This window comes from Scyliorhinus canicula, chromosome 15 (assembly GCF_902713615.1).
Source record: "Scyliorhinus canicula chromosome 15, sScyCan1.1, whole genome shotgun sequence".
Lineage (NCBI taxonomy): Eukaryota > Metazoa > Chordata > Chondrichthyes > Carcharhiniformes > Scyliorhinidae > Scyliorhinus > Scyliorhinus canicula.
Window position 1 is genome coordinate 139,590,594 of NC_052160.1, and position 62,201 is coordinate 139,652,794.

The 62,201-nt window shown below is 46.2% G+C and overlaps 2 protein-coding genes across 2 annotated transcripts; both read left to right on the forward strand.

Moving 5' to 3' along the window:
- Positions 1-17,862: 17,862 nt before the first annotated feature.
- Positions 17,863-28,437, forward strand: LOC119978030 (pepsin A-like). The gene is made up of 9 exons (XM_038819355.1): positions 17,863-17,952; positions 18,052-18,205; positions 20,047-20,164; positions 22,188-22,306; positions 23,101-23,300; positions 25,569-25,688; positions 26,710-26,854; positions 27,541-27,639; positions 27,740-28,437. Exons 1-9 carry the CDS (start codon positions 17,897-17,899, stop codon positions 27,872-27,874), a joined length of 1,146 nt encoding a protein of 381 aa, XP_038675283.1. The 5' UTR covers positions 17,863-17,896; the 3' UTR covers positions 27,875-28,437.
- Positions 28,438-36,613: 8,176 nt separating this feature from the next.
- Positions 36,614-51,233, forward strand: LOC119978029 (pepsin A-like). The gene is made up of 9 exons (XM_038819354.1): positions 36,614-36,707; positions 36,806-36,959; positions 38,421-38,538; positions 40,096-40,214; positions 40,880-41,079; positions 42,471-42,590; positions 43,805-43,949; positions 50,322-50,420; positions 50,521-51,233. Exons 1-9 carry the CDS (start codon positions 36,652-36,654, stop codon positions 50,665-50,667), a joined length of 1,158 nt encoding a protein of 385 aa, XP_038675282.1. The 5' UTR covers positions 36,614-36,651; the 3' UTR covers positions 50,668-51,233.
- Positions 51,234-62,201: the final 10,968 nt, after the last annotated feature.

Sequence of the window (62,201 nt, forward strand, 5' to 3'; positions counted from 1 at the left end):
GGTTACTTCGTTCTTATACTTTAATTGAGGGTCTTAATTGACATCATCAGCTGCAAGAGTGATGCTCTGCTCACTTAGAAAAGTTATTTGACTCCAGAAAGATACATTTTCCATTTGATATTTCGAAATACACTCTTCTGCCTCGTGTGGATCTTGGTTTAGTGGCAGAAATGTTACTTTAGAGTCATTGCATTCTGGTTTGGAAAGCCCCAGACCAGGACTTGAATATGTGATCTAAGCTTTCGGATAAATGGCCATGTTAAAATATGGACCTTCCGCCTGTTCAAGTAAACTTTATGAGGTAAGACCAGAGGGATTTACCAAATGGTCAACCCAATATTCACCCCTCAACCCAACCCAGCAAACAAGCTTTTTCAAATTGTTCTTGGGGTGTGCGTGTTTCTGGCCGGTCTATCATTTATCCCTTATTGCCCATGATAACCGATCACCTTCTCTGCTGTGGGATGATGCAACTGAATGGTTTGCTTGGCCATTTCAGAGGGTAACTGGATGTCGGCAACATTGCCCTGGGTCTGGATTCACATGTAGGCCAGACCAGGTAAGGGTGGCAGTTTCCTGCCCCTGAAGGACATTACTGCGTGTCCTTGATATGTATATCCCTGTCAGGCAGGGAGGAAGTGATCGAGTGAGGGAACCATGGTTTACAAAAGAGGGTGAATGTATTTTCAAGAGGAAGAAGGGGGCTTATGTAAGGATGAGAAAACAAGGGTCCATTCGGGCACTTGAGGGATACAAGATAGATAGGAAGGAGCTCAGGAAAGAGCTTAGGAGAGCTAGGAGGGGGCATGAGAAGTCCTTGATGGGTAGGTCAAGGAAAACCCCAAGGCTTTTACACTTATGTGAGGAAAAAAAGAATGACCAAGGTGAAGTTAGGGCCAGTCAAGGACAGTAGTGGGAACGTGTACATGGAGTCTGAAGATATAGGAGAGGCCCTAAATGAATACGTTTCTTCAGTGTTCACAAAGGAGAGGGGCCATGTTGTTGAGGAGGATAGTGCGATACAGACAGGCTGGTAGGCTGGAGGAGGTAGATATTCAGAATGAAGATGTGTTAGAAATTTTGAGAAGCCTGAGGATAGATAAGTCCCCTGGGCCTGATGGGATATATCCTAGGATTCTTTGGGAGGCGAGGGATGAGATTGCAGAGCCTTTGGCTTTGGTCTTTATGTCCTCACTGTGTACAGGAATAGTGCCAGAAGACTGGAGAGAGGCGAATGTTGTCCCCTTGTTCAAGAAAGGGAATAGGTATAACCCTGGGAATTATAGGCCGGTTAGTCTAATTTCGGTCACAGGCAAATTATTGGAAAAGGTCCTGAGGGATAGGATTTCTGATCATTTGGAAAGATACAGCTTAATCCAGGATAGTCAGCACGGATTTGTGAGGGGTATGTCTTGCCTCACAGGTTTGATTGTATTCTTTGAGGTAACTAAGCACATAGATGAAGGTAGAGCAGTTGATGTCGTATACATGGATTTTAGTAAGGCATCTGATAAGGTGCCCCATGGTCGGCTCATGCAGAAAGTAAGGAGGCATGGCATAGAGGGAAATTTGGCGGATTGGCTCAGTAACTGGCTGTCACATAGAAGACAGGGGGTGGTGGGAGATGGTAAATTTTCATCCTGGAGCCCAGTCACCAGCAGTGTACCACAGGGATCAGTGCTGGGTCCTCTGTTATTTGTGATTTTTATCAATGACTTGGATGATGGAGTTGAAGGTTGGGTTAGTAAATTTGCTGATGACACCAAGATTGGTGCAGTAGTGGGTAACGTGGAGGGATGTTGTAGGCTGCAAAGAGACATTGATAGGATGCAGAGCTGGGCTGAAAAGTGGCAGATGGAGTTTCACCCTGATAAGTGTGAGGTGATTAATTTTGGTCGGACAAATTTGAATGCTGATTACAGGGTTAATGGCAGGGTTCTGAAAAATGTGGAGGAGGAGAGACATATCGGAGTTCATGTCCATGGACCTCTGAAAGTTGCCACCCAAGTGGATAGAGCCGTGAAGAAAGCCTATAGTGTGCTAGCATTTATTCACAGGGGGATTGAGGTTAAGGGCCGTGAAGTTATGCTGCAACTGTACAGGACCTTGATTAAACCATATTTGGAGTATTGTGTGCAGTTCTGGTCACCTCATTATAGGAGGGATGTGGAATCATTGGAAACGGTGCAAAGGAGATTTACCAGGATGCTACCTGGATTGGAGGGTAGGTCTTATGAGGAAAGGTTGAGGGAGTTAGGGCTTTTCTTATTGGAGTGAAGGAGGATGAGAGGTGACTTAATTGAGGTGTATTAGATGATGAGAGGGATAGATAGCATGGACGTTCAACGACTTTTTCCTCGGGAGGATGTAGCTGTTACAAGGGGGCATAACTATAAGGTTCATGGTGGATGATATAGGAGGGATGTCCGAGGTAGGTTCTTCACTCAGAGAGTGGTTGGGGTGTGGAACGCATTCCCAGCCATGGTAGTGGAGTCGGACACTTTAGGAACTTTCAAGCGGTTATTGGATAGGCCTATGGAGTGCACTAGAATGATTGGGAGTAGGTTGATTTGATCTTAGTTTCAGACAAGTTCGGCACAACAACATGGGCCGAAGGGCCTGTACTGTGCTGTACAGTTTTATGTTCTATGTAGGGATCCCGGTGGACTATTAACAATAATCCAATTGTCAATGATTATTACTAAAACAAGCATTTTATTCCAGATTTATCAATCGATCGAATTGCAATTCACCAGCTTCGATGGTAGGATTTGAACTCTTCTGGACCATTAACTCCAGTGTCTGGATGGCAACATCACCCAACCGAGCACCCCAACCAAATTATCCCATCCCATTGTTACTGTGGGATTTTTCTGTCTGAAAGCTGCCTGCTGCATATCTGTACAAACCCAGTTGTGCTCATGCTGCAGTGATAACTGATTTCATCCGTGGTGATGTAAGTTATTCCAGTCATGGAAACAGGGAAGGTTCCTGCTGCTGTTCCCTATCCGCTGGACACTGTGGATTGTTATATCTCTGGACATTGCGAAAGGACAAGAGTGTAAACTGCTGTACCCGCCATTGTATCCAACAACCCACTCGCACTCGCTTGAAATGCTCAAGTTGAGAAAAGGTCACTGGCCTGAATTCAGCAGTTGCCAACAGAAGAAACACTCCACATTTGCTGATAATCTTTAGGAATTAAAGTCACATTCAAGACCTTTTGGTCTGGGAACTGGACTTTCTTTATAAAATGTTGTGACAGGTTCCAGTACATTATAAACTTTGTCACAATACCCTGGGCTAGTGCGTGGCCAATTATAGCCCCTCTTAATCGGGAATCGCAACACAGGTGAAATTAGATATATTAAATATCCAAGGTCCTTGATTGAGCCCAAAATTACAGGCATCAAGTTTATAACTTTGAAGAAAGACAAAGAACAAAGAACAATACAACACAGGAACCGGCCCTTCGGCCCTCCAAGGCTGTACCGATCATGATACCAACCTTGGCCAAAACCCTCATCACTTCCTTGTGCCATACCCATCCTATCCATGTGTTTGTCAAGATGCCTTTTGAACGCCGTTAATGTAGCTGCTTCCACAACCTCCCCAGGCAACTCGTTCCAGGCACTCACCACCCTCTGCGTAAAAAACCTGCCTCATACATCTCCTCTAAACTTTGGCCCACCGGCTTTAAACCTATGCCCCTGGTGACTGAGCCCTCCACCCTGGCAAAGAGTGCCTGCCCATCCACTCTATCCATGCCCCTCATACTTGCAAGTAACCTTTTATTATGCACTGCATTATAATTAAACAAACAGAAAACGTAACTGAATAACTACTACCCCTTTCCCAAATCCCCCTTCCTAACTCACCCCACTGTCTAGACACACACACACACACACAGAAACAAACGGGAGGGAAAATGATGGGAGGGGAAATATTAATAACAATATAACGATTAGACCCTTTAGTTCACTGGCTCAGAATCATTTTAACTTTGCAGGAAAGGATGTGCCAGGCACTCACTGCTTTCAAAACAGTGAAGCAGTTATATCGCTTCAGCAAGCAGGAGAGAGGGAGAGAGAGAAAAAGAGCGTTTCTTTCACTGCCAAGGACCAGATAAGTCTGTTCAGTTCTGTCCGAAAGCATCAAGCAGGAATCAATCACTCACGTTATCAGGCAGAATACTGTCCCTGGCCAACTCACCGGCTGCCATTAAGCCAATCAAACGGACCTCCTCCAAAGCAGGTTCCTCAGATCCACTCAATGTCGAAGTGTCTGACTTCTCCCTTCCAAAGTACACACTCTGGGAACCTGGGAAAACCTGGCAAGCAGCTGCTTCAACTTTCAACTTCTGCTTAAAGGCACACCCCGATTATGGATTCACCAACCAAAATAATTTTAAAAAAGAAATAGAAACAAAAGAAATAAATAGGAAGTATTCTTACAACTTTCAGGCACTAGTTTAAGATTTAGCACACAAACAATACGCTTTGGAAAAAGCACTTTGAACTTTGGACAATTCACGTGAGAAGGATGGCATTTCATTGCTTCATTTTAATACAAGAGTGAAAGTTGCTCTGAGCACAAAGTTCCATCAGAAAGCTGTCCAACAAGCTGCAAGGTGATGAATCGGACAAGTCCATTATCTTCTGTAATTAAAACCAGACTGAAGAACTCTGTGAAATCCCCATCAACCTCTGTTCTTAACTGTAAGAAGTCTTACAACACCAGGTTAAAGTCCAACAGGTTTGTTTCAAACACGAGCTTTCGGAGCACGGCTCCTTCTTCAGGTGAATGGAAAGGCTTGTTCCAGAAATGTTTATATAGACACAGTCAGAGATGCCCCGGAATGCGAGCACCTGCAGGCAATCAAATCATCAAAGATGCAGAGAGAGAGGTAACTCCAGGTTAAAGAGGTGTGAATTGTCCCAAGCCAGTTCAGTCGGTAGGCCTCTGCAAGTCCAGAGCCTCTGCAAAGAAGCCATCCCCTATGGACAAGCCCTCCGTATACACAGGATCTGCTCAGACAAGGAGGAGCGCAACAGACACCTACAGATGCTGAAAGATGCCCTCGTACGAACGGGATATGGCGCTCGACTCATTGATCGACAGTTCCACCGCGCCACAGCAAAAAACCGCACCGACCTCCTCAGAAGACAAACACGGGACACCACTGACAGAGTACCCTTCGTCGTCCAGTACTTTCCTGGGGCGGAGAAACTACGACATCTTCTTCGCAGCCTCCAACACATCATCAGCGAGGATGGACATCTTGCCAAGGTCATCCCCACACCCCCACTACTGGCCTTCAAACAACCGCGCAACCTCAAACAAACCATCGTTTGCAGCAAATTACCCAGCCTTCAGAACAGCAACCACAACACCACAAAACCCTGCCAGGGTAATCTCTGCAAGACATGCCAGATCATCGACATGGACACCACCATTACACGTGGAAACACCACCCACCAGGTACGCGGCGCATACTCGTGCGACTCGACCAATGTAGTCTACCTCATACGCTGCAGGAAAGGATGTCCCGAAGCGTGGTACATTGGCGAGACCATGCAGACACTGCGACAATGAATAAACGGGCATCGTGCGACTATCAACAGGCAGGACTGTTCCCTTCCAGTTGGGGAACACTTCAGCAGTCAAGGACATTCAGCCTCTGATCTCCGGGTCAGCATTCTACAAGGAGGCCTTCAGGAGACGCGACAACGCAAAATTGCTGAGCAAAAACTTATAGCTAAGTTCCGCACGCATGAATGCGGACTCAACCGGGATCTGGGATTCATGTCGCATTACATTCGGCCCCCATCAACAAGCCTGGACTTGCAGAGGCCTACCGACTGAACTGGCTTGGGACAATTCACACCTCTTTAACCTGGAGTTACCTCTCTCTCTGCATCTTTGATGATTTGATTGCCTGCAGGTGCTCGCATTCCGGGGCATCTCTGACTGTGTCTATATAAACATTTCTGGAACAAGCCTTTCCATTCACCTGAAGAAGGAGCCGTGCTCCGAAAGCTCGTGTTTGAAACAAACCTGTTGGACTTTAACCTGGTGTTGTAAGACTTCTTACTGTGCTCACCCCAGTCCAACGCCGGCATCTCCACATCATGTTCTTAACTGAACAGCGACGGCATTTTGTTTCCGTTCAAGACAACTGATTCGTTTACCACGTAACTGCCAACTGAAAACAACTTGATAACTCGTTCCTTCTGCAATGTTTAATATTTCGCTTACCATTCCAAAGATGTGCAGGTTAGGTGGATTGGCCATGATAAATTGCCCTTAGTGTCCAAAATTGCCCTTAGTGTTGGGTGGGGTTACTGGGTTATGGGGATAGAGTGGAGGTGTTGACCTTGGGTAGAGTGCTCTCTTTCCAAGAGCCGGTGCAGACTCGATGGGTCGAATGGCCTCCTTCTGCACTGTAAATTCTATGAAATCTTGCTTCAATTCATATCCATTATGTGCCTGACCCAACCAAGGCAGAGGAACAGTTCAGAGCAGGGTATGGTAGGAGAACCTGTTCTTACAAAAGCTGTTTCTTTCCTATGTTAGTAATTTATAGCTCCTGCATTTTGCCAACTCCATTTTCCCCAAGTTAGATTATTGCACTTTCTGTGAGACAGTTGTGAAAAATGTATTGAAACAACAGGTGAATGAAACAATGCACCAGGTTTAGCCTTTTGCGCTATTGAGACAGTAACATTTAATTCTTTAAGGTTGAGATAACCTGTTTCAGTCCTGCAAGCAATCTCCTGTGCAATTATCACATGGTGCATTATCCTTGAAATGTTCTTGCTATGCCTGGATCAAGACTTGGAGTCATGTCAATGTTTTTCTGTACCGTCCAGCCCCTGGTTGTGCTCAGGGATCTGTTTCAGCGGTGATTGTGACTAGATTGACATTAACGCAAGTTGAAATTCCCAAACATTTGTTCTCTATTTACTGTCATCTGTCATTTCCAAGGCATTAATGTTGAAAGCTAGAGTTCTTCGTGCAGTGCCGATGGGCATACAAGATGCCATCAAAAGTTAATTCTCTTCAAACGAACAATTTCAGGAACCTCCCTAAAAGGACATAACTGTAGCCCTTCATGTACTATTGCCTCGTGCAATTTTGCAACATATGTCCAAGCATCCTAGAGATCCAACTCGCTGTGTACAGGCTGGGAGAGTCTGTACCAATGAGGAGGTGCACCAATGTCACAGCTTTGATATGAAAATAAATATTTTATTTGTTAATGAAATCGGAATAAGATGCAGGGAAGTTAAAAGTCTTTTGTATATTTTTAGAATTTTATGAGAATACTGTTATCAGCAATCTCTCTGCTCGGTGGTGAAGTCATTGACCATGTACAGTATCGATAAAATCTCCATTGACACACATTGTACAAAATATTTTTTGTCTTTTTCTCTGTGTCTTCTAATATCTTTCCTTCAATGCTCTTAAATACGTCTCAATAGGTGTGTAAATGTTAAACCTCTCCAAAGGTTTTCTTGAATGTACAATTTAACGTAATCAAATATGTATCACTGATATGAGGTATTATGGTGAATAATTGTTCTTGTAGTCTGTTCACTGGACAAGTTAGATTTTATAACATTGAGTGTAAATATTGAATTCGACAGTAACAATATTCTTAGGCGGGATTGGATCCCCCCCCCCGGCCCCGCCCTCGATGTACTATCCAGAAGTGAGGGCGACTCGCTATTGGTCAGCAGTGGAATCTCCTGGTTTTCGGCTGAACAGGGAGATCTTGTGCCACCTCTGCCTGCGATGGCACACCAGGAACCGCGGGGGTTTGGAAAAGAACACCTGCTGTCGGTGGACGTCTAGTTGACAGCCGCCCCGAACATCATTGCCTCGGGATCTTTCCTGGCGACGATTGGGGACCTGTCTGGAATATCCCAGTCATCCGTGTATAAGTACATCCGTACCGTTATGGACCGCCAATATGCCAGGGCAGCTGACTTCATTATCTTCAGTCGGGACCTGGCTCACAATGTTCCCGGGCAGCAGGGCTCATCTCCTCACTGGCATGTGCCAGGTCCAGGAGGTGATTGGGGGGGACACATGTCCAACGACGGGCACTGGTCCATGAAGGGGTGTCCTTCATGTGTGACCAAGCCAAGGGGGGACGTGCTGGAGGGGAGGATGAATACCAGGCCTCAACAGACAATGAGGAGATGGGTGATGTCAAGGGGGACAGGGGCCTAGAACCAGAGCAGGCACAGGAAGCCGTCCAACGTGTGCGGCAGGGAATCTCATTGTCTCCAGGTTCACCCACTAGGGGGCCTTGCCAATAGCAGCACATCCTCCTCCCTGTCCTACCTGCCTATATATCTCCATAGCCACTCGCACCCTCCCATGTCCCAGCTCCTCACACCCCCACCCTTGCTCCCACATCACCCTCTGAGGTTCCTACTAGCATCGCCAAAGGTCCCCACTCGGTGCCTGGAAAGACCCTCTGGCAAAAAGGGCAACAGTCACCTTGATGGCCACCAGGAGCGGGTGACCTCCCCCATGTCCCCATGGTTTCAGATGTGCCATGACCCGGCAGATGTGCCATGACCCGGCAGATGTGCCATGACCCGGCAGATGTGCCATGACCCGGCAGATGTGATATGCAGTCTCCCTGGTTAGCCGGAGTCTTCAGCAGCATGCCCGTTCAGACAGGTCCTCTTGGGACAGGCGCTGCCGGTCTACACAAGGGCTGATGCAACACCTTCTTCCCACCTCCTCCTCGGCCTGTTGGGCAGCCGGGTCTCCATCCTCACCTGCTGGCTCCTGCTCCTCTGGGCAGGCTCTGGTTCTGCAGGGCCTTCCCTGGAGCAGCTCCTGCCCGTGCAGCCTCAATGCCAAGGTTGCGGCAACCAGGCAGATGCCAACCACTCGTGGTTCGACACCAGAGTCCATCTTCTGCAGGGGGTGAACGACATACATGTTAGCACGGTTAATACTCCTGTGCCCAAACAGGCCCAATGGGCTGAACTGTGGCCCTGTCCTGCACTGCAGGCTCTGCTCCTGCATGTCCCCCACCAACTCCTCCCATTCACACCCTACCCAGGACATTGCCCCTGATACTTTGCCCTCCGCTCTGTATCCCTGGTTTCGTTGGTGCCTGACATTGAGGAGCCTCTAACCCCGCCATACATCCCTTCCGGCAGGGGCACCGCTGACTGCTGCTACCCATGCCAGCAGTATGCTCTGCGGCCCCTGTTCTGCGCCCTTCTGTGGGGTATACTGTGGGCGTTCGTCTTGGATGTGCCATGTGATACTCTGCCAGTGGGCTTGTACCTGGTTGTTGGGGGTAATTTGGGTCCAGTGCGCCACTGACCTGCGCCGTGCTTGGTGGCATGCATGTAGGCAGGACCCACGGGTGGAGTTCAGCAGGGGGGGGCGACGGGAGTGGGTGGGCACCTGTTCGGACTGTAGCTATGGTGCCCTGCGGATCCTATGTGCACTGGGGTGCGCCAACACTTGATGGGCCAAGGGCTCTGCTGGACCACGCCCACCCTATGATGGGTTGGCTGGGGCAGTCAGCGGGGTGCAGAGCCAGATGCTGCCTTGTGGGCCGCAGCACTGCCGGTCCATGCCTGGGCACCGCAACCTGACGACCCATTCCCTGGTCACACCCCGCTACTCCCCCCAGCCCAGGGAGACCTAACTGCCGTCTCCCTCAGCAGCCATGGTGCTCGTTACCAGATTCTAAATACCATATGTGAACGGCGCCATCGTCACTTCCGCCTGTCAGACGTGCTGCATCATGGGAGGCCGGAGACTATTGTGTCTGGCCCGTTAATAAGAAGTTAATGAATGCATTCCATGCAGTGTGGAATGCATTCACGCTCCATCAATTTGCATCGATGCACCGGAGCATGCCGTTCCGTTAGGCGCCTGACACCGATCTCAATGTTCGGCTGACGCCCGATTATCCAGCTAGTCGCCATTCTGGTGTCAGTGGGCGGAGAGTCCCGCAAACAATGTTTCCGCCTCAACTACTTTCTGTGGTCGCAAATTCCACAGGTTCACAACTCTCTAGTTGGAGAAATTTCTCCCTATCGCACTTCTAAATGATCTACTCCGCATCCCCAGACTGTAACCCTGGTTCTGGATTCTTCCTGCATCTACCCTGTCTAGTCCTGTTAGAATTTTATAAGAATCACCAAAATTCCCCCTCATTCTTCTGAACTCCAGCCAATGGAATCCTAACCGACTCAATATCTCCACATATATCCACCATGCTGTCCCAGAAATCAGTCTGTTAAAACTTCACTGCACTCTCTCTAGATCAAGTAAGAAGTGTTACAACACCAGGTTAAAATCCAACAGGTTTGTTTTGAACCACCAGGGCCTGTTAAGGGGCTGTTTAACACAGGGCTAAATCGCTGGCTTTGAAAGCAGACCAAAGCAGGCCAGCACCACCGTTCAGTTCCCGTAACAGATGCTGGAATGTGGCGACTAGGGGCTTTTCACAGTAACTTCATTTGAAGCCTACTTGTGACAATAAGCAATTTTAATTTCATTTCATTTCAAAGACTCGTGGGCTGTTTAGCACACTGGGCTAAATCGCTGGCTTTGAAAGCAGACCAAGGCAGGCCAGCAGCACGGTTCAATTCCCGTACCAGCCTCCCCGAACAGGCGCCGGCATGTGGCGACTAGGGGCTTTTTACAGTAACTTCATTTGAAGCCTCCTTGTGACAATAAGCTATTTTCATTTAATTTTTCATTCAAAGTACCATCTTGCATCATTGAATTTGTCTATATATATGTTTCCGAGGAAGGAGCTGAGCTCCAAAAGCAAGTGATTCCAAACAAACCTGTTGAACTTCAACCTGGTGTTGTAAGAAGCACAGGGGGCTAAATAGCTGGCTTGTCATGCAGAACAATGCCAGCAGCGCGGGTTCAATTCCCGTGCCGGCCTCCCCGAACAGGCGGCAGAATGTGGTGACTAGGGGCTTTTCACAGTAACTTTGTTGAAGCTACATGTGGCAATAAGCGATTAGTATATTATTATTATTCTGAGACTTATTCGTGTGCCCACCCCAGCCCAACGCCGGCATCTCCACATCATCTCTAGGTCAAGAACACCCTTCCTCAGATAAGGAAGCCAAAACTTCCCACAATACCCATTACACGCATTGACCCAACCAAGGCAGAGGAACAGTTCAGAGCAGGGCATGGTTGGAGAACCTGTTCTTACGAAAGCTGTTTCTTTCCTATGTTGGTAATTTATAGCTCCTGCATTTTGCAAACTTTGGATGGGATTCTCTGTCCCGCAACCCCACATCATCGGGAAATGGCCGAGTGTGGGTGCGTTGCCGACGCAACAGAGAATCCCACCGCCGGAGAATCCACCCCTTGGTTTTCCCCAAGTTAGATTGTTGCCCTTTCTGTGGGACAGTGGTGAAAAATGTACTGAGACAACAGGTGAATGAAACAATGCATCGGGTTTAGCCTTTTGTGCCATTGAGGCAATAACCTTTCATTCTTTAAGGTTGAGATAACCTCTTTCAGTCCCGCAAGCAATCTCCTGTGCAATTATCACGTGGTGTGTTAACCTTGAAATGTTTTTGATATGCCTGGATCAAGACTTGGAGTCAAGCACACGTCAATGTTTTTCTGTACCGTCCAGTCCCTGGTTGCGCGCAAAGGTCATGGGTGGGATTCTCCGTCTGCTGACGCCAGGTTGGGAAACGTGCTTGTGTGGAGAGTTGGTACTGACGGCAAAACCGTGGTGGGCACCGGTTTCACATGAAATCACAATTCTCCGGTGCCTCGACAGCAGCGTCAATGCGCTCCACTCTGCAGAACAGTAAACGCCGTTGGCGTATCATTAGCGGACCTGACCCGGTATTCTCCGGGGCCTCCGCGATTCTCCATCTCGACTGGGGGGGAATTCACGCCGGCGAAGTTCTCTTGTGCTTTTAAGAGTCGAGAAACAGGCACCATGGCTGATGAGGGAGAGAGAGGACATGGAGAGGGCTCCGGGTTCTGACACTGGTCAGGCTGGGGTTAGGGGGCCAGGGTTGGTGGGGGGGGGGGGGGGGGGGGGGGGGAACCTGTGCAGTGTTGGCCTGGGTGGCACACATGGTTGGCACCACCTCCTGCTCCTGCACGCGATTGGACTCCTCCGCCTGCACCTGCAGCTGCTGGATCCTGCGACATCCCCTCCTGTGGTCCCTGGCTCTGTGACTGCATCTCTGCTATGGATGGGACTGTCCAATCCAGAAGCTCGAGACCCGTCAGGATGGCAGCTAGTCCCTGGGGTCGGCCTGCCCTCCAATCATCCGCCCCCCAGGAGTTCCTGCCTCCATCTGTTGTACCAGGTCTGCTGCGTGGTGCACACCAGATAGTGTCCCAGGAGCATCTTCACTGAAGCGCCCAACCGAGGCGAGCATCTCTGGATTGGTGGAGGGTGTTGGAGAAGCTGTGATGGGAAATCGATGTCATCCCCGGGCTCGAGCTGTGGGGTAGACTGGATTTCAGGTTGAGGGCTTCCATCTGTGTCGGTATCGACCTCGTCGCTGCCCGGCACCCGGGGCTCTGGCTGTGGCTGGGGGTGGGGTTCACCAGAAGGACCCCACCTATCTCCAGGCGGTCCTGCAAGACACAAGACAGAACGCATGGTTAGGCTGCGGGATTGGGGGGGGGGGGGGGGGTTGTGGGTCTGAGTGCAGCATGGGTGAGGGGGGATGCAGATGAGAAGGTGGTGTGAGGGTGAGGGTGGAGTGGGGGTGGTGTGGGGTGAGGGTGGAGTGGGAGTGGTGTGGGGTGAGGGTGGAGTGGGGGTGGTGTGAGGTGAGGGTGGAGTGGGGGTGGTGTGGGGTGAGGGTGGAGTGGGGGTGGTGTGGGGTGAGGGTGGTGTGGGGGTGGTGTGGGGTGAGGGTGGAGTGGGGGTGGTGTGAGTTGAGGGTGGAGTGGGGGTGGTGTGGGGTGAGGGTGGAGTGGGGGTGGTGTGGGGTGAGGGTGGTGTGGGGGTGGTGTGGGGTGAGGGTGGAGTGGGGGTGGTGTGGGGTGAGGGTGGAGTGGGGGTGGTGTGGGGTGAGGGTGGAGTGGGGGTGGTGTGGGGTGAGGGTGGAGTGGGGGTGGTGTGGGGTGAGGGTGGAGTGGGGGTGGTGTGGGGTGAGGATGGTGTGGGGGTGGTGTGGGGTGAGGGTGGAGTGGGGGTGGTGTGGGGTGAGGGTGGAGTGGGGGTGGTGTGGGGTGAGGGTGGTGTGGGGGTGGTGTGGGGGTGAGGGTGGTGTGGGGGTGGTGTGGGGTAAGGATGGAGTGGGGGTGGTGTGGGGATGTGGGTGGTGTGGGGTGAGGGTGGTGTGGGGGTGGTGTGGGGGTGGTGTGGGGGTGGTGTGGGTGTGGGGATGTGGGTGGTGTGAGGGAGATGTGGGTGGTGTGAGGGTGGTGTGGGGGTGTGGGTGCTGTGGGTGTGGTGTGGGGTTGAGGGGGTGAGGGTGGTGTGGGTGTGGGTATGGTATGGGGGTGAGGGTGGTGTGGGGGTGAGGGTGGTGTGGGGTGGAGTGGGGGTGAGGGTGGTGTGGGTGTGGTGTGGGGTGAGGGTGGTGTGGAGGTGGTGTGGGGGTGAGGGTGGTGTGGGGGTGATTTGGGAGTGAGGGTGGTGTGGGGGTGAGGGTGGTGTGAGGGTGGTATGGGGACGTGGGTGGTGTGGGGTGGTGTGGGGGTGAAGGTGGTGTGGGTGTGGTGTGGGGGTGAGGGTGGTGTGGAGGTGGTGTGGGGGTGAGGGTGGTGTGGGGGTGATTTGGGAGTGAGGGTGGTGTGGGTGTGGTGTGGGGGTGAGGGTGGTGTGGAGGTGGTGTGGGGTGAGTGGATGGCTCCTGGGGATGCTGGCTTTTAAAGCAGACCAAGCAGGCCAGCAGCACGGTTCGATTCCCGTACCAGCCTCCCCGGACAGGCGCCGGAATGTGGCGACTAGGGGCTTTTCACAGTAACTTCATTGAAGCCTACTCGTGACAATAAGCGATTTTCATTTCATTTCATTTCATTTCACCTAGACATAACAATAGAGCAAGAAAGGCAAAGCACGTTGAGGATCACTGAGGGCACCAGGGAAGGGGTGAGTCGGTGGAGGAGAATAGGTAGGGGGTGCGGTGGGGTGAAGGGGTGGTGGGGACTGTGGGGCGGTACCATCAGGAGAGTGGGGCATTGTTGGACATTAATAATCCTTCACCACAACCAGTATGACTCCACTTTCACTTTCTTCTGCAATGGGAACTGACCTCTGAACCCTTTGCCCATCTCTCCAGTCATCTCGCCCTCTCCAGGCACACCGCGTACATGTGATGGGTGTGAGCGAGTACTCAGCAGGCAGGCAGGGGTCAGATTAAGGCACAGATTGAGGAGCACCAGAGCTCAGCTCTCTGCGGCTTATCATCAACCCCCTGTCCTCGACTGTGACCCGCTGACAGTGCCAAAACTCTGTCCCAGCACCCTGGAGTGATGTGACACAGATCCTGGGAGGATTGGAAAAAGGGGGGGCGGGGAGTGGGGAAGATAGCGATGAAGGACCATGCCATTTCCTATGTGAAGCGGGTGAGAATGAGGGTGTATCAGGCCCTCTGGGCTTGCCCCACCCCCTCCCCCCCCCCCTGCTGCAGCCTGTCCTGCAGCCTCCCCCCCCCCCCCCCCCCCCCACCGCTACAGCCTGTCCTGCAGCCCCCAGCTGGCCCTCCAGTTCCTCTCTGGGCTCTTCCTCCAGACCCTGCTGGACCGTCACTTCCTCATCAATCTGGTCCTCCTCCTCCTTCTTGGAGCTGGACACATGTTCCTTTTCTCAACCACCAGCACATCATCCTGCTGCTGTGCCAAGCTGTTAAGGGCAAAGCGGACCACGACAAAGCGGGCAGCCTCCGAGGCGTGTACCACAGGGCACCACCGGAGCAGTCGAGGTGTTGGAACTGCATTTTGAGCAGTTCGATGCACCACTCAATAACAGCCCGGGTGGCACATGGGCCTCGCTGTATCGGGCCTCCACTTCGCTGTCTGGCCTCCGCACTGGCGTCATTCGCCAGGTCCTCAGCGGGTATCCCTTACCCCACAAGAGCCAGCCGACCATCCTGGGGTGCTCCTTGAAGTCATCTTGTTCCAGGGATGTCTGATTGCCCCAGGATGTAGCTGTCATGTCCCTCCATTCCTCCATTGATATCACCCCCCTCCCCCATGCCTGTAACTCCCCCAGCCCACACACGCCTGGTTGCAGGTACCCCCTCAATGGACCCCAAACCCTGCACTCTGCTCATAGCTCCACCTGGACTGAGCGCTGGGCCACATGGCTGTGGATATGTCCCCAGAGCTGTGTCCCATCCCCTGGGTGTATGGATGTTGGCTGCTACGAGTGCGGTGTTGCTTCCTGCAGTATTCAGGCATCACGGTCTGATTGGGGTGCTGGACAATGACTCCCACTTGCAACATGGCCAGCCCACCCACGGCAATCCACTTGGATTGTGTGAAGTGCTCACTTAACCATGACTGCCAATTTCCTATTAGCGATAGCCTTTAGCCGCACAGTCCGAAATCCCAATTTTGTCTGTGGGAATGGGCCGGTTGCTTCGCAAACTGTAGGGCCCCTTGCTCAGTTCTCATTTCCAGCCTCTCCCGCTGCTCACCAGCCTCGTTATACTCGAACAAGAACGCAATAGGGCCGGAAGCTCGCACCCTCTCTCTCCTGCTTGCAGAAGGGAAATAATTGCTCTATTGTTCTGAAAGCAGTGAGCGCCTGGCACATCCTTTCCTGCAAAGCTGAAATGATTCCGATTTCGCAGCGAAAATAGATAAACTTGCCGGAGGAAACCATCACAAGGCTAGAAAGAAGAAGTACCAAAACAAAAGCGTGAACTTCAGAAAGACATTGACTGGACGTAATCCCAGTGAACTAAAGATCCTAATCGTTATTTTGTTAATAATATTTAATTTCCCTTTACCCCATTCTTCCCCCTCTAGTTTGTTTGTCTGTGTGTGTGTGTCTAGATAGTGGGGTGAGTTAGGAAGGGGGATTTGGGAAAGGGGTAGTAGATATTCAGTTACGTTTTTTGTCAGTTTAATTATATTTTAATTAATTATAATACAGTGCAGAATAAAAGGTTACTTGTGTGCCAAAGCTGCAAACCTGGTAACTGTAGTTTTTCTCTTCAACCAAGAACCCTGGATATTTAATATATCTAATTTCACCTGTGTTGCGACTCCCGATTAAGAGGGGCTGTAATTGTCCACGCACTAGCCCAGGGTATTGTGACAAAGTTTATAAGGTACTAGTACCTGTCACAACATTTTATAAAGAAGATCCAGTTCCCAGACCAAAAGGTCTTGAATGTGACTTTAATTTCTAAAGATTATCAGCAAATGTGGAGTTTTTCTTTTGTTGGCAACTGCTGAATTCAGGCCAGTGACCTTTTCTCAACGTGCGGGTGGGTTGTTGGATACAATGGCGGGTACAGCAGTTTACAATCTTGTCCTTTCGCAATGTCCAGAGATATAACAATCCACAGTGTCCAGCGGATATGGGAACAGCAGCAGGAACCTTCCCTGTTTCCATGACTGGAATAACTTACATCACCACGGATTAAATCAGTTATCACTGCAGCATGAGCACAACTGGGTTTGTACAGATATGCAGCAGGCAGTTTTCAGACAGAAAAATCCCACAGTAACAATGGGATGGGATAATTTGGATCGGGGTGCTCGGTTGGGTGATGTTGCCATCCAGACACTGAAGTTAATGGTCCAGAAGAGTTCAAATCCTACCATCGAAGCTGGTGAATTGCAATTTGATTGATTGATAAATCTGGAATAATTGCTTGTTTTAGTAATAATCATTGTTAAAAGTCCACCGGGATCACTAATGACCTTCAGGGACAGGAATCTGCCGCCCTTATCGTGTCTGGCTTACCTGTGACTCCGGACCCAGGCAATGTTGCCGACATCCAGTTACCATGCGAACCATTCAGTTGCATCATCCCACAGCAGAGAAGGTGATCGGTTATCATGGGCAATAAGGGATAAATGATAGACCGGCCAGAAACACACACACCCCAAGAACAATTTGAAAAAGCTTGTTTGCTGGGTTGGGTTGAGGGGGTGAATATTGGGTAGACCATTTGGTAAATCCCTCTGGTCTTACCTCATAAAGTTTACTTGAACAGGCGGAAGGTCCATATTTTAACATGGCCATTTATCCGAAAGCTTAGATCGCATATTCAAGTCCTGGTCTGGGGCTTTCCAAACCAGAATGCAATGACTCTAAAGTAACATTTCTGCCACTAAACCAAGATCCACACGAGGCAGAAGAGTGTATTTCGAAATATCAAATGGAAAATGTATCTTTCTGGAGTCAAATAACTTTTCTAAGTGAGCAGAGCATCACTCTTGCAGCTGATGATGTCAATTAAGACCCTCAATTAAAGTATAAGAAAGAAGTACCCTCCAGGAAATTCACCATCGGACAGGCTTCAACCTCCAAAGTTAAATGCTATACTGGCGTGAAACCTGTTAACTTACTCTCTGGCGCACTTGTGACATTGATATTTTGTGATTCTGATATGATTGTTTTTTTGCCCGATTTGCAGGTATATTTATGATTGTTTTATCAGTCACAAGGTTTTAATCATACAACACTTAACATTATTTGTTACAATCCAAATGCTCTCAATAACTGACTACGTAAATTGAAGATTGTCCTTAATTAACGAGATTACACTTGAGATAAACTAATCTTGAGGACATTAAAATTTCCATCTCACGTTGACTGATCGTATCTGAGTCCTCGTGACAATGGAATGGTTTGGTCAGAGTGGCTATAAATGCTGCAGCTCAGACCCCAAAACTTTAGGTTCTGAAGAGTCTCTGAACCAACCCAACTGGCAAGATGAAGTGGCTGATCATCACCCTCGCGTGCATTCAGCTCTCTGAATGTCTGTTCAGGTAGGAAATCATCACAGGGCGAGAGAGGGAAAAAAATCATTTGTCATCAAGCAATAGTAAAAGCTGATGAAGCGTCTAACTTACTTTATTTCTCTGCAGAATGCCCTTGTTTAAGGGCAAATCTGCTCGGGATGTTCTGCAGGAGAAAGGCTTGCTGGAAGACTTCCTGAAGAAACACCCATATGATCCCAGCTCAAAGTTTGAAGGACCTTTATCCCTGGCTACATATGAACCGATGACGAACTACCTGGATGTAAGTAACCTGTCAGTTTTCCAAACCAATAGGGAAAACTACATCTTAACTCACCTTCATTGAACTATCTGCTCATGTTTCAGGTTATTTCAGAACCAATCGTTCGTTCATGATAATAATTCAGTAGCATGGAAAACTGGGCTGGTGTACCATATGTTGTTCTCTTTAACTTGCGATCTTTAACAGCAAGTTTCAGTGGATGGGATTCAGATGTTCCAGCTTGGGCTGCTTATGGACGCTGGGAGTCACTTGGGCAAATGTGGATTAAGTAAGGAAAGTTGCCAAGGAATTGTTCAACAGAAATCATGTGAAATGGGATGGCACAGTGCTGAACTGCTGCCTCATGGCGCTGTGGTCTTGGGTTCGATCCCAGCTCCGGACCACTGTCTGTGCAGAGTTTGCACATTCTCCCCGTGTCTGCCTAGGACTCATTCCCATAACCCAAAGATTTTCAAGGTAGGGAGTTTGGACATGATACATTTCTCATTAATTGAGAAATCTTTTTTTCAAAATCACGTGAAAGAAATTTGATGACATTGTTTGATGAGGTAGCTGTGCGGGTTGATCAGGGTAACGTGGTTGATGCGGTGTTCATGGACTTCCAAAAGGCATTTGCTAAAATGTCACATTATTGGATTGTCAGCAAAGTTGAAGCCCGTGGAATAAAAGGGTCAGTGGCAGCAAAGATACAAGGATGGCTGACTGACTGGTAACAGGGAGCACTGGCCAATGGTCATTCTCAGAGTGAAGGAGAGTGTATGGATGTTTACACCATGAGTCGGGTTTAGCTCCATGGCTTTTCTTGACCTAGTTTAATGACTTGGATGTGGCAGAGAACAATTTCAAAATCTGCAAGCACCATAAAATCTGGAAGTATTGCAAACTGTGAGAATATTATTGAGAATCATCAAGGTGACGTAAAAAGGTTTGTGTCTTAGGTGAACACGTGGCATTTCAAATTTAATGTAACAGGTGTGAACTTTATGAATAGGGGCATAGAGGATAAGGCAAGGGAATTATAATGAATCTTTACAAAATACTGATTCGGCATCAACTGGAGCTTGTGTCCAATTCTGAGCACCACAATTTAGAAGGAGGTGTTTAGGAGCATAACTGAGAGCGGGTTTCCAAATCTTGAGGGGCCTGGACTGAATAGATAGAGAAATAATGCTCCCATCGGCAGAATTTTCAAGGACGAGTGGTCACTGACTTCAGGTGATTGGCAAAAGAGCCGATCGTAACCTGCAGGAAAACCATTTGCACACAGCAAGTGGTTAGGATCAGGAATGTCCTGACGGAAAGGGTGGTGATTTCTGAGCCAATTGCAGCTTCGAAAAGAAAGTTGGGCAATTATCGGACGAGAACATATTTTCTGGGCTTGGGTGATGTGGGACCAGCTGGGTTGCTGTTGCAGAGAGCCAGGAGGGCAGGGTGGGCCGAATGGCCTCCTCTGTGCTGCAACCATTCTTTGATTCTATGAAAAACTGGTGATGACATCAGTGAATGGTTTAGACCAGCAGTTGAATGTTCTGATTCATCGTGGGATGTTCCTGGTGATTTCCACTCGATCCAGCTGCCTGCCTCATAAATGATGATGGCTTACAGGGGGCCAATATTTCTGGGTACCCTGAATGAGCAAGGCTTATGGGTGGAGTTGTGACAGCGCTGGCAATGCTGTTAGCACCAGTTGGAGTTGAGATGAAACATATGATGTGATTGGAAAAGGAGGGTTAGGGAGATTGAGATTTTCCAATGAATCTTGAGGAATCTAAGCCTAATAACACTGATACGCTGATACATTTCCAGTTGATGTATTTTGGTCTTTTCCTTTTTTCTGACAGATGTCATATTATGGAAGCATCAGCATTGGGAGCCCACCACAGAGTTTCACTGTCATCTTTGACACTGGCTCATCCAACCTTTGGGTCCCATCAGTTTCCTGCAATGCAGCATCCTGCAGTAAGTATACATTATCCTGCTCTGCAACATGCTTCCCTCTGTGACATTTCTTCTCGCAAATATCAGTTGGTAATTTAAAGTAATTTGGACATCTTGAATTCTCCCACTCTGTACCCGAACAGGCGCTGGAATATGTCGACTAGGGACTTTTCACAGTAACTTAATAGCGATGTCAGCCTACTTGTGACAATAAAAGATTATTATTATTATTTTTGTGTTACAGAATAGGGAGGGAGTCATTTTCCCAGAATAATCACAGTTGAAAAGCACGTTCTGTAAGATTAGATGAAACTAGAATTTTGCTTTGTTATCTGGATTAGGTGGATTGGCCATGCTAAATTGCCCGTAGTGTCCTAATAAAAAGTAAGGTTAAGGGGGGGGGTTGTTGGGTTACGGGTATAGGGTGGATACGTGGGTTGAGTAGGGTGATTATGGCTCGGCACGACATTGAGGGCCGAAGGGCCTGTTCAGTGCTGTACTGTTCTATGTTCTATGTTCTATGTTCTATCTCTGAGCTTGGAGAGAATTGAATCAGAGCTTTGATTTCTCAGACCTTTTCGCTGCGGTTCTTTGTCTTCCTCTGGATGTGGGTAAATCTTCGGATGAATTTACCCTCAAAAAAAAATGAGCATCAGTGTAAAATAATATCCAGTTCACACTCCTGGATAGGATGGTTCCAGGTAAACATAACGGAGAGTGGAGGCCTTGAGCAGGTTGGAAACCTGGAAGAATTCAGAAAGATGCTTAGCGATCATTCAGCTTCTTCAGTAAACTAAACGAATCACAAGTTTATAGAGAACGTTCATTCTCCTTAACACTGTCCGAGAGTCATCGGGCTGAATATTGCGGCCATTCCTGTTGGCCGATCTTCCAGTTCCTCCAATGGAGAATCCTCGCGGCCTGTTCACCGTCAGCGGAGAGTTTGATCCACACAAAACGTCAGAGACATCAGCAGGGCAGGAAGATCCCGTAGGAGGCCCATCATACCGTGGGAGGGGGGAGGCTGGAATATCCTACCAATAGTGTCATCATTGCCGAGAAGGAGCCCATTCAGCCCATTGGGTCCATTCCTCACTGCGGAGCTATTTGCTCAGCGCCATTCCCTGCCTCTATCCCGTAGCACTGCTAGTTTATTTCCTCAAGTTTACCCAATTTGCTTTTAAAATCATTGAATATTTATACGTCCACCAGCGAGCTCCAGGTCACTGCCACCTGCTGCACTAAAATAATACCTCCCTGCACCATTATCCAAACCCATAAATCTATGTTCTTGGGTCTTGAACGATCAGTGAGTGGGAACCACTTTTTTTTGTCTACCTTATCTAACCTGTTTTAATTTTAATCTTCTACACCTCTGTAAAATGTGCCATCAATCTCCTTTTCTCCACCGTAACCTAGTAGCTAAAATCCCTCAGCTCTGCAACCAGTCTGGTGTGGAGTTTAATTTGATTCAGTTTAAACCTATCCGAAGCATAGGCCAAGAAGAGGGCCTCTTCCAGTCCAGTGTGAGATATCTCCATTTGCTGATGTACACACATCACCATGCACACATACACACACGCAAACGCACAGACACATCCAGCTCATGCAAACATGAACATAGCTTTCTGATGTTACTCACATTCTCAGGAGCTCCTCCATGCAAAAGGAACTAGTAACACTGTCAGAGGCAAGCGGAAATAGGTTGAAACTCTTGTTAAAATGGAAACCTTTTGAAATGTGAAGTAAGAGATGATTTTTTGTGCAAAACTAAGTGTGGTACACCATGGTATTGCATTGGATGGCATTGTATTGTATTGTGCATGCCTGGGCTTGTCCAGGCTGGCTCCGCCTGTGGCTCCTCCCCTCGGGCTTATGTATAAAGGTGGAAAGTCTCCGCCTCCAACCCAGTTTGGGTCCAGAGGCAGGAGGTTTGCTGTTTAGTGTATCAAAGCCTCAGTTACGTTCATCACTCGTCGTGTGTTATTGATGGTGTATCACTAAGTTCCTACATTAACTTCAAGAAATGAATGTTCCATTGCAGCGAAGCATCGCAGATTCAACCCCAGCAGATCTTCAACCTACACTTCAAACAACCAGGGTGTATCTATCCAGTATGGTACAGGCGCCATGGATGGAATACTGGGATATGACACTGTCAGAGTAAGTAGACTGTAACCTTTATCAAATAAAGTAAATCACACAACAGTGATCATTGAGATTGGAGGTTTAATCTTCCAGATAAAGATAAAAGTATTTGATGTAAATGCTCCCTTCATTCAGCCATTGAAATCGACTCACAGCCTTGTGTCTATTTGTGTTGAGTGTGGGATATTATCTCTATTTGTTGTCTACCTGAGCTCAGTGGTGTCATTCTGTGTCTGAGCTTGTGAGTTCAAACGCATTTGTGCAGATAATCCATGTTGAGAGTGCCGCAGTGTGACAGGAACCCCGTCAGGGGGGTGCAAATATTCCCAGACTACTATTCAATGAAGAAGGCATGTCTTCTTTCCGTTTCTTTTCCAAAATTTGTCCATGAGCCAGGATTGGTTCAATTCCGGCTTGGGTCACTGTCTGTGCGGAGTCTGCACATCCCCCCCGTGTGTGCGTGGGTTTCCTCCGGGTGCTCCGGTATCCTCCCACAGTCCAAAGATGTGCAGGTTAGGTGGATTGGCCATGATAAATTGCCCTTAGTGTCCAAAATTGCCCTTAGTGTTGGGTGGGGTTACTGGGTTATGGGGATAGGGTGGAGGTGTTGACCTTGGGTAGGGTGCTCTTTCCAAGAGCCGGTGCAGATTCGATGGGCCGAATGGCCTCCTTCTGCACTGTAAATTCTATGATATGATTGCTGAAGATAACGTTTCATTGGCCATCTATCCCATTGGTGCTCACAATTGGCTTGCAATTCATAGGACAACGTTCTGCTTAATCCCTCATGGTTTGTTACTTGTTTTTAGATTTCAAACATGGTGATCAGTAGTCAGGAATTTGGTCTGGCTACAAGTGAACCTGGTGGTTTCTTCGCCCACGTGAATTTTGATGGCATTCTCGGCATGGGCTATCAATCTCTTGCAGCATCGGGGGCCACAACCGTATTTCATAACATGATGACGCAAAACCTGGTGGAGCAGCCTCTCTTCTCCGTCTACCTAACGAGGTAAACATCTTTTCTGCACCTCATTTCCCTGAGTGAAGCACAAACTGCTTATTTTGGTTTAATCGAAACATCGCCTTGCCTTCGTTGTTCAAATTTCTGCCTTTCAGACAGAAAGGTGTGGGTTCAATTTTAATGTGAAATAGAGCAGATTATGCACATCAATAGTTACGTGTGGCATTGTCCCCACAGTATCGTGTGCAATGTTGGTCCCCATGTCTCAGGACACATGTACTTTTATGGGAGGCAGTAGATCAAAGGGTCACTGGATCGGTCCCTGGGTGAGAGGACTACCCTCTGATAAGATGCTCAGTGGATTTGGTTTATATTCTCTGGAGTTTGCAAGGATTAGAGGTGACCGCTGCAGTGTTCAAATGGTTTGGCGTTTGATTAGGTGTCTCAGTTGAATGTTCACAGTGTGCGATTAATTAAGCTTAGGTGAGGTAACTTGAAAAGGGAGAGACTGCACTGCATCTTTCAATCGTTGTAAATAAACCTTATCCTCAACACGTCGACAATAGTGTGTCATCTCTGCGTATCTCCAAGGCATGAAATACAACAGTCTTAGTGAAACATTCAGGATTCTGAAGGGGTTCGACAGGATAGATCCTGAGAGGTGTTTTTTTTGGCTGTGCAATTTGGAATACAGGGACACACAGTCTCAGGGTAAGCAGGCAAGCAGCCAATCACTGAGGCAGCCAAGGTGTGTTCTGAGGCATGGGGAAGGTGGGGGGTGGGGGGAGGTGGCAGGATTGTGATATTGAATGGATGGGTTTCTCCCTCGGAAACCCACCCTCCAAACCCAGACTTTTGGGAGGGCAGATCCTCGGGTGAGAATCCTGCCCTTTTACCTATCAAGGCACCTAAGTGGCCACTCAATAGCCTCTTAAGGGACATTTTCAGCCCAGCCTCAATTTTTAGTCTGACGGGAGCAGGTGTGACTGGATGGGAACATGACAATAAAACCTTTCCCCATCTTGGTTGGGGTGGGGGTGTGGTGAATGTATTATATTGAATAAATTGATGGTCGCATGACACACAGGACTTATCCCCCTGGCTGACCCCAGGACACTGTGATCACGTCCCTCTTGAACCTTGAGGGTGTCCACTACCCTCCCAACCCCAGGATCCTGGAACTGACTTTGCAATAGTTTTGGCACTCAGTGTCAGGCAGGGCGCTGAAATACCTCTTCTGTCCACTGCGGCGCTGTGCCTGGCTAAAACCTCTGACGGGTGGGACTTCCTTCTAAGTGTGGACAAGTCCCGCCCACTGCCAATCAGCGCTCAAGTGAGCGTTAAATGCCAGTGCAAGTTCGAGAGTTGACGTTTGCAGGTTAGATGCTGAATCTCAGGACGGTGAGCGGCGATCACTCTCCATCCTTCAAACCCTTCACTCAGGACATTTTGATTCTGTGGCATTCTCTACCCCAGAGGAGCAGATGCTTCATCGTTCACTGAACACTGACATAGACACGATTTAGATTGTCCAGGGAGTCGAGGGATACGGGAATCAGGCAGGAAAATGAAATCCATGGTACCTTTCCACTGAGCTCCATCGGCGTATCTGTGGGATCCTGCTCTGTACAGATTGCCAGCCACATTTGCTGGCATGGCAACGTTAAATACAGTTCAAAAGTATGAATTGGTTGAGAAGAACATAAGGCCATCCTGAGGATTTGAAAGACATTAGATCAATCCTAGTGCTTTCTCTCAAAGTGATTTGGTTCTAAACTTTGAATCTGTTGAGTGGTAAAATCAACCAAATTCAGAATTCAAACCGATAAACAAAGTCAGATTATGTTCTGCATGATGCATTTAATGGAACAGTTGCTGAGTTTGAATTTATTATCCTGAATTTATTATTAATATTTATGGCAATAGAGGGGCAGCACGGTGGAGCAGTGGTTAGCACTGCTGCCTCAATATGCCGAGGACCCGGGTTCCATCCCGGCCCCAGTCACTGTCCTTGTGGTGTTAGCACATTCTCCCCGTGTCTGCATAGCTCTGAACCCCACAACCCAAATCGATGGGCGGGGTAGGTGGATTGGACACGCTAAATTTCCCCTTCTTTGGAAAAAAAAATTGGGTACTCTAAATTAATTTTTTTTAAATTATGGCAATGGTTCAGTCGGTGTCTTTTTGTTGCTTATTAAGGAAGTTGATTATTTTACATACGATATCCAATAGGCAGTCATATCACTAAATACAAAACCGCGAAACCACAAAACTGTCAATTGCTGAGCTTTTTAATAATTCTCTTCTGTTTCACAGACAGAATGGTGGGTACGGAAGTGAAATTGTGTTTGGCGGTATTGACTCGAGCCACTACACAGGACAAATTCACTGGGTCCCTGTCACTCGTGAGGCCTACTGGCAAATCAACATTGACCGGTAAGTGATTACCCTCGTCCACAACTGGGATGGATATTTTCTGCTTCTCCACTGAAGTCCGAGATGATGATTTTACCAAACTATATTGAAACATATGGGCCTGGATTCTTTGCGTCTTGATGCTGGAACAGTGAACCTTGAAGGCCCGAGAATCGTGGGTGATCAAAGACTCGCTTTGTGCCAGACGTCGATTCCGACCCATGCTCTGGCCCCTCGCAGGCGGCCATATCGAAGTCTGTGCCCCCCACCGGCAGATCCATGTAAAGTGGTCATTTGCATGGATTTCTATATCATTAGCGGCTTGGACACTTCATGTTCCACCCTTGGCGATGCTCTGCCCCTTAGACAGGAGTCTCGTGGGACTGAGGTAGTGCAAGTATTTACAAGAGGGGACTGGGCGCCATGGGTACGGATGGGGTGCGGGAGGCTAGGTAAGCAGTGAAGATCCCACAAAGAATGTCAGGCCCGTCCCAGGGGCAGTCGCGGCAAATGTCTTGGTGCCAAGTCCGTAGACTTGGGGTGACCCCTTGGGATCGGGGGTGGTCTGGCTCAGATCGCCATTGCCGTAGGATGTGATTTAATGAATGGCCTTTGGAACCCTCCCTGGTTCTCTGCACCTGTCAGGGCAGAGGCCTCACCTGAGAACCCCGCCCCTCAGGATCACCAGCTGTCTCCTCCTGGAGAGCTTTTCAATGGTTTCAACACCTTTGGGCCAGGATTTGGTCTTAAATCGTGCCAGCAGAGTGCGGGCCCATTTGCATTTCCTGACCCATTCACTGAATTGGGCCCCCAACAGAAGTGCAAGTCGCACACTCTCGGTCCCGGTGACAACACATCGTCTCCCAAACGGAGAATTCTGGCCACGAGCTACAAGCAAAGTTCTCAGTTAAATCAGCATTAATGGAAGGTATGATTGTCTCGGCTAACAAAGAAAATCAACTTGGTATTACATGTTCATTTGCCTTACACGTGAGGCAGTTTCAGGTCTTTGACTCACTCTTCATGTATTTTTCTTCCTCAGAGTGACCATCAATGGTCAGGTTGTGGCCTGCGATGGAGGGTGTGCTGCCATTGTTGATACTGGCACTTCTCTTCTTGTGGGTTCCAGTTATGGCATCTCCGCCATTAATCAGGGGATTGGAGCAACCGAAAGTTACTATGGCATGGTAAACCCCTGTTTCAACAATGGCTGCGGCGTCGGAGTGTCGGACTGTGCACCGATGAGTGATTGCTAATGCAGCTTGTAGCAGACCATTTAACTTATTATAAAGTACAAATAGTTACAATTATAAAAATATTGCAAATTGTCACGGAATTTTCTCCATCAAAATGCCCTCAGCCTCTTGCTGGATGGGGGGAGTGTGCGGGTAGGAAAGGAGAGGTGGAGGGTGTGAGTGAGAGCACGGAGTGGTGTTCAATTCAATTCCATAAATATCAGGCAGTCACTCCAGCCTGGACGCCCAGCCCCAGAAATATCCGGAAATGAATCACCACTTGTAACAAAATTAAGGTGAAGAGTCTTTCCATTTTGGAACCTTCTCATTGAAGGGCAAATATTTGTGCTGAAATAGTGTCAGAAAAATAAGTGCATAATCCTATAACTGCTTTACCAGTGAGGTGATACTGATGTTTAGAAATGTTTTGAGGTGAGGTTGCCAAATGGTAATTAAATATACCCTGGGGAATTCCAAATCTTCTCTTCAACCACTTTATGTAACCTGCTTGTGTATTTGAATGTCACCTCCTATTAAGTTGAGTTATGGTCAGTTGGTAATGCTATTGCACCGCAAATGATTTATTGTCAATCCATATACTGACACAATGACTAAGTACTTTTTCTATTTTCCTGCAGTCCTCAATAGACTGTAACAACATGGGCAGCATGCCCGATGTGGTCTTCACAATCAATGGAATGGACTTCCCTCTTTCCCCACAAGTCTATACATTGCAGGTATGATATTGGACAGCAATAGGCTGCGAGAATACACTCAAAATGTCATCAGCTGCAATGGAATATTTGTTAAATTTAATCATTCTCCCTTTCCTTACAGAACTCCTACTCCTGTTCCAGTGGATTTAGTGGAGGTGGTGGAGGCCTTTGGATTCTGGGAGACGTGTTCATTGGAGGATATTACACCATTTTCGACCATGGGAACAACCGCGTGGGCTTGGCTCAGGCTGCCTAAGTTCTTTATTCCTGTTCTCGTTAAAAGCACACCCCGATTTGCATTTGGAACCGTCACATAGTTCCCCAGTGCAGCTGGACAGTATAATTGAGCAAATCACCATCTCCAGAATGGCTATAAACAAAGGCGGACCATTGGCTACTTGGCTGTGGTTTGTGCACAGCAGCACATTGCACCGCGTCAATGCTGAAAAGCAATGAAAATAGAAGTAAGAACTCAAGAAATGCCTTGTCAGGGTGGGCTTCTAAAGGAACAGGTTAAGAACAGGTTCTGGATTGGAAATGAGAATGTTAATTTGGTCTAATTCTATTCCCTCTCTCATTGTGAAACCCTTTTACTCAGCTCTTTCCTGATTCTGACTTTTAGCTGTGATATATTCTTGGTTCAATGATTCACTCCAGAGACACACACATTTCTGCTGAAGGTGGATGAACTCTGCAGTGAAACCCGATTTGATGTAAATGTGATCCTAACATCACACAGCAGCCTTTTCTGTCCTTTGGAATCACTTCATTATAATAGTTCTTAAAATTGCTCAATAAAATATAATTATGAAATTCGCACTCCCAGTTTTCCTGTTTCATGTTCTTTATCCTGTGATATCTGTGTGTGGGTAGAGATTGTATTAATTTCACATTTGAATTGTCCTGTGAGAGGATCAACTCATTTCAAATACAAAGTCACTGTTGAATAATATTTACAGGGGTTTGGACATGGCCTGATGAAGTCTCATTCTGGTCTATTTATGTCTCAGAATAATCCGAATACAAGTCCCCGTTGTTTCAGATGTTGGATCTATGTCCATTTCAGATTGAACTTTAGTGACCCTGCTCCACATATTCTAAAATGGCTAACGTTTCCCAAGGTTCTGGGAAACAATTGCCCATAACTTCAGGTCAGTAACAATGGGACAGTTTTGTCTGTGTCCTTAATAAAAGTTATCCACGTGGATTTGATCAGTTCTAGAACACTAATTTCCTGTTTCCCAAAGTCAGTTTCAACTTTCTCCAGGGGATGTATGGCATCCAGAAACAGGGCAGGCAACAGGTAGGCTGATCGTCCAATCACATTGAAGAATTGTCACAGACAGCAATGCAGGAAGTAAAAAGTAGGAAATATAACTGTGGAAGGGAAGTTAATTTTTTCCACGACAATAACTCACATTTAAACCAATACAGAAAGCAAACTACCAATTCGGAGATGTTTATTGGGTTAAAGGAGAATCAAAAGTACCAGAACATTAATTTCTAAAATATTTTATTAAAAAGCAGCAACTCCTTTGCATTGAGCTGCCTATATAATCTGTTTTCAATGCCAGCGATGTTGTTAAATAAGAACATTACTCATAGTCGGATAGTCAACCCTTCAAGACCTCTCCACAATTCAATGCGATTTAAGCTGACTTGACTGCGGCCTCAACCCCACGTCCCTGCCTGTCCACCACTCATAACACTGGACAACCTCGTATTTCATAAATCTCTTTAACTCGGCCTTGATAATCAGAGAATCATAGAATCCTTGCAGTGCAGAATGAAGCCATTAAGCCCATTGAGAGTGCACCGACACTCTGAAAGAGCACCCTCCCTTGGCCAACTACCCCCTCTCCCCCCCACCCTTCCTGTCCATCCCCGTAACCACACCTAACCTTTGGGCACCTTTGCATGGCCGATTAACCTAACCTGGAGATCTTTGGATTGTGGTAGGAAACCGGAACACCCAGAGGAAATCCACTCAGAATGTGCAAATTCCAACAGACTAGGCAGGAATTGAACCTGGGTCCCTGGTGCCGCTAGGCAGTGGTGCTAACCACTTTGCCAGCGTAACACTGGCTCAATTATACTTAATTATACAGCCTCTGGAGTAACCAACCCTCTGAGAGAAACTAATTCTTGCTCATCTCTCTCTTAAATGGAGGATTCTATTTTTTGAAACTGCACCCCATTGTTCTGGATTCCTCCAAGATGGGAAGTATTTTACCAACATCTACCCAGTCGGGCCCTATCAGAATCTCAAACATAAGATCACCTCTCATTCTTCTAAACATCGACAAATATCGGCCCAACCTGCTCAACCTTTCCACCCATTCATCTCAGGAATCAATCTATTGAACCCCTAGGTGGGGTTACTGGGTTATGGGGATAGTGTGGAGGTGTGGGCTGAAGTAGGGTGCTCTTTCCAAGGGCTGGTGCAGACTCAATAGGCCAAATGGCCTCCTTTGGCACTGTGAATTCTTTGATTCTATTATCCTATGAATCATCTCTGAACTGCCTCCAATGCAAATATATCCTGACTTAAATACCAACATTGTGCACAATACTCTCGGCCTATGACAATCTACACCATTCAAAACTACCTTACTCTTAATTCAACAAGGCTTACCTGTTCCATCAGCCTTTACCATGAGAATAGTGAGGAACAAATAGAAGTTCACGACAAATCAATGATGTTTAATGAATCCATCTGTGAAAGAGCAACACCACAGCCTAAGATTCCTGACAGAATGAATAGCAAGCACCGACTGCTTTTTGAAAGGGCGCCCAGATCTCAGAATAAAGTTCCAGACGCCTCCCAAATCGTTAGAAAGACCTCCACCCCCACAACTGCTGGCAAGTGACCACCTCATTCGCCCCCCTGCCTCAGCTCCTCTACTGAGCCCCCCCCCCCTCACGCCACTCCACTGGACACCCCCCTCAGTCCTCCCCCTCAGACCCAACCCCTTGGCAGTGCCAACCTGGTGCCTTGGACTTCAAGGGGTGATAGCCCATTATCTTGTTAAACCATACCGGCCATTGTTCTGTTTTTAAATCAATCGCTTATGGGATGTGGGTGTCGCCGGCTGGGCCAGCATTTATTGCCCATCCCCGAGGGCAATTAAAAGTCACCCACATTGCTGTGGGTTGGGAGTCTGGAGTCACATATAGGCCAGACCAGGTAAGGATGACAGATTTCCTTCCTGAAAGGATATTATTGAACTAGATGGGTGTGGTAGTCAGTTTTAGAGGTATTACGGTACCCAGGTTGAGGCTGTAAGACCATTGGTGTGGGAGGTACCTGACCCAGCAATATCATTGGTGAAGCCTGCCTGCTGGTTCCGCTCAGTAAGGCGGAGTATAAGAGTCTGTGTCTCCCCAGCTGCTGCATTCTGTACCTGCGCTGCTGGGGGAAACATCTAATCCAATAAAGCCTTCAACTGTACTCCAATCTCGCTTCGGGAGTTATTGATCGTGCATCAATGGTTTTTGTACGACAATCGACAATGGTCATCATTAGACTTTTAATTTCAGATTATTTTTGTTCAATTCAACCATCTGCCGCGGTGGGATTCGAACCCAGATCCACAGAACATTACAGTGTGTTTCTGTATTACTAGTCCAGGGACAATACTACTACGCCACTGCCTCCCCCACTTAAACTATCTCTGCTCTTTCCCAATTTTACCTATTTTTTAAAGAATTGAATAGACCTCCTCATCTGTACATTTTGACATACTCTCCTTTGTGACCGAATACTAATTATTTTATACATCTGGACATTAGTTTGTGCTGCAAGGTGCACAACAGGAACTCACCCAGGCTCCTTAGACAGCACCTCGCAAACCCAAGACCATCTGGAAGGACAAGGGCAGCGTACACATAGCAATCCCACCACTCACCATTCTGATTTGGAAATATATTGCCATTCCTTCACTGTCACTGGGCCAAAATCCTGAAACCCCCTCCGCAGGAGGGAGGGAGCCACTGATGCCCATACCCTGTGAATGAATTTTTAAAAACTGGGATATCAACAATGATTGGAGACCCGGACCCCTGTGGATGACTGTTTGATGAATAAAGCTCTGTGTTATCATAGAATTTACAGTGCAGAAGGAGGCCATTCGGCCCATCGAGTCTGCACCGGCTCTTGGAAAAAGCACCCTACCAGAGGTCAACACCTCCACCCTATCCCCATAACCCAGTAACCCCACCCAACACGAAGGGCAATTTTGAACACTAAGAGAAATTTATCATGGCCAATCCACCTACCCTGCACATCTTTCGACTGTGGGGGGAAACCGGAGCACCCGGAGGAAACCCACGCACACACTGGGAGGAAGTGCAGACTCCGCACAGACAGTGACCCAAGCCGGAATCGAACCTTGGACCCTGGAGCTGTGAACAATTATGCTATCCACAATGCTACCGTGCTGCCCGCCGGAAGGCATTTTGTGATACTGGACTATGATATAAATTATAGGTGGCCCCGTAACGACATTTGTGCTCCTATATTACTTTTGAATAGTTCTGATGAAACAAAAGGTAATCATTGGCTTAGATGTCTGTTCAGAAGAGGCAATTTGTAGAAATAGATAGTGTATACACAATGCTGTTAATATCAGAAAAGACAGAAAATGGCTGTTAGCTATTTTGTGATATTAATGACACAAAATGGCTGAACAAGCCACATTCGCTGTAAACTGTCTCATGAGACCCAGGCATGGGTATGTATAGAGAGTGTCCCAACAGCCGCTGGTAACAGCTTCACAGAACAAGACATGCAATGTATCCTTGATAAAGCTCAAGGTCTACAGCTGTAGACAGGACACATCATTATGTTAGTTTTGAATGACTTCCGTATGAAATTAGGAGCGGGTAAGACAACACCCGCTTTATCCATATATGTGACGATTGACTGCATGTAATAAGTGTGACGTGAATATAGTTGATTGATTGTATGTAAATGAGAATACAAACTAATTCCGTCCCTTGAATCTGTATATTAACCCGTGTGAGCTTTAGCTCAAGTGAGAGAAGGTGCTGTCACAGGCTGCGGAGTCTTCCCTCCCAGAATTCTGACATAATAAACTGCTTTTTTACTTATACTCACGCCTTTGTGTGAATATTTTCACCCCTAACACTCTGCATCTGAAATTTAGCAGCGGTTCATTTGTTGTAATGTTTTGGAATATTGAATTGCTTCCATTCTCGTCTGTCTGACAGGAAAACAGCAGCAGAGAATGAGGATTTCTCAACAGCATCTTCCAAACCGATGTTCTGCACCATCTAAAGGGAGAGGAGCAGTGGGCACGTGAATGGCACCATCTCCAATTGCCAACCCCCTCCCAACACCCCCACCAAAGTGGTCAATCCCTCCTAAGAATATCATTTCTGTATAATTCAATATTTACACTAGACGTTATCAAATCTAACTTGTCCAGCGAACAAACTAGAAGAACAATTATTCATTATACTAGCTCATGTAAGTGACACATATTTGATTACATTAAACTGCACATTCAAGAACAATTTTGGCGAGGTTTAACATTGAGACGGATCTAAGAGCATTGAAGGGAAAATATTGGAAGACAGAGAAAAAGACAAAACACATTTTGTATAATGTGTGCCAATGCAGATTTTATCGATACTGTACATGGCCAATGATCTCACCACCTAGTGGAAGGATTGCTGATAACAATATTCTTACAAAATTCCAAGCAAATATAAAAGACTTTTAAATTCCCTGCATCTTAATCCAGTTTTATTAACAAGTAAAATGCTTCTTTTCATATCAAAGCTGTGACATTGGTGCACCTCCTCATTGGGACAGACTCTCCAAGCCTGTACACGGTGAGTTGGATCTCCAGATTGGTGGGACATATGTTGCAAAATTGCACGAGGCAATAGTACACGAAGGGCTGCAGTTATGTCCTTTTAGGGAGTTTTCTGAAATTTTTCGTTGGAAGAGAGTGAACAGTTGATAGCATCTTGTATGCCCATCGGCACTGCATGAAGAACTCTAGCTTTCAACAATAACGTCTTGGAAATGACAGTTGACAATAAATAGAGAACAAATGTTAGGGAATTTCAACTTGTGTTAATGTCAATCGAGTCACAATCACTGCTGAAACAGATCCCTGAGCACAACCAGGTCGAGAAAAACATTGACGTGCCTCCAAAGCCTTGATCCAGGCATAGCAAGAACATTTCAAGGTTAACACACCACGTGATAATTGCACAGGAGATTGCTTGCAGGACTGAAACAGGTTATCTCAACCTTAAAGAATCAAATGTTACTGTCTCAATAGCGCAAAAGGCTAAACCTGATGCATTGTTTCATTCACCTGTTGTGTCAATACATTTTTCACCACTGTCTGACAGAAAGTGCAATAATATAACTTGGGGAAAATGGAGTTGGCAAAATGCAGGAACTATAAATTACCAACTTATGAAAGAAACAGCTTTTGTAAGAACAGGTTCTCCTACCATACCCAGCTCTGAACTATTCCTCTGCCGAGTCGGGTCAGGCACATAATGGATATGAAGTGGAGCAATAAATAGAAAGCTAAACATTATACATTGCTGAAGGGACAATGAGTTATCAAATTGTTATCAGTTGGTAGTTATGTGGATCAGTTGTCCTGAATGGAAAGATAAAGCTTCTTGAGGTTTTTGGGCAACAGAATAATATAAGATGGCCAATTGTAACCAAAGTAGATATAACCAAAGACATGAGCCAATCGGGAAACAGAGACAAAATGGCGTCTCAGTTCAGTTAGCGAGGTTGATGGGGATTTCCCAGAGTTCTTCAGTCTGGTTTTAATTACAGAAGAGAATGGACTTGTCCGATTCATCATCTTACAGCTTGTTGGATAGCTTTCTGATGGAACTTTATCTCTCAGAACAGCTTTCACTGTTATATTCAAATCAAACAATGAGATGCCACCCTTCTCACGTGACTTGTCCAAGTTCAAAGTGCATTTTCCAAAGAGAGGGCGTATTGTTGTTTGAACCTTGAGATGCACCCATCCTCGTTTGGACAAGGAGAATACAGCGAAATGGTGATTTGATGCATTCACATGTGTGTACAAATGTTGGATTTAAATGTGTCCTTTGCCCATGGTGAAACAGATTTTGTTGTTTGTTGATGGCCCCTGCTTAAACAAAGGGATGTGTGAATTCCCAGATGGCTGAGAAGGTCCACATATTTCAGTATTTAGTTGACTATGACAAGTGTCTAGAGTTCAAAATGCAAAAGGTCACATGGTAGTGGCCAGTTGGTTTGTGTGAAAAATTCTAAAGTAAGTGCCTGAATAGTTGTAAGAACAAAATATTTTTTTTGTTCCCATTTCTTTATTTTGCATTATTTTGGTTGGTGAATCCATAATCAGGGTGTGCATTTAAGCAGAAGATTCAAAGTTGAAGCAGCTGCTTGCCAGGTTTTCCCAGGTTCCCAGATTGTGTACTTTGGAAGGGAGAAGTCAGACACTTCGACATTGAGTGGATCTGAGGAACCAGCTTTGGAAGGGAGTCCATTCGATTGGTTAAATGGCAACCGGTGGGTTGGCCAGGGACAGTATTCTACCTGATAACTGTGGTGAATGTGATTCACACTATATATAGTTGCCAATATCACTCCATGTATATATGTTCGTTATCTACCCGTTGTAAGATCAATGCTGTATATAGTTGCCAATATAACCCCGTGTATATATGTTCACTATCCACCATTGTAAGTGCAGTTGCACTATCCAACCACCAGGGGGAGTCGCTCTAGGAGTACGCAAGAGTTTGTACTGGGCTCCTCCCTTGGCTCCACCCAGGACTCCTCCCCCTGGGACCGATGTATAAAGATCAGTGCCTTAGAGCCAGGCTGCCAGTTCATGGAGTTCTACGACGAATAGGCTGGCTCTGCTGTAAGTGTATTAAAGCCTCTGTTAAGATCCAACTACACGTGTTCGCTGAATTGATGGTTCCATCAATAACCGTGACTGGTTGATTCCTGCTTGATGCTTTCTGACAGAACCGAAGAGAAGTTTTTGGACTGTCTCTCTCTCTCTCTCTCTCTCTCTCACTCCCCCTCTCTCCTGTTTACTGAAGTGAAAGACTGCACTACTGTTCTGAAAGCAGTGAGTGCCTGACACACCCAAAGCTGAAATTATTCTGAGTTTGCAGAGAAAGTATAATAATAATCTTTATTGTCACAAGTAGGCTTACATTAACGCTGCAATGAAATTACTGTGAAAAGTCCCTAGTCGCTACACCCCGGTGCCTGTTTGGGTATACTTAGGGAGAATTCAGAATGTCCAATTCACCTAACAGCACGTCTTTCGGGGACTTCTGGGAGGAAACCGGAGCACCCGGAGGAAACCCACGCGGACACGGGGAGAACATGCAGACTCCACACAGACGGTGACCCAGTCTGGGAGTGCCGGCCATAGGAACCTCACCTCTTGGTTTTATCTGGCAAGTTTGTGGCACGGTAGCACAGTGGTTAGCACTATTGCTTCACAGCACCAGGGTCCCAGGTTCGATTCCCCGCCCTGGGTCACTGTCTGTGTAGATTTTCCACATTCTCCATGTGTCTGCATGGGTCTCACCCCCACAATGCTAAATTGCCCCTTAATTGGATAAAATTAATTGGTTACACTAAATTTATAAAAAAAATAAAAATAAAGAGTAGCATTGCCGGCCTCGCTGGACAGAGCGCCGGGAAGCTCACAGCAGTTCCCGCTCGCTACCACGCTTAGAACTCTTTTTGGAGAACTCCACGCTGAACATATTTTGCATTAATCCAAATGATCTCAATTACTAGTGACTTAAGTTGTACATTGTCATTAACTAAAGAGATTATATTTGAGATAAACGAGTCATGAGTACATTAATATTTAATTCTCATGTTGAATGATCGTATCTGAGTCCTCGTGACAATGGAATGGTTTGGTCAGAGTGGCTATAAATGCTGCAGCTCAGACCCCAAAACTTTAGGTTCTGAAGAGTCTCTGAATCAACCTAACTGACAAGATGAAGTGGCTGATCATCACCCTTGCTTGCATTCAGCTCTCTGAATGTCTGTTCAGGTAGGAAATCATCACAGGGTGAGAGAGGGAAAAAATAATTTGTCTTCAAGGAATAGTAAAAGGTGATGAGATTTCTAACTTACTTTATTTCTCTGCAGAATGCCCTTGTTTAAGGGCAAATCGACTCGGAATGTTCTGCGGGAGAAAGGCTTGCTGGAAGACTTCCTGAAGAATCACCCACATGATCCCAGCTCAAAGTTTGAAGGGCCCTTATCCCTGAATGTAAATGAACCGATGACGAACTACATGGATGTAAGTAATCTGTCAGTTTTCCAAACCAAAAGGGAAAACTTCCTCTTAACTCACCTTCATTGAACTATCTGCTCGTATTTTATGTTATTCCAGAATAACATAAGGATAATAGTTAGGGATAATAATTCAGTCACATGGAAAACCGAGCTGGTGTATCATATGTTGTAGATCTCTAACCTGCGATAACTGACACAACAAGTGACAATGGATGGGTTTCAGCTGTTCTAGCTTGGGCTGTTGATGGACGCTGAGAGTAATATGGAACTCTGGGCAATGGTTATTCTCCAGACTGGAGAACAGTGTATGGGTTTTTACACCATGAATCTAGTTTAATGACTTGGGTGCAGCGGGGCACAATTTCAAAATCTGCAGGCGATACACAATTTGGAAGTATTGCAAACCCTGAGGATATTGGATTGGATTGAATTTGTTTATTGTCACATGTACCGAGGTAAAGTGAAAAGTATTTTTCTGCGAGCAGCTCAACAGATCATTAAGTACATGGAAAGGAAAGGGAATAAAAGAAAATACATAATAGGGCAACACAAGGTGCACAATGTAACTACATGAGCACAGGCATCGGATGAAGCACACAGGGTGTAGTGTTAATGAGGTCAGTCCACAAGAGGGTCATTTAGGAGTCTGGTAACAGCGAGGAAGAAGCTGTTTTTGAGTCTGTTCGTACGTGCTCTCAGACTTCTGAATCTCCTGCCTGATGGAAGAAGTTGGAAAAGTGAGTAAGCCGGGTGGGAGGGATCCTTGATTATGCTGCCCGCTTTCCCCAGGCAGCGGGAGGTGTAGATGGAGTCAATGGATGGGAGACAGGTTCGTGTGATGGACTGGGCGGTATTCACGACTCTCTGAAGTTTCTTGCGGTCCTGGGCCGAGCAGTTACCATACCAGGCTGGGATGCAGCCCGATAGGATGCTTTCTATTAGTGAGAAACATCAAGGGGACATAGTGAGGTTGGTGTCTGAGGGAACATGTAGCAGATCAAATTGAATGCAAAGAGCTATCAAGTGATTCAATTTGGTGAGAAGGACAAAATAAGGAATAAAATTCTACAAGGGGTCCAGGTGTATGTAGCCAAAGATTGTTGGAGGTGGCAGGGCAGGTTGAGAAAGTGGTTAAAAGGACATTTAGGACCCTGGACATTATGAATAGAAGCACAGAGGAGCAGGCATGTGAATTGCGACAAAACTTTACAAAACACTGATTCAGCATCAACTGGAGCATTGTGTCCAATTCTAAGCACCACAATTTAAAAAGATGTGAACTTATTAGTAAGCGTGCAGAAAAGATTTCCGAGAATGGTCCAGGGATGGGGAATTTCAGTTCCATGGATTGCTTGAAGAAGCTGCAGCATTACCAATAGATCTTGAGGAATCTAAGCCTAATAACACCTGATGTGCTGATACATTTCCAGTTGATGTATTTTGGTCTTATCTTTTTTTCTGACAGATGGATTATTATGGACGCATCAGCATTGGGAACCCACCACAGAGTTTCACTGTTATCTTTGACACTGGCTCATCCAACCTTTGGGTCCCATCCGTTTACTGCTCTCAAGCATCATGCAGTAAGTATACATTACCCTGCTCTTCAACATGCTTCCCTCTGTGACATGTCTTCTCGCTAATGGCAGGAATAGGGAGGGAGTTATATTCCCAGAATAATCACAGTTGAAAAGCGAGTTCTGTAAGATTGGATGAAACTAGAATTTCGCTTTGTTATCTCTGAGCTTGGAGAGAATTGAATCAGAGCTTTGATTTCTCGGATCTTTTCGCTGCGGTTCTTTGTCTTCCTCTGGATTTGGGCAAATCTTCGGATCAATTTACCCAAAAGAAAATGAGCATCAGTGTAAAATAATATCCAGTTCACACTCCTGGCTCGGATGGTTACACCAGGCAAAGATAACGGAGAGTGGAGACCTTGATCACATTGGAAACTTGGAAGAATTTAGAAAGATAGTTAGTGAAAATTCAGCTTCATCAGTAAACTGAACAAGTCACCACAAGTGTACAGCGAAGGTATATTCCCCTTAACCCTGTGTCATAGAGTCATAGAGCTGAATATTCCGGCTGTTCCCGCTGGCTGGCCTTCCAGTTCCTCCAATGGAGAATCCTCGCGGCGTGTTCACTGTCAGCCGAGTGTGTAATCCACACAATACGCTGTAGACATTGACGGGGCAGGAAGATCCCGCAGGAGACCAAACACACCGTGATGGGGAGCGGGTAGGTTTGGGAAATCCCACCGATAGTCATCATTGCAGAGAAGGAACCCATTCAGCCCATCGGGTCCATTCCTCACTGCGGAGCTATTTGCTCAGCACCATTCCCTGCCTCTATCCCGTAGCACTGCTAGTTTATTTCTTCAAGTTCACCTTTCACAATCATTGATTATTTATATGTCCACCAGTGAGCTCCAGCTCACTGCCACTTGCTGCATTAAAATAATATCTCCCTGACCATTATCCAAACCCATAAATCTATGCCCTTGGTTCTTGAATGACCAGTGAGTGGGAACCACTTTTTTTGTCTACCTTATCTAAAACTGTCTTAATTTCTAATCTTCTACATCTCTGTCAAATGTTTCCTCAATCTCTTTTTCTCCAAGGGGAAAAAACTCACATTCTTCACCCTAACCTGGGCTAAAATCCCTCAGCTCTGCAACCAGTCTGGTGTGGAGTTTAATTTGATTTGGTTAAACCTATCCACTGAGTTGGCCAATAAGGGGGCCTCCTCCTGTCCAGAATGAGATATCTCCATTTGCTCATGTATAAACGCACACACACACACACACACACACAAATACTCACGCACAGACATACACCCACACACACGTGCCCACAAACAAACAAACACACTCACGCACGCACACACAGTCACACACACACACTCACACATGTCCAGCTCAGAGCTCCTCCTCAAACATGAACACCGCTTTCTGATCGTCATCACATTCTCAGGAGCTCCCTCCAAGCAAAAGGAAACTGGTAACACTCTAAGGGGCTAAAAAAAATGCGTTGAGATTCTTGTTAAAATTGAAACCATTGAAAATGTGAAGTAATAGATAATTTTTTTTGTGCAAAACTAAGTTCCTCCATTAACATCATGAAATGAATGCCCCTTTGCAGCGAAGCATCGCAGATTCTACCCCAGCAGGTCTTCAACTTACACTTCAAACAACCAGGCTGTATCTATCCAGTATGGTACAGGCGCCATGGTGGGAATACTGGGATATGACACTGTTAGCGTAAGTAGACTGTAACTTTCATCAAAGAAAGTAAACCACATAACAGTGATAATTGATGTCTGAGGTTTAATCTTCCAGATCAAGATACAAAGATCTTGGGATCAAGAAGCATGAGTTTGATCAATTAGAAGTTGAGTTGCTGTGTGGATGCTATAATGATGGAGCAGAGTGTGTTTCCAAACTACAAGTTGATTATTTGAAACAAAACCCGCCTGAAATTATTTCCAATGGAACTGAAGAAATTTGATGTAAATGCTGCCTTTAATCAGCCATTCAAATCGACTCACAGGCTTGTGTCTATTTGTGTTGAATGTGGGATATTATCTCTATTAGTTGTCTACCTGAGCTCAGTGGTGTCACTCTGTGTCCGAGCTTGTGAGTTCAAACCCACTTGTGCAGATAATCCATGTTGAGAGTGCCACGGTGTGATAGGAACCCTGTCAGGGGGGTGTAAATAATCCCAGGGTACTATTGAAAGTAGAAGGTGTGTCTTCATTCCGTTTCATTTCCAAAATGTATCTATGAGCCAGGATTGCTGAAGAAAACGTTTCATTGGCCATCTATCCCATTGGTGCTCACAATTGGCTATGTGGGAAACCTAATTTACTGGGGAACTTGCAATTCACAGGGCAACGTTCTGCTTAATCCCTCTGGTTTGTTTCTAGATTTCAAACATGGTGATCCGTGATCAGGAATTTGGTCTGGCTACAAGTGAACCTGGTGGTTTCTACTCCTACGTGACTTTTGATGGCATTCTCGGCTTGGGCTATCCATCTCTTGCATCAGCAGGGGCCACAACCGTATTTCATAACATGGTGGCGCAAAACCTGTTGGATCAGCCTCTCTTCTCTGTCTACCTAACGAGGTAAACATCTTTGCTGTATCTCATTTCCCTGCGTGAAACAGAAACGGCTCATTTTGGTTTAATTGGAAACATCACTTTGCCTTCGTTGTTCGCAAACTTGTCTTTCAGTCAGAAAGTTGTGGGTTCAATTCTAATGTGACAATTGAGCACATTGTGTAAGTCAATAGTTACATGTGGCATTATCCCCATGGTATCGTGTGCAATGTTGGTCCCCATGTCTCAGGACACATGTACTTTTATGGGAGGCAGTAGATCAAAGGTTCACTGGATCGGTCCCTGGGTGAGAGGACTATCCTCTGATAAGATGCTCAGTGGATTTGGTTTATATTCTTTGGAGTTTGCAAGGATTAGCGGTGATCGCAGCAGTGTTCAAATGGTTCGGCTTTTGATTAGGTGTCTTAGTTGAATGCTCACTGTGTGCGATTAGTCAAGCTTAGGTGAGGTCACTTGAAGAGAGAGAAACTGGACTGCATTCATCAAGCTTGTCAATAAACCATATCCTCAACACGTAGACAATGGGGTGTCATCTCTGTGTATCTCCAAGGCATGAAATACAACATTCTTGTTGAACATTCAAGATTCTGAAGGGGTTCGACAGGATAACCCTTCCATGTGTGGACAAGTCCCGCCCACTGCCAATCAGCGCTAAAGTGAGCGTTAAATGCCAGTGCGAGTTCGAGAGTTGACGTTTGCAGGTTAGATGCTGAATCTCAGGACGGTGAGCGGCGATCACTCTCCATCCTTCAAACCCTTCACTCAGGACATTTTGAATCTGTGGCATTCTCTACCCCAGAGGAGCAGATGCTCCATCGTTCACTGAACACTGACAGAGACACGGTTTTCGATTGTCCAGGGAGTCGAGGGATATGGGAAGCAGTCAGGAAAATGAAATCCATGGTACCTTTCCACTGAGCTCCGTCAGCGTATCTGTGGGATCCTGCTCTGTACAGATTGCCAGCCACATTTGCCGGCACGGCAACGTTAAATACAGTTCAAAAGTGTGAATTGGTTGAGAAGAACATAAGGCCATCCTGAGGATTTGAAAGACATTAGATCAATCCTAGTGCTTTCTCTCAAAGTGATTTGGTTCTAAACCTTGAATCTGTTGAGTGGTAAAATCAACCAAATTCAGAATTCAAACCGATAAACAAAGCCAGATTATGTTCTGCATGATGCATTTAAAGGAAAAGTTGCTGAGTTTGAATTTATTATCCTGAATTTATCATTAGATTTTATGGCAATGGTTCAATCAGTGACTCATGTTGCTGATTTAGAAAGTTGATTATTTTCCATACAATATGCAATAGGCAGTCACATCGCTAAATACAAAACCGGTGGACCAGAAAACTGTCAATTGCTGAATTTTTTAATGATTCTCTTCTGTTTCATAGAGGGTATGGTGAGTCCGGAAGTGAAATTCTATTTGGTGGAATTGATTCAAGCCACTACACAGGTCAAATTCGCTGGGTTCCTGTCACTCGGGAGTTCTACTGGCAAATCAACATTGATCGGTAAGTGATTTCCCTCGTCTACAACTGGGATGGGATATTTTCTGCTTCTCCACTGAAGACCGAGATAATGATTTTACCAAACTACATTGAAACATATGGGCCTGGATTCTATGCTTCACGACACTGGAATCGCAAATCTTGATGGCCCGAGGATCGCGGGTGATCGTAAACACAGTTTGTGCCAGGCGTCGATTCCGATGCCATGCTCTGGTCCCTCGTTGGCGGCGATATCAATGTTTGTGCCCCGCACTGGCAGATCAATGTAAAATTGTCCTTTGCATGGATTTCTATACCATTAGTGGCTTGGACACTTCATGTTCTATCCTTCCACGATGCTCTGCCCCTCTTTGGCAGACGTCTCGTTGGTGTGAGTTATTGCAAGTATTTACAAACAGGGAGTGTGTGCCATGGATACGGAGGGGGTGAAAGAGGCTAAAAATACATTGCAACATCCTCAAAGATTGCCAGGCTTGCTGGGTGGTGGGGGCCGGGCCAGGGGCAGTAGCCTTGGTGTCACTTTAGGGTGACCCATCGGGTTCGGGACGTCTGGCTCAGACCGCCATTGCTGCAGGATGTGATTTAAATGCTCCCCTTCTGTGCTACGTAAAGGCTCCTGACTGCTCACACCGCTGGGTGCTGCCTCTATCCTTTGAATGTTCTTAAGGCCTCTGTTCATCTGGGTACCCACACAAGTTGCCCTTCTGGACACCCTCATCTGCTTCATCAAGGGGATTGCCCTGGCCAGACTGTGGTGAATGTAATTTACTCTGTAATATATATGATACCATATTATTGTAAGCGCAGTTGCGTTGCCCGACCACTAGGGGGAGTAGCACTGGGAATGCATAGGAGTTTGTACAGGGCTCCATCCTTGGCTCCGCCCATGGCTCCTCCCCCTGGACTGCTGTATAAAGATCGATGCCCAGAGCCAGCCGACCAGTTCATCCAGGGTTCATCGTGTTACAGGCTGGCTCTGTTGTAAGTAGATTAAAACCACTGTTCATATCTTAAAACACGTGTCTCGTGAATTGATGGTCTCATCACAGACAGAATCAGGGGCCCACCAGGAGGTGGCACTCCTCAGAAGCGTTGCCCCAATGCAGAGGATGTCTCAGCTAACGAGGAAACTTAACTTTCTATGATTTGTTCAATAGTCTTACACGTGAGGCAGTTTTAGGTCTTTGACTCACTCTTCATGTATTTTTCTTCCTCAGAGTGACCATCAATGGTCAGGTTGTGGCCTGTGATGGAGGGTGTCCTGCCATTGTTGATACTGGCACTTCTTATCTTACTGGATCCACCTCAGCCATCGACACCATTCAGCAGTATATTGGAGCACGCGGAAGCCCAACTAGCGTGGTAAACCCGTGTTTCAGCAATGGGTTTGGCATTGGGGGTCTGAGTGTGCACCGATGAGTGATTGCTAATGCAGCTTGTAGCAGACCATCTAAGTTATTACAAAGTGCAAATAGATGGAATTGTAAAAATATTGCAAATTGTCACACGTATGTTGAGCCAGAGAAAATGGGCGAGTTACTAATACTTTGCATCAGTGTTCACCAAAGAAAAGGACTTTGTGGAAGATGATCCTTGGGTAGTGTGTGTGGATAGACTGGGTCATGTTGACATGAAAAAGGAGGAGGTATTGGATGTTTTAGAAGACATTAAGGTAGATTAGGCTCCTGCGCCGAATGGGATTTACCCCAGAATACGGAGGGAAGCGAGGTAGGAAATTGCTGGGGCCTTCACTGACATCTTTGTATCCTCATTGGTGATAGGTGAGATCCCAGAGGACTGGAGAATAGCTAATGTGGTACAGCTGTTTAAGAAAGGTAGCAGAGATAATCCAGGAAACTATAGGCCGGTGAGCCTCACGTCGGTAGTAATAATAAGAATTGCTTATTGTCACAAGTAGGCTTCAACAAAGTTACTGTGAAAAGCCCCTCATCGCCACATTCCGGCGCCTGTTCGGGGAGGCCTGTACAGGAATTGAACCCGCGCTGCTGGTCTTGTTCTGCATTACAAGCCAGCTGTTAAGCCCACTATGCCAGTAGGTAAATTATTGGAGAGAATTCTCAGGACAGGATTTATATCCATTTAGAAACAAATGGACTCATTAGCGATAGACAGCATGGTTTTGTAAAGAGGAGATCGTGCCTCACTAACTTGATTGAGTTTTTTGAGGAGGTGACAAAGATGATTGATGAGGGGAGGGCGGTGGATGGTATTTACAGGGACTTCAGTAAAGCCTCTAACAAGTTGCCTCATGACAGACTGGTATAAAAGGTAAAGTCACACGGGATCAGAGGCGAGGTGGCAAGATGGATACAAAACTGGCTCAGTCACAAAGGCAGAGGGTAGCAGTGGAAGGGTGTTTTTCTGAATGGAATGTTGTGACTCGTGGTGTTCAACAGGGGTCTGTACTGGGGCCTCTGTTGTTTGTAGGAAAACATAAACAATTTGGAGGAGATTATAGCTGGTCTGATTAGTAAGTTCAGAGATGGCACCAATGTTGGCGGAGTGACGGATAGTGTTGATGATTGTCAGAGGATACAGCAGGACAGATAGGTTGGAAAATGTGGCAGAGAAATGGTAAATGGAGTTTAATCCGGAAAAATGTGAGGTAATGCATTTTGGTAGATCTAGCATAGAAGGGAAATATACCGTAAATGGCAAAACTCTTATGAATATATAAAGTCAGAGAGATCTGGGCGTGCAGGTCCACAGATCTTTGAAAGTGGCAACACAAGTGGACAAGGTAGTCAAGAAAGCATAAGGAATGCTTGCCTTCATTGGATGGTGTATTGAGTATAAAATCTGCTGTCATGCTACAGTTGTATTGAGCATTGGTGAGGCAGCACTTGGAATAGTACGCACATTTCTGTTCGTCACACTACCAGAAGGATGTGGAGGCTTTGGAGAAGGTGCAGAGGAGGTTTACCAGGATGTTGCCTGTTCTGGACGGTGTTAGCTATGCGGAGAGGCTGAACAGACTCAGACTGTTCTCATTAGAATGATGGAGGTTGAGGGCCGACCTGATAGAGGTCTAAAAGGGAGAAGAGGGACATGGATAGAATGGATGGGTAGGCATTCTTTCCAAGGATGGAGGGATCAGTCACTAGAGGGTTAAGGTCCATGGGGCAAATTTCAGAGCATGTGCAAGGTAGTTTTTTTTACACAGAGGGTAGTGAGTGCTTGTGTCACGCTGCTAGGGCACATAGAACATAGAACATAGAACAGTACAGCACAGAACAGGCCCTTCGGCCCTCGATGTTGTGCCAAGCAATGATCACCCTACTCAAATCTACGTATCCACCCTATACCCGTAACCCAACAACCCCCCCCCCTAACCTTACTTTTTTAGGACACTACGGGCAATTTAGCATGGCCAATCCACCTAACCCGCACATCTTTGGACTGTGGGAGGAAACCGGAGCACCCGGAGGAAACCCACGCACACACGGGGAGGACGTGCAGACTCCGCACAGACAGTGACCCAGCCGGGAATCGAACCTGGGACCCTGGAGCTGTGAAGCATTTATGCTAACCACCATGCTACCATGCTGCCCATTACTACCATGCTGCACGTTGTGGAAGCAGATACATTAACGACATTCAGAAGGCATCTTGACAAATACATGGATAGAACAAAGAACATTGCAGCGCAGTACAGGCCCTTCGGCCCTCGATGTTGCGCCGACCTGTGAAACCACTCAAAAGCCCATCTACACTATTCCCTTATCATCCATATATCTATCCAATGACCATTTGAATGCCCTTAGTGTTGGCGAGTCCACTACTGTTGCAGGCAGGGCATTCCATGCCCTTACTACTCTCTGAGTAAAGAACCTACCTCTGGCATCTGTCCTGTATCTATCACCCCTCAATTCAAAGCGATGTCCCCTCGTGCTAGACAAGACCATCCAAGGAAAAAGGCTCTCACTGTCCACTCTATCTAATCCTCTGATCATCTTGTATGCCTCAATTAAGTCACCTCTTAACCTTCTTCTCTCTAACGAAAACAGCCTCAAGTCCCTCTGCCTCCCCTCATAAGATCTTCCCTCCATACCAGGCAACATCCTGGTAAATCTCCTCTGCACCCTTTCCAATGCTTCCACATCCTTCCTATAATGCAGCGACCAGAATTGCACGCAGTACTCCAAATGCGGCCGCACCAGAGTTTTGTACAGCTGCAACATGACCTCATGGCTCCGAAGCTCAATTCCTCTGCCAATAAAAGCTAACACACCGCACACCTTCTTAACAACCCTCTCAACCTGGGTGGCAACTTTCAGGGATCTATGTACACGGACACCGAGATCTCTTTGCTCATCCACACAGCCAAGAATCTTACCATTAGCCCAATACTCTGTCTTCCTGTTATTCCTTCCAAAATGAATCGCCTCACACTTTTGTGCATTAAACTCCATTTGCCACCTGTCAGCCCAGCTCTGCAGCTTATCTATGTCCCTCTGTAACTTGTAACATCCTTCCGCACTGTCCACAACTCCACCGACTTTATTGTCATCTGCAAATTTACTCACCTATCCTTCTACGCCCTCCTCCAGGTCATTTATAAAAATGACAAACAGCCGTGGCCCCCAAACAGATCCTTGTGGTACACCACTAGTAACTGGACTCCAGTCTGAACATTTCCCATCAACCACCACCCTTTGTCTTCTCCCAGCTAGCCAATTTCTGATCCAAACTGCTAAATCACCCTGAATCACATGCCTCCCTATTTTCTGCAATAGCCTACCGTGGGGAATCTTATCAAATGCTTTACTGAAATCCACATCCACCACATCACCTGCTTTACCCTCATCCACCTGTTTGGTCACCTTCTCAAAGAACTCAATAAGGTTTGTGAGGCATGACCTACCCTTCAGAAAACAGTGTTGACTATCTCTAATCAAATTATTCCTTTCCAGATGATTATACATCCTATCTCTTATAAACCTTACCAAGACTTTGCCCACAACAGAAGTAAGGCTTACTAGTCTATAGTTACCAGGGTTGTCTCTACTCCCCTTCTTGAACAACAGGACAACAATTGCTATCCTCCAGTCCTCTGGCACTATTCCTGGAGACAATGACGACATAAAGATCAAAGCCAAAGGCTCTGCAATCATCTCCCTAGCTTCCCAGAGAATCCTAGGATAAATCCTATCCGGCCCAGGGGACTTATCTATTTTCACTCTTTCCAGAATTGCTAACACCTCCTCCTTATGAACCTCAAGCCCTTCTAGTCTAGTAGCCTGAATCTCAATATTCTCCTCGACAACATTGTCTTTTTCCTGCGTGAATACTGACGGAAAATATTAATTTAGCACCTCTCCTATCGCCTCGGACTCCACGCACAACTTCCAACTACTGTGTTTGACTGGCCCTACTCTTACCTTAGTCATTCTTTTATTCCTGACATATCTATAGAAGGTTTTAGGGTTATCCTTGATCCTACCTGCCAAAGACTTCTCATGTCCCCTCCTGGCTCTTCTTAGCTCTCTCTTTAGGTCCTTCCTAGCTAACTTGTAACTCTCGAGCTCCCGAACTGAACCTTCACGTCTCATCTTTACATAAGCCTCCTTCTTCCTCTTGACAAGTGTTTCAACTACTTTAGTAAACCACGGTTCCCTTGCTCGACCACTTCCTCCCTGCCTGACAGGTACATACTTATCAAGGACACGCAGCAGCTGTTCCTTGAACATGCTCCACATTTCCATTGTGCCCATCCCTTGCAATTTCCCTCCCCATTCAATGCATCCTAAGTCTTGCCTCATTGCATCATAATTGCCTTTCCCCCAGATATAACTCTTGCCCTGTGGTGTGTACCTATCCCTTTCCATCACTAAAGTAAATGTAATCGAATTGTGGTCACTATCACTAAAGTGCTCACCTACCTCCAAATCTAACACCTGTCCTGGTTCATTACCCAGTACCAAATCCAATATGGCCTCGCCTCTCGTTGGCCTATCTACATACTGCATCAGGAAACCCTCCTGCACACATTGGACAAAAACGGACCCATCTAAAGTACTCGAACTATAGCGTTTCCAGTCAATATTTGGAAAGTTAAAGTGCCCCACAACAGCTACCCTGTTACTTTCGCTCCTATCCAGAATCATCTTTGCAATCCTTTTCTCTACACCTCTGGAACTTTACGGAGGCCTATAGAAAATCCCTAACAGGGTGACCTCTCCTTTCCTGTTTCTAACCTCAGCCCCTAACTCAGTAGATGAGTCCTCATCAAACGTCCTTTCTGCCACCGTAATACTGTCCTTGACTAACAATGCCACCCCTCCCCCTCTTTTACCACCTTCCCTGAGCTCACTGAAATATCTAAACCCCGGAGCCTGCAAAAACCATTCCTGTCCCTGCTCTATCCATGTCTCCGAAATGGCCACAACATCGAAGTCCCAGGTACCAACCCATGCCGCAAGTTCACCCACCTTATTCCGGATGCTCCTGGCATTGAAGTAGACACACTTTAAACCATCTTCCTGCCTGCCGGTACACTCCTGCAACTATGAAACCTTACTCATGACCTCACTCCTCTCAACCTCCTCTATACTGGAGCAACAATTCAGGTTCCCAATCCCCTGCTGAACTAGTTTAAACCATCCGGAAGAGCAGTAGCAAATTCCCCCCCCAGGATATTGTTAACCCTCTGGTCCAGGTGTAGACCATCCCATTTGTAGAAGTCCCACCTACCGCAGAATTTGCCCCAATTATCCAGCAATCTGAAACCCTCGCTCCTGCACCATCCCTGTAGCCATGTGTTCAACTGCTCTCTCTCCCTATTCCTCGTCTCGCTAGCACGTGGCACGGGTAACAACCCAGAGATAATAACTCTGTTTGTCCTAGATCTATGTTTCCACCCTAGCTCCCTGAATTCCGCCTTACATCCCTATCCCTTTTCCTACCTATGTTGTTGGTACCTATGTGGACCACGACTTGAGGCTGCTCCCCTCCCCCTTAAGGATCCCGAAAACACGATCCGAGACATCGCGGACCCTGGCATCTGGGAGGCAACACACCAGCCACGAGTCTCTCTCGTTCCCACAGAATATCCTATCTATCCCCCTAACTATGGAGTCGCCAATGACTAATGCTTTACTCCTCTCCCTTTTCCCTTCTGAGCAACAGGGACAGACTCTGTGCCAGAGACCTGTACCTCATGGCTTACCCCAACAGTATCCAAAGCGGTATACATGTTACTAAGGGGAATGACCACAGGGGATCCCTGTACTGACTGCTTCCTCCCAGCCCCTCTCACCGTCACCCATCTATCTTCATTCTTTATTCTTCGGATAGGATGGGTATGGAGGGATATGGCACAAGGAAGTGCTGGGGATTTTGGCCAAGGGTGGTTTCATGGCTGGTACAGGCTGGGAGGGCCGAAGGGCCTGCGCCTGTGTTGCATTGTTCTTTGTTCTCTTTGTTCTTTGTAAGTTGCTCCAACAAAATGCCCCCAGCATCTTGCTGGATGGGGGTGGGTAGGAAAGGAGGGAGGAAGGGTATGACTGAGAGCACAGACTGGTGTTCAATTCAATTCAATAAATCACTGCAGCTTGGACACCCAGCCCCAGAAATATCCGGGAATGAATCACCACTTGTAACAAAATTAAGGTGCAGAGTCTTTACATTCTGGAACCTTCTCATTTACTAAATGATTTATTGTCAATCCATATACTGACACAATGACTAAGTACTTTTTCTATTTTCCTACAGGCCACAATAGACTGTAGCAACCTGGGCAGCATGCCCGATGTGGTCTTCACAATCAATGGAATGGACTTCCCTCTTTCCCCACAAGTCTATACATTGCAGGTATGATATTGGACAGCAATAGGCTGCGAGAATACATTCAAAATGTCATCAGCTGCAATGGAATATTTGTTAAATTTACTTGTTCTCCTTTTCCCTCCAGGAAAATTATTACGGCCAAAGCAGCTGCTACAGTGGATTTAGTGGAGGCGGTGGAAACCAGTGGATTCTGGGAGACGTGTTCATTGGAGGATATTACACCATTTTCGACCATGGGAACAATCGCTTGGGCTTTGCTCAGGCTGTCTAAGTTCTTTATTCCTGTTCTCGTTAAAAGCACACCCCGATTTGCATTTGGAGCCGTCACATAGTTCCCCAGTGCAGCTGGACAGTATAATTGAGCAAGTCACCATCTCCAGAATGGCTATAAACAAAGGCGTACCATTGGCTACTTGGCTGTGGTTTGTGCACAGCAGCACATTGCACCGAGTGACAGCTGAAAAGCAATGAAAATAGAAGTAAGAACTCAAGAAATGCCTTGTCAGGGTTGGCTTCTAAAGGAACAGGTTAAGAACACTGGTTCTGGATTGGAAATGAGAATGTTAATTCGGTCTAATTCTATTCCCTCTCTCATTGTGAAACCCTTTTACTCAGCTCTTTCCTGATTCTGACTTTTAGCTGTGATATATTCTTGGTGCAATGATTCACTCCAGAGACACACACATTTCTGCTGAAGGTGGATGAACTCTGCAGTGAAACCCGATTTGATGTAAATGTGATCCTAACATCACACAGCAGCCTTTTCTGTCCTTTGGAATCACTTCATTTATAATAGTTCTTAAAATTGTTCAATAAAATATAATTATGAAATTCACACTCCCAGTTGTTACATTCCTTGCCTTTTCCTCCAAGACAGCCAGATATGTAGTGTTAAAAAAGAATATACAAATAAGAAGTTTAAATCAAAACAAATTTATTTTACGCTACTAAACCTGATTAGATTTGCACATTTTACTAAGTAACAGATAATAAACTAAGGATACTGAATCTGTAGTACAGCAATCAATATTCTCTCTAACTATTAAATTACACTATAACTTGACCTCGTGTTATATCTCTGCAATGCAATCTCACTCTGCACTTATCAGCTTCTCATCATCTTCTCCCAGAATTCCTGGAGATGCTGCCTTATATACAGTAACTCAGTAACACCATCTAGTGTTGAGTTACACATAGTTTCTGATGTTAACCCTTTACTACACTTGCACTATACATATCATTACATCCCCCTTTTTTAAGACATTTCTTTTCTACATGATTAAAGAAAAAAATGGATAACATTAGCACAGATTACATTGATATGTATACTCTGTTAACAAGTGAGTAAGAAAAAATAATTATTCAAGCAGTTCCTTTGCGTTTCTTCACAAGTTAAGTCCGTCTTTTTTTAAAATTCTGGATGATCTTCTAAATCCAGTAAGTAGAGTGGTAGATGTCTCGAACATCTTCTGGAAGTCATCTGGTATCTTGGAAGATGTTGTTGTGGTACGAAATAAACTTTCATTGAATTGAAGATCAGGAAATAAGGTACTGGAAGATTGAACTTTCAGAAGGGCTCTCCGATTTCTTCCAACAATCAAAGTGTCATTCGTCTGAATGATGTATGAATGAGGTGCTGCTTGTCGTATGACCTTAGCTGGATCAGACCATCCTCCAGTGGGAATACGAAGCCTCACTTGGTCACCTGGATTCAGTGTTTCCAGTGGTGTTGCATGTTGATTGTCGTATTTCTCCTGAATGTTTTGTTGACATTGCATTTTTTGAAGACTGGCTGAAGATCTGGATCAGGAAGCCTTATGCACGGAAGAGTTGTACGCAATGTTCTGTTCACCAATAGTTGAGCAGCAGATAAACCAGTTGTGAGTGGAGTAGCTCTGCAATTTAATAAAGCTAGGTACATGTCAGAATCAAAATCAAAACAATGTGAACTCCTTTTTCTACCTTGCCATTGGATTGTGGATAGAGAGGACTGGAATTTATGTGAACAAAAGTGCATGCTTAAGCAAATTCTGTCCACTCATAGCTATCAAAACAAGGTCCATTGTCTCACGGTAGCATGGTGGTTAGCATCAATGCTTCACAGCTCCAGGGTCCCAGGTTCGATTCCCGGCTGGGTCACTGTCTGTGTGGAGTCTGCACGTCCTTCCCGTGTGTGCGTGGGTTTCCTCCGGGTGCTCCGGTTTCCTCCCACAGTCAAAAGATGTGTGGGTTAGGTGGATTGGCCATGCTAAATTGCCCGTAGTGTAAGGTTAATGGGGGGATTGTTGGGTTTCGGGTATACGGGTTACGTGGGTTTAAGTAGGGTGATCATTGCTCGGCACAACATCGAGGGCCGAAGGGCCTGTTCTGTGCTGTACTGTTCTATGTTCTATGTCTGTCCTGACTTTGCAAAGTGTCCCATGTCGAGCAAAAATCTCTTTTGTTGCCTTGATCAGGGATTTTGCTGTTGAAAATGAAATGACATTCGCTTATTGTCACAAATCAGCTTCAAATGAAGTTACTGTGAAAAGCCCCTAGTCGCCACGTTCTGGCGCCTGTTCGGGGAGGCTGGTACGGGAATTGAACCGTGCTGCTGGCCTGCTTTGGTGTGCTTTAAAAGCCAGCTATTTAGCCAAGTGTGCTAAACCAGTCCCTGTTGAGTCAGACAATTCGGTTACTGATGAGACCATCAATTCACGCGACACATGGTTAGAAGTGAACAGTGGTTTTAATCGTCTTACAACAGAGCCTGCCTGCGACGAGATGAACTCGAGATGAACTGGCAGGCAGGCTCACAGCAACTGGTCTATATACTTTCGGTTGGGGGAGGAGCCATGGGCGGAGCCATGGGCGGAGCCAAGGGTGGAGCCCAGTGCAAACTCCTCATCTCCCCCGATGGGCAGGGCCGCGTGATTACACACAATCGGTGCGGGGTGTGGAGGTAATAAACAAGTTTAGGGAGTTAGGCTGGAAGTTAAAGGCCAGGACAGACAGAGTTGTCATCTCTGGTTTGCTGCCGGTGCCACGTGATGACGAGGCTAGGAATAGGGAGAGAGTGCAGTTGAACACGTGGCTGCAGGAATGGTGTAGGAGGGAGGGCTTCAGGTATTTGGATAATTGGAGCGCATTCTCGGGAAGGTACAAGCAGGACGGGTTGCATCTGAACCAGAGGGGCACCAATATCCTGGGGGGGAGGTTTTCTAGTACTCTTCTGGAGGGTTTAAACTAATTTGGCAGGGGAATGGGAACCGGATTTGTAGTCCAGCAACTAAGGAAGCCGATATTCAGGACGCCAAAGCACGTAGTGATGCAGTGGAGTAGGTAACACTGACAAAGGAGAGTACTTGCAGGCAAGGAGATGGGTTGAAGTGTGTATACTTCAATGGAAGAAGCATCAGGAATAAGGCGGGTGAACTTAAGGCATGGATCTGTACTTGGGACTACGATGTGGTGGCCATCACGGAAACTTGGATAGAAGAGGGGCAGAAATGGTTGTTGGAGGTCCCTGGTTATAGATGTTTCAACAAGATTAGGGAGGATGGTAAAAGAGGTGGGGGTGTGGGGTGGCATTGTTAATTAGAGATAGCATAACAGCTGCAGAAAGGCAGTTCGAGGGGGATCTGCCTACTGAGGTAATATGGGTTGAAGTCAGAAATAGGAAAGGAGCAGTCACCTTGTTCGGAGTTTTCTATAGGCCCCCCAATAGCAGCAGAGATGTGGAGGAACCCCGATTGGGAAACAGATTTTGGGAAGGTGCAGAAGTCACAGGGTCGTAGTCATGGGTGACTTCAACTTCCCAAACATTGAGTGGAAACTCTTTAGATCAAATAGTTTGGATGGGGTAGTGTTTGTGCAGTGTGTCCAGGAAGCTTTTCCAACATAGTATGTAGATTGTCCGACCAGAGTGGAGGCCATATTGGATTTGGTACTTGGTAATGAACCAGGGCAGGTGATAGATTTGTTAGTGGGGGAGCATTGTGGAGGTAGTGACCACAATTCTGTGACTTTCACTTTAGTAATGGAGAGGGATAGGTGTGTGCAACAGGGCAAGGTTTACAATTGGGGGAAGGGTAAATACAATGCTGTCAGACAAGAATTGAAGTGCATAAGTTGGAAACATAGGCTGTCAGGGAAGGACACAAGTGAAATGTGGAACTTGTTCAAGGAACAGATACTACGTGTTCTTGATATGTATGTCCCTGTCAGGCAGGGAAGAGATGGTCGAGTGAGGGAACCATGGTTGACAAGAGAGGTTGAATGTCTTGTTAAGAGGAAGAAGAAGACTTATGTAAGGCTGAGGAAACAAGGTTCAGACAAGATAGCCAGGAGGGAACTGAAGAAACGGATTAGGAGAGCTAAGAGAGGGCATGAAAAATCTTTGGCGGGTAGGATCAAGGAAAACCCCAAGGCCTTTTACACATAGAACATAGAACATAGAACAGTACAGCACAGAACAGGCCCTTCAGCCCTCGATGTTGTGCCGAGCAATGATCACCCTACTTAAACCCACGTAACCCGTATACCCGTAACCCCACAATCCCCCCATTAACCTTACACTACAGGCAATTTAGCATAGCCAATCCACCTAACCCGCACATCTTTGGACTGTGGGAGGAAACCGGAGCACCCGGAGGAAACCCACGCACACACGGGGAGGACGTGCAGACTCCACACAGACAGTGACCCAGCCGGGAATCGAACCTGGGACCCTGGAGCTGTGAAGCATTGATGCTAACCACCATGCTACCGTGAGGCCCCATAGAATCCTTGTGACATATGTGAGAAATATGAGAATGACTAGAGCGAGGGTAGGTCCGATCAAGGACAGTAGCGGGAGATTGTGTATTGAGTCTGAAGAGATAGGAGAGGTCTTGAACAAATATTTTTCTTCAGTATTTACAAACGAGAGGGGCTATATTGTTGGAGAGGACAGTGTGAAACAGACTGGTAAGCTCGAGGAGATACTTGTCAGGAAGGAAGATGTGTTGCGCGTTTTGAAAAACTTGAGGGTAGACAAGTCCCCCGGGCCTGACGGGATATATCCAAGGATTCTATGGGAAGCAAGAAACAAAATTGCAGAGCCGTTGGCAATGATCATTTGTCCTCGCTGTCAACAGGGGTAGTACCAGAGGATTGGAGAGTGCCGAATATTGTGCCCCTGTTCAAAAAAGGGAATAGGGATAACCCTGGGAATTACAGGCCAGTTAGTCTTACTTCGGTGGTAGGAAAAGTAATGGAAAGGGTACTGAGGGATAGGTTTTCTGAGCATCTGGAAAGACACTGCTTGATTAGGGATAGTCAGCACGGATTTGTGAGTGGTAGGTCTTGCCTTACAAGTCTTATTGACTTATTTGAGGAGGTGACTAAGCATGTGGATGAAGGTAAAGCATTGGATGTAGTGTACATGGATTTTAGTAAGGCATTTGATAAGGTTCCCCATGGTAGGCTTGTACAGAAAGTAAGGAAGCATGGGATAGTGGGAAATTTGGCCAGTTTGATAACGAACTGGCTAACCGATAGAAGACAGAGAGTGGTGATGGATGGCAAATATTCAGCCTGGAGTCCAGTTATCAGTGGCGTACCGCAGGGATCAGTTCTGGGTCCTTTGCTGTTTGTGATTTTCATTAACGACTTGGATGAGGGAGTTGAAGGGTGGGTCAGTAAATTTGCAGATGATACGAAGATTGGTGGAGTTGTGGATAGTGAGGAGGGCTGTTGTCGGCTTCAAAGAGACATAGATAGGATGCAGAGCTGGGCTGAGAAGTGGCAGATGGAGTTTAACCCTGACAAGTGTGAGGTTATCCATTTTGGAAGGACAAATATGAATGCGGAATGCAGGGTTAACGGTAGGGTTCTTGGAAATGTAGAGGAGCAGAGAGATCTTGGGGTCTATGTTCATAGATCTTTGAAAGTTGCCACTCAAGTGGATAGAGCTGTGAAGAAGGCCTATGGTGTGATAGCGTTCATTAGCAGAGGGATTGAATTTAAGAGCCGTGAGCTGATGATGCAACTGTACGAAACCTTGGTCAGGCCACATTTGGACTACTGCGTGCAGTTCTGGTCACCTCATTTTAGGAAGGATGTGGAAGCTTTGGAAAAGGTGCAAAGGAGATTTACCAGGATGTTGCCTGGAATGGAAAGTAGGTCTTATGAGGAAAGGTTGAGGGTGCTAGGCTTTTTCTCATCAGAACGGAGAATGATGAGGGGCGACTTGATAGAGGTTTATAAGATGATCAGGGGAATAGATAGAGTAGACAGTCAGAGACTTTTTCCCCGGGTGGAACAAACCATTACAAGGGGACATAAATTTAAGGTGAATGGTGGAAGATATAGAGGGGATGTCAGAGGTAGGTTCTTTACCCAGAGAGTAGTGGGGCATGGAATGCACTGCCTGTGGAAGTAGTTGAGTCGGAAACGTTAGGGACTTTCAAGCGGCTATTGGATAGGTACATGGATTAGGGTAGAATAATGGAGTGTAGATTAATTTCTTCTTCAGGACATGTTGCTCGTTCTGGGTGAGTGTGCTTTACACTCAATTGGCTTTGTTTATTACTTAGCTCTGGAGTCGCCAGGTATCCTTATGATACCACCACACGGCTTAAGTTCAACTTCAGATCAATGACTCAATACACCAGTTAGTAAGTTGAAAACAAGACACGTTTATTATAACACAGTTATTTACTACTCATGCATATAATACCAAGACTAAACTATTCCTACCACTAATAGGCCAATACTTATCTAGAATAAGGGAACTGCCGGATCAAGGAACAATGGCCTCTTGCTTTGTCCTGGATCCGCAGGCTTCCAGTTGGTGTGGACTAAAGGGGTCAGGAGTGTCTCCTCTCGTAGCGTGCGTTGTATGACACTTACTTGATGGCGGCTGCTGACCAGGCCTCTCCTTCTCAAGGTTCTTCTGCTGCAAAGGTATTCTGCTGGGAGGGCCGGCTGGTCAAGAAGAAAGAATCAGTCCTGGGACCTGACTTTTATAGGTCCCAGGGGCTTCGCACCCTTCTGGGCGGACCCTCTATAAACTTGAAATCGATTGGGTCTCTTCCCAATCGATTGATTTGAATTTCCCCAATAACGGGGCTGTTCCTCGATCACTGGGCGGTTCTTTCCACCTTATTTGTGTCCTTTTGTTTCAGACTCCACTGGCACCGGGATGTCTGACCTGCTATAGAATGTTTCAATCTCTTCTAATTGTTGTGTCCATTGTGCCTGGGAATCACCGGGAATTGCTCAATTAGTATGCGCAGCTGCTAGTTTCTGTGCTGTCTGGTTTCTTCACAGACAGAATCCACAGAGAGGTTCTGCAACCTGCTTGTCTCTTTGCAACTGTCCATTTTTCCCTGTAACCTTTGCGTTCTTCCATTTTGTGTGGGGAAGTGGCCAACCCAGGTGGCTACAGGCAGCACGGTAGCATTGTGGATAGCACAATTGCTTCACAGCTCCAGGGTCCCAGGTTCGATTTCGGCTTGGGTCACTGTCTGTGCAGAGTCTGCACATCCTCCCCGTGTGTGCGTGGGTTTCCTCCGGGTACTTCGGTTTCCTCCCACAGTCCAAAGATGTGCAGGTTGGGTGGATCGGCCTTGATAAATTGCCCTTAGTGTCCAAAATTCTATGATTAACCTCGGACAAAAGTTCGGTACAACATCATGGGCCGAAGGGCCTGTTCTGTGCTGTATTTCTCTATCACAATCCAGTACAGAGTACAGGCCCAATACATGTGGTACAATGCAGTGTGAATTACTGAGGTTTATAATTCACCACAGTTACTTTGGGATAGTTTGAGAAATAATCAATGATTAGAATATAATCTTGACCATGAAAGTGAAACAGATTGATTCCAACTTTTGACCATAGCGTCTTCTCAAGATCATGAGTTGGAAGTGTTCCTTTTCTTTGATTTGATCGATTGCGTGGACAGGTTTCACAGTCAAGTATTAGGTTTTTTTATGTCCTTGTTGTTGCCTGGCCAATATCCTGCCTGTCTCGCTCTTTGTTTGCATTTCTCTATGCCTAGATGACCTTCATGTATTTTCTGTAGTATCATTGGTCTTAGTGTCATAGGAATAACTATACGACCGAGTTGGAGTGGAAAACCATCTGCAACAGTGAGTTCAGATTGAATGTTCCAGAATTTAGAACAGTGTCCTTTGGGCCAACCATTGTTCAAATGGCCAATGACGTGCGCATGACTCCAAAGTCTTGATCCAGGCATATCAAGATTATTTCAAGGATAACACACCACGTGATAATTGCACAGGAGATGCTTGCAGGACTGAAAGAGGCTATCTCAACCTTAAAGAATCAAATGTTATTGTCTCAATAGCGCAAAAGACAAATCTGATGCACTGTTTCATTCATCTGTTGTCTCACTACATTTTGCACCACTGTCTCACAGAAAGTCTAATAATTCAACGTGGGGAAATCCACGTTTGCAAAATGCAGGACCTATAAATTACCAACATATGAATTATTCTTTCGTAAGAATAATTTTTCCTACCATGCCCTGCTCTGAAAACTGTTCCTCTGCCTTTGTTGGGTTAGGAACATAATGGATATGAACTGGAGCAAGAAATAGAAAGCTAAACGTTAAACATTGCAGAAGGAACAATGTGTTATCAAGTTGTTATCAGCTGGTAGTTATGTGGAAAGCGAGTCAGTTGTCTTGAATGGAAAGAATGATAATTGCACAGGAGATTGCTTGCAGGACTGAAAGAGGGAGGTCATCTCAACCTTAAAGAATCAAATATTATTGTCTCAATAGCGCAAAAGGCTAAACCTGATGCATTGTTTCATTCGCCTGTTGTGTCAATACATTTTTCACCATTGTCTGACAGAAAGTGCAACAGATGAAAGAAACAGCTTTTGTAAGAACAGGTTCTCCTACCGTAACCTGCTCTGAACTGTTCCTCTGCCTTGGTTGGGTCAGGCATGTAATGGAAATGAATTGGAGCAAGAAATAGTAAGCTAAACATTAAACATTGCTGAAGGGACAACGAGTTGTTATCAGTTGGTAGTTATGTGGAAAGCGAATCAGTTGTCTTGAATGGAAAGAGAGAGAGAAATACAGAACAGAACAGGCCCTTCGGCCCACGATGTTGTGCCGAACTTTTATCCTAGGTTAATCATAGAATTTTGGGGCAATTTATCATGGCCAATCCACCCAACCTGCACATCTTTGGACTGTGGGAGGAAACCGGAGCACCCGGAGGAAACCCACGCACACACGGGGAGGATGTGCAGACTCCACACAGACAGTGACCCCAGTCGAAATCGAACTTGGGACCCTGGAGCTGTGAAGCAATTGTGCTATCCACAATACTACCGTGCTGCCCTTAAGAAGAAATTAATCTACACTCCATTATTCTACCCTAATCCATGTACCTATCCAATAGCCGCTTGAAGGTCCCTAACATTTCCGACTCAACTACTTCAACAGGCACTGCATTCCATGCCCCCACTACTCTCTGGGTAAAGAACCTACCTCTGACATCCCTCCTATATCTTCCACCATTTATCTTAAATTTATGTCCCCTTGTAATGGTGTGTTCCACCCGGGGAAAAAGTCTCTGACTGTCTGCTCTATCTATTCCCCTGATCATCTTATAAACCTCTATCAAGTCGCCCCTCATCCTTCTCCGTTCTAATGAGAAAAAGCCTAGCACCCTCAATCTTTCCTCGTAAGACCTACTCTCCATTCCAGGCAACATCCTGATAAATCTCCTTTGCACCTTTTCCAAAGCTTCCACATCCTTCCTAAAATGAGGTGACCAGAACTGCACACAGTAGTCCAAATGTGGCCTGACCAAGGTTTTGTACAGCTGCATCATCACCTCACGACTCTTAAATTCAATCCCTCTGCTAATGAACACTAGCACACCATAGGCCTTCTTCACAGCTCTAGCCACTCGAGTGGCAACTTTCAAAGATCTACGAACATAGACCCCAAGATCTCTCTGCTCCTCTACATTGCCAGGAACCCTACCGTTAACCCTGTATTCCGCATTCATATTTGTCCTTCCAAAATGGACAACCTCACACTTGTCAGGGTTAAACTCCATCTGCCACTTCTCAGCCCAGCTCTGCATCCTATCTATGTCTCTTTGAAGCCGACAACAGCCCTCCTCACTATCCACAACTCCACCAATCTTCGTATCATCTGCAAATTTACTGACCCACCCTTCAACTCCCTCATCTTAGCTCTCTTAACTCTCCTAATCCCTTTCTTCAGTTCCCTCCTGGCTATCTTGTATCCCTCCAGCGCCCTGTCTGAACCTTGTTTCCTCAGCCTTACATAAGTCTGCTTCTTCCTCTTAACAAGACATTCAACCTCTCCTGTCAACCATGGTTCCCTCACTCGACCATCTCTTCCCTGCCTGACAGGGACATACATATCAAAAAACGCAGTACCTGTTCCTTGAACAAGTTCCACATTTCACTTGTGTCCTTCCCTGACAGCCTATGTTTCCAACTTATGCACTTCAGTTCTTGTCTGACAGCATTGTATTTACCCTTCCCCCAATTGTAACCTTGCCCTGTTGCACACACCTATCCCGCTCCATTATTAAAGTGAAAGTCACAGAATTGTGGTCACTACCTCCACAATGCTCCCCCACTAACAAATATATCACCCGCCCTGGTTCATTACCAAGTACCAAATCCAATATGCCCTCCCCTCTGGTCGGACAATCTACTTACTGTGTTAGAAAAGCTTCCTGGACACACTGCACAAACACTACCCCCATCCAAACTATTTGATCTAAAGAGCTTCCACTTAATGTTTGGGAAGTTGAAGTCACCCATGACTACTACCCTGTGACTTCTGCACCTTTCCAAAATCTGTTTCCCAATCTATTCCTCCACATCTCTGCTGCTATTGGGGGGCCTATAGAAAACTCCCAACAAGGTGACTGCTCCTTTCCTATTTCTGACTTCAACCCATATTACCTCAGTAGGCAGATCCCCCTCGAACTGCCTTTCTGCAGCTGTTATACTATCTCTAATTAACAATGCCACCCCCACACCTCTTTTACCATCCTCCCTAATCTTGTTGAAACACCTATAGCCAGTGACCTCCAACAACTATTTCTGCCCCTCTTCTATCCACGCTTCTGTGATGGCCACCACATCGTAGTCCCAAGTACCGATCAATGCCTTAAGTTCACCCACCTTATTCCTGATGCTTCTTGCATTGAAGTATACACACTTCAACCCATCTCCTTGCCTGCAAGTACTCTCCTTTGTCAGAAAGAAAAAGCTTCTTGAGGTTTTTGGGCAACAGAATAATGATAAGGTGGCCAATTGTAACCAAAGTAGATATAACCAAAGACATGAGCCAATCGGGAAACAGAGACAAAATGGCGTCTCAGTTCAGTTAGCGAGGTTGATGGGGATTTCCCAGAGTTCTTCAGTCTGGTTTTAATTACAGAAGAGAATGGACTTGTCTGATTCATCCTCCTGCAGCTTGTTGGACAGCTTTCTGATGGAACTTTGTCTCTCAGAACAGCTTTCACTGTTATATTCAAATCTAGCAATGAGATGCCACCCTTCTCACGTGACCTGTCCAAAGTTCATAGTGCATTTTCCAAAGAGAGGGCGTATTGTTGTTTGACACCTTGAGATGTACCCATCCTCATTTGGACTAGGAGAATACAGTGAAATGCTGATTTGATGCATTCACATGTGTGTACAAATGTTGGATTTAAATGTGTCCTTTGCCCATGGTGAAACAGATTTTGTTGTTTAGTTGATGGCCCCTACTTAAACAAAGGGATGTGTGAATTCCCAGATGGCTGA

Coding starts and splice junctions, on each gene's coding strand:
- LOC119978029 (XM_038819354.1), top strand. CDS start 36,652: ATGAAGTGGCTGATCATCACCCTTGCTTGCATTCAGCTCTCTGAATGT. Junction 36,708..36,805: donor CTCTCTGAATGTCTGTTCAG/GTAGGAAATCAT, acceptor ATTTCTCTGCAG/AATGCCCTTGTTTAAGGGCA. Junction 41,080..42,470: donor TTCTCTGTCTACCTAACGAG/GTAAACATCTTT, acceptor TCTGTTTCATAG/AGGGTATGGTGAGTCCGGAA.
- LOC119978030 (XM_038819355.1), top strand. CDS start 17,897: ATGAAGTGGCTGATCATCACCCTCGCGTGCATTCAGCTCTCTGAATGT. Junction 22,307..23,100: donor TGGGATATGACACTGTCAGA/GTAAGTAGACTG, acceptor ACTTGTTTTTAG/ATTTCAAACATGGTGATCAG. Junction 25,689..26,709: donor TGGCAAATCAACATTGACCG/GTAAGTGATTAC, acceptor TTTCTTCCTCAG/AGTGACCATCAATGGTCAGG.